Raw genomic sequence first — 72,089 nt, forward strand, 5'->3', positions numbered from 1 at the left:
GTCATAAAGTCACTTGTGGATTCACCAGTGCAAATACTAATATAACAAGACATACACCATATGCAGTCAGTGATACGCAGAAAGATACCATTGCATACACTTACACACCCAAAATCAAAATGATGCATGCACTGACAAACCCAGGCCCACATTGTTGCATACACTGACACACTCCGATGCACATTAATATATAGATTAATTCATGCAGAGACACATTAATACACACAATAACACACCGAGGTACACACTGACGCATACACTGACATACCCAGGCAGACACTAATGCAGAAACTAATAAAGCCAGTTATACAGTAATGCTTCCATTCAAACATACAGGTAGACATTGTCAGATAATTTGACATAACCAGGATCAGATTTACACATCCACTAACATGCACAAAATTATGGATAGATTGAGACACATAGACAGAAACTGATAAATAAACTTATACATGGAAATGAAAAGTTAGATATACACCCGCACAGGTATGGAAATACTGATGAGAAATAAAGACTCAAACACAGCTCTTTGATTGTTTGGTGGTTCTAACAAGAACCATTTTTTGTAGTTTTGGATAAAACAAGTTTTTAATTCATTTTTTTCAGAAAATGTATTGGAAAATTTGGAAAAACTTAAACGCAATACTTTTGCATTATGAAAGAACAGATGTGTGCAATAACAGCTAGTTTGAAGAAAAACCTTGTAAAAAAATAGCAACTGTGGTTTTTGACCAGCAAAAAGAAGTTGCTGACATTTATAACTTTTGCAACCACAAGATTATGGCAGATGCTGCAGGATCTTACTATTTGACCTAATTCAGTGCATGTGGCTGGCATACTGATATTCTGACCCATAGCTTGGCTAGATGATGATGTACCATGTGCTACATCGAAATGTGTCAGTTCTTTTTCTCTCAACATTCATTGGTATGCCCGTTCGTGGATTGTGCGCAGATGTTTCGTGGTTGTTTTTCTTTGATGCACAATGAGAGAGCTTTTTTCACAGAGGTTGCATTTCACAATTCTTGCACTGACTTTTGTTTTCCCCACGAGGGATGGTAAAAAGTTCCATACATCACTGTCTTTTCTAGATGAAGAGGCACCTGTTGAGAATCATCTTCTTTGGGTATATCTTGAGACTGTGCAGGTGGTGGTGGAGCACTCTCTTCAGTCATTCTGGAAAGTTCTGTAGCAGGAGGATCACAGTTGAGATGCTTCTCCCCCAAGAGCTGGCAGAATAATAACTGTTTTAGGGAGTGGCCCTACCCAAAACTAGGTATGGTTCAAAAGTAACCAATGAAATGCCAGATTGCTCTTTACACATCAAGCAGCTCCTCAGTTCTGAACTGGACTTGGTTTTTTAAATTCTATGTACTAACTATAATGTCCCTGTCACCTTTGTTTTTGTCAATATAAATTGGAGGAATTGCCTTGGGATGGGGGGCCGGAGAGCCACTTTTGTTCCTCTTAGTGGCGGGTGAACTCTAAGGGGGAGGAACAGGAGTCGAATGGGAGCTGGAGGGACTGGGCTGGGGGCAGACTTTCCTCTTATGAGCAGGACGGTGGTGGGGCAGGGAAGAGGTCAAGGTTGGAAAGGAAAAGCTTCTTAGGACCAGTGGGGTTGGGCGTGGGAGAAGGAATGGGAGTGGAGGTAGAGGGAGTGGTTGTAGGAGGATAAGGTATGTTGGACGTGGGTGCAGGTGCATGGACAGTGTGCGTGTGTGAGGTGGATGGCTGTTGGGTGTTTGAGTGGGAGTGCTTATGTGTCTTTGGAGGGGAGTCAGACAAGGTGGGGGAGGACAAACAGGACGTGTGGATGTATGTTCTGGTGGTGTCTGCAAGTGAGGTGGGTGTGCTTTATGAGGTGGTGATGGTGGTGGTGGTGACTGCGCATGTAATGTGTGGGGTGCATATCTGCGTGTCTGCTGTTGTGGTGACTGTGGGAAAGGCTGTACAGGTGGCAGGATCTGGGACTGATGATGCAGTGCATGCAGGTGGGAGTGCTGATGTGACTGTGAGGGAAGAGGAAGAGGGGTAGACAGTGGAGGCAGTGGCTGTTGTTGTGTGTGCATCTGGTTGTTGACTGTGTGTGTGCTTGTGGAGTGAAGTGTGGTGCTTGTGTTTGTCTGTGCGAGTCCTACCTGTTGTTCTATGTGCCTGCTTGTCAGATTGTGTGCGTGGGATGGTTTGAGGGAGAGGGCTATGGGACTGGGAACAGGTAGTTGGAGGGGGGACGGAAGAAACAGGGATACTGGCTGCCATCAGAGAGGAGGCCACAGCCTGAAATGATCTCTGTAGGGCCGCCATGCAACCGTGAATGCCATCCACGAAGACATTGCATCTGGGATGCCAGCGCATGGACGGCATTCACTATGGTTGACTGCTTAACAGAGATGGATCTCAGGAGGCCAATAGCCTCCTCACTGATGGCAGCAGGGGTGACTGGGGCAGGGCCTGAGGTGCCTGGAATGAAGGAGATACCCACCCTCCTTGGTGAGCGGGCACAGGCAACTGGGTGGGGTGCCTACTAGTAGGGAAATGCTGGTACGGTACCAGAAGATCTTGTAGCTGGGGTGGTCCCAGAGGGGTTCGCCACCACCAGGGACATTCCATCAGAGGAGAAATCAAAGTCTATAGTTTTTGCTCCAGTCTCCCCGTGGTGCTCCCCTCGCCCTACAACCCACTGGTCCCCTCAGAGTCAGCAGACTCTGCCTCCTGGGTCCCGTGGGCTGCAGCTCCCTCACTCACCAGTGTACCTGCTCCTTTGCCAGATGATGCTAATACACACATGGACAGGATGCCAAAAGGATAGAGGGTGGGGGAGAAAAAAAGGGAGCACAGGGTCAATCACAGCACCAATAGCACAGATGGCATGCACATCACAATCACTCCCTGGGACTTACATTGGGCAGTATGGACCACAGTTACAAACCATTGCTTAGGTACGACAGCAGGAAGGAACCCAAACCCTACCTTCTGCACATATCATGGGACCAACTAAGCCCTGTCTGCCATTGTATGCTACCTACCTGGCAATACCAAAAATGCATACCAACCTACATAGCTAAACAGGACTTTGCAGGAATGGCTAAACATAGCATATTAGGGCATCCACTGACTAAAACCTTGCACCCAAATCCAACGGCAGGCAACATATACAAAATACCACACAGTCTGTACTCACCCCCTTGTGGCTGCTGTGGTCCCCTTAAGTGCCAATCTAACACAGGATTGGCCACCACCAGTATGCAGGCCATTAGAGGGGTCAGGCTCCGATGGGCACTCCTCCTTCGTTGGGAAGCCGTCCCCAGCTGGGCCTCCGTGGTCTTCCGGGCCTGGCGTCTCAGGTCCTCCCACCTTTTCCTGCAGTTGGTGCTACGCGGGCTAGGGTCCTCACGTCCTTGACGATGGCACGCCACAACCCCTTCTTCTGATGAGCACTGACCTGTAGAGGAAACACAGATAGAAGGACACGATGAACCATACAATCCGCCTGTCACACAAATGGCTTACATACTGCATTTGCCCCTCATCAAGCACACACATGACCCGTACCTCTGCATTCACATTGCCTGCAGCCGTACGCCCCCATATGACACACGGCTTGCAAACACATACAGATACATGCAGCCATATAGCATGCAACGTACCCATGATGTACTCATCTGTTGGTCTGGAGGCACACACAACTGCCCATACAGGGGTATGACCCCATCCACAAGCTTCTTCACCTCCTTCGACGTGAAGGCTGGGGCCCTTTCCCCCGTAGCAGAGGCCATGGCAGGTTCCAGATACAGGTCACAGCCGCACATGCAGTGGAGATGCCATTGAGTGGAAAGTCAGGAATCAAGTGACGTGGTAGAATGAAAATGGTGGTCACGTCCGTGGCGGTGAACAGCGTCTCCGCCGGCGTTGATCATCATTGGTTCCTGTACTCCACAGAGCCCCATGTTAGCGAATGAGGAGGTGCAAGGTGGTACGGGCCGCCTTCCGCCATGATGCCTAACGCCAGCAGAGTGAGGTCACTTCCACTCATCCCTGCATACAGAAAAGGAACTTGTCATTTCCTACTGCTAGTACTCATGTTTTGACTTTATATGTGCGTCATTGGTGTCAACTGTGCACATTTAGACAATTCTGGTGTCCTACAACATACATGCTCTGTGTATTGTGGTGTTGTGTGTCCATAGGTCCTGTTGTGACACCCATTTCACTTTTGGCTCACTTAGATACCAACGACTGTGGCGGAATGGGAGGATGAGACAAGCACTTGTGTACAGACCCCTGGTGGACTTGGCTACACTGAAGGACTGGCACATCATACTCACCTATCGTCTGGACAGGGCTACAATGACAAAGCTGTGTGCACAATTGGAGCCTAATCTGATACCACCTATCCGTAGCACCACTTCAATTCCCCCTTTACTGTCAGTGCTCCATTTCCTGGCAACTGGTTCATTCTAGGTGACTGTGGGTTTGGCTGCAGTAATGTCACAGCCAATGTTCTCGATTGTTCTTGGAAGGGTTTGGCTGCCCTGCTCAAACAAATGAACAGTTACAGCGCATTCCCTCAGGTTGATGATTTGGCCACTGTGAAGGATGGATTCTACACAATGAGACACATACCACATATGATTGGGGCCATTGACAGGACCCATTTTGCCTTAGTCCATCCCAGGGCAAAGGTGTACAGGAATAGGAAGAGTTTCCACTCTCTCAATGTCTAGATGGTATGCTTTGCTGACCAGTACATCTCCCATGTGACTGCCAAGTGTCCTGGATCTGTGCATGATGCCTATGTCTTGAGAAATAGCAGCATCCCACAGGTGATAGCACAACTACAGAGGTACAGAGTGTGACTTATAGGTGAGCTTGGTTCCCCACCCAGTGTATGTCAGTATATGCCTACTGGAGTCATGCCCCAGGCCATTGTGCATGGCTAATATGTGTCCCTCACTTCTTCCAGGTGACTCAGGTTTCTCAAACCTGTCCTGGCTGTTGACTACTGTTAGAAATCCGAGAACATGGGCTGAAAATCAGTGCAATGATGCACATGGGTGTACCAGGAGGATTGTGGAACGTACTTTCGGTCTCCTGAAAGTCAGGTTCAGTTTTCCTCCATTTAACAGGTGGATTCCTATGCTACTCCCCTGAGAAGGTCTGCCAGATTGTGGTGGTCTGCTGCATGCTGCACAATTTGGACCTCAGATACCATGGGCCCTATCTGCCGGAGGAGGGGGGTGACAATGCACCTGTGCAGCAGTGGACACTGAGGACAGTAAGCAGGAGGAAGAGGAGGAGGATGTGGACAGCAGGACGTATGTCATTCACAGAACTTTCAATTACACTCAGGTAAGACTATTGATCCATACATGTCTCCATTTTAGTAAAGTGCTGTGTGGCTGTTGTGTTGTGCCGGTCACTAACTTTGCATCACAATTGACTGTTACCTATGCCTTCCCTTATTGCATATGTTGGTGTGGTTACAACATGTGATTTCTACAGACTGCTGAGACACACCTGTTGGCTGGATTCACACATTACAGGACATTTGCACAGGATAATGCAGTTCAGTACAGTTCAATACATTGCACATTTCTTTCTAATAAAGTACTAATACTCAAGATGTGTTCAAGGGTGTTTATTTGAATAACAAAAAAACAATGGGTAGTGCAATGGAGTGGGGTGATGCTTGAGAAAAGTCCAGTGTAGTCACCCAGTCCATTTGTAGCACAGATCCAGTGTCCATGGAGCTGTAGGAAGAGGAGTTATGGCAGTCCAAAGTGAACACGGTGAATCAGTGGAACACAAGGGGGACATTCTGGAGGGGCTCATTTCCTGGCAGTGGTCTTGGTCTTGGTAACAGTCGCTGGTGTCTGGGTTGCAGAGAACGCTTGCGGGGTGGTTCACCTTCTGCAGGTGGAGGGGTGTTTACCATGTCACTCAGCACCCCTGCAATAGAGGCCAGAGTGGTAGTCAAGGCCTGCAATAGTTGCATGACCTCCTGGTGGTGTTCCCCCTGCAGCCACTGGTTCTGCTGTATGATGTTGACCACCTGACCCATCCTGTCCTGGGATTGGTGGTATGCCCTCAGGGCATTTGTGAGTGCCTCCTGGGTAGTTATTTTCCTGGGCCTGGCTTCCTCTTGGCATACAGCTATCCTCCGACTGTCCCTGGCCCCATGTGCCCATGTCTCCTGAACGTGTGCTCACTCCCACTTACACCAGGACCTTCATCATCTTGACTGTGTGGTGTCGACTCGGGTCCCTGTACAGGTGGGCACACTACTGATTGACGTGTCCTAGTGACTGAGGTTTGGGGCGTTGGCTGACTGCTCTGGTGTTTGAGTCTGAGGGGGCCCTGTGGTGGACTGGCAGTGGGATGTGGTAGCCGACTGACCAGTGATCCCAGATGGTAAAGGGTGTTCATCCAAATCAAGACCTCCAGAGTTGCTGTCATCACTGAGGGCATCTTCTGGTGGGGGACTGGGTTGCTATGGCACCTCCTCGCCACTGACATTGGCTGGGGCACCTGTGGGGATGTAAGTGATTTGTTAGGGTAATTGTCTGTCATATATTTCACATTTCTACATTTCCCAATGATATTGGTGTTGTCCTCCCACCTTTGGTAGTGTGTGGTGATGAATTGTGGGATTGGTAGTGAGAGAGCGTAGTTTAAATATTACATATTAGATGTGAAATGCTTATAACTAACAATGCTGTATACAAAAACGATCACAAAATATTATTCGCTAGGATGTATTCTTAACGCAATTAAGTGTAAAGCTGCTATTGTACACGTATACTAATGTCGACTATAAGAGATAATTGCTTGCATTATGATTAATTGAATATGTTAACACCTATGAAAATTACGTTTTATTAGAATCCATAAGTCTTAAGTTAGCGTGAGCCGAAAACTTAGTCGCGTAGCTCTCATATTAAAGCATATTTTTCTGTTTCTTCAGTGTGCTGAATTCGCAAAAGGCCATGACCCAGTATGTGTTCTTTTCTTTGTTTTATGTTTCAAGTCATGCTCCGTTCTCATCCGCATGCTAGCTGTTTTAGTATAAATTTTATGCGTTTTGCAACAAATATGGAAACTTTCAAGGACAATCGACCATGGAAAAGAGAACTTTTGACCTGAATAACGTGCCAGAGAATGAAGTAACCCCGGATGTGCCACCTACGGAAAACGTCAATTATGAAGACCAATCAAAGTGTTATAAATTATCATGGGGTGACAACCGTATTACCTAATGCATAATTTGATAGGCTAAAGATAGTGGGGTATAGCGATTATCCAATAGAATTTGGGAAAAGGTATTGCAAAAAAGGGATAAAAACCCATGACACAGAAGACTCGAGAGAACTAGGTAGGGAATGATATCGATTGCATCCAGAAACTCTGTCACTCTGTTTGGTGATTTGAGACTTAAAACCATCCTCATCTATAGACTCCCCCATTACACTTTTTCTCCTTATGAGGGAAGTGTCCCCCGTCCCTTAGGCGAAGCAGATTGACTGTGATCTAACTGATGTCCTGAAGACGAAGACTGATCCTGTATGCTGACTCATTCCGAGGAGGGTAATTATGACAATTGCTGTTGTAATTTGTCTATCTGCTTTTCCTTTCTAGGTACCAACTGCTGTATTTTTGGATAGAGACCTTAGCTAGATGTTTTCCAAATTGGTGTACAAAATTATTTTGCATGAAGCCCCACATGCTGATGCTAATTAGTGGTTAAGTTAGGAATCACTTTGACTGACGTAAATAGACGTGACTGATATTGTGCCATGCTGAACTAAGACGTATATGATGTTCTATGCACTCTGATCTGTATATATCTCACACTGGTGTTTTATGTTTGTGATCTTTGCATTATCAAAATCCCATCACAGTTGCCATATTGTGACTATGCTCTTTTGCTTCTTGGTTTTGAGATTGATATTCTTATTATTAGATTCTAATCAATAGGGAATAAAATTCACAAAACTTCAAATAAAGGTGTGGTTATTCATGACTTAAAGGTCATGGTTGCGTCTACAGTTTAATCAATGTCTAAAGTAAAGTATATTGTGCTGATATATGTTGATAATATCATTGACATATTGCTTGATATATTGATCAGTTATCTCGTTCTACGGTGTCTCACCACTGGGTCAAAAGATTCATCGGCCTAAAATGAGTCCTGATGTGTGTAAAATTGACATAAAGGGATGCGTTAACAGTTTGGTAGCCGAGCGACGGTTTGGCCCTTGGGGGCCCTAGGACGGAGATCCATTGTTTAATTTGTTTTTCTGTGATAATGCAATTCGGAGGTATGATGGGTTTCTAAGTTCACCATGGCTTTCCCGGGATCTCGGAGCCTGCCTAAATGAGTTGGGAATGTTCTCGGCGAAATAGAGTGTGTGGTTAGGGTTTTTGCGCTTGCCTAAGCTTACGCATTTTGCAGGTGATTGTGAAAATTGTGTGTATTTAGGCCAAATTTAGTGTTATTTAGTAGGAGTGGGCGTACTCCACAGTATGAGAGTAGGGAAGTCGGCGTACTTCATGTGAATGTAGCGCTTGATGCTCAAAATTATCCACGTGGTTGGTTGTTATGTACGGACCTGTTGAGGTCTAAGACTCCGGAGTATGAAGATAAATGTGATTTATGTTGTAATCTGTGCGTTTAATAGGTCAATCGGGCGTGGTTGACAAGTCGAGTTTGAGCTAAAATGTGCGTATGAAACCTTCAATGGAGATTTGACAAATTCTAAAGTGCACTAGAAGGAGTCATTGACAAGTCGAGAGTAGAATTTGCGGGTCGAATTCTGCTTGCGTATGCGGGAACTGATAAGGAGAGAGTAGCGGCAGAGGCTTCAAGTGAAATCTCTGTAAAGTTCTGAGGCAAATGTGTTACCCTTCCTGTAGTAAACTGACAGATTTGTGTTGTCATTTTAAGGTGCTCGCAATAATTTGCATTAGTTTGTGTGAGTTATAGGGGTTTAGTGTGGAGCGGACAAGCCGCAAGACTTTGTCAGCTACAGTGTGCGTGAGTGTGACGTCAGTAGTGCCGCGCTGAGATAGGTCAGATGTCGAGAGGGGTCGCGCACGGATTGGCTGCCGTCCGTGAGAGGCAATAGGTTGAGAAAGGCAGGTGAAGAGTGTCCTGGGAACTAAGCCATTTCTGATTAAATACAAAATAAGAAAATCGCAAAAATTAATTTTGTCAAAGCATTCAAGAGCGCTCTAAAGGGAGATGTATATATTGTTGCAACCAATGGGGAACCTACACCACCTGAGGGGACTCCAGCTTATACAGTTATGGAAGAGAAAGGTGTTGCGCCTTGTTTATGAATGAAACAATGGCGAAAACTAACAGAAAAGGAGGGATGTTTAGCGTTCCCAGAACATGGGACGTTTAACCCAAAGGTGCTAGAAAATTTGAGGTGGATGTTAAGTACGCAGAAACCACCTCCGAGACCGGCACAATATGAGGCTTTGGCGATTTGGGACTTGATGGCTCTTAAACATAGACAAGAAAGGTTTCAGAGAAGACTGAGAAGGGCAGAAAAATCATATGCAGAGGCTAGGTGGGATAATGAGAGCAAAATGTGGAGACGGAGAATTGTAGACGGGTTGAAGTTATTCCCAGCGATAACACAAGGAGAAGAAACGCAGGGAAAGAAAGCCTCCTGTAAAACCGACAAAGACTCAGGCAAATCTAAAGAGAATTAAAGATCCTGGGAAGAGGAAGATGATTCAGACGATGAGGAATTTATGGATAGATTGTTACATGATCGTCCGCCACCATATGCAGTGAGCGACAGTGCTCCAAGTACTAGCTTGGATCCTGGGAACTAGACGCAGGAAAAGGGAGTTACTGATACGGTACAGACTAGCGATACAGCTTTGATACAGAATGGTGTCAGTGTACCCACTGCACCAGACACGCCGATACAGTTACAGCCACCACCACAGATAAAGAGAATCTATCCTGATGTTCCAGTACTTGAGACTACTACGAATTTGATTGTGCCGCCAGACCCGATATATACACAAAGCCAAAGCTAATAGAGATTGAATCAACTCCGAAATTAATGTCTCAACCACCACCACAGTTGATACCAGGGTATAATCCTGTAGCGGGACCACCGATAGTACCTGTTCCGGGTACATTGGAACAGACATATGGAGTTGAGGCTCCAAGAGGTCTGGGTCCAGGTCAGACACCTGCTGCTATATCGCTACCCATTACTGTTGGTCCCCCGGTGCCATTATATGCACAAGGTAAAGCAGGGGTGTGTGACAAGGGAGTGATGACTCAGGAGGCAATAAGAGGAGGGTCTATGGGAACTCCACAGATAATGGCCCCTGGAGAGCAAGTAAATGAAACACTGAGACCCTTAATGGACCTTAGTCCAGTGGGGGCACCTCTTGAAGCAATGCGTCAAGCAGGGTTGGGAGTTTTAACTCCGCAAACCATGAGTACGAATACCTCACATTCTCCAATGATACATGCAGGGAACATATCACTGCAGGGTTTTACAGTTCAAGAGTTAAATGAATGGTTAGAAAAGACTTATACTTCACAGAAAGCCGCAGTGGTTACAGTTGAACCAGAGAAAGAAAAACAAGATGAATACTTGAACTTTGTACGACTAGGGGCGGAAGCTGGCGAGTTGGTAGAAGGGACAATGGGAGTAAATAGATTGGAGTCCTACACAGAGGCAGAATTGGGATTCTTATGCCCCAAGATTACCAAAGAGGTAGGCAAAGTACATCAGAGATTAGCGAATTTAGCAGACAAATACAATATAGATATCGGAAACACTAAGCATTTGAAAAGGAGTTATAGACTAGATTTTGACTTAAAAGATTTTGAACATACGAGATCTGCAGGCATGAAAGCACATCTGAGAGAACTGTTGCAAAGTGCACAAATTTGGGGTGCATTGGAGAAATGGGAAGGCCGATGGGCAAAGAAAAGAGATAAGGGAAAGGGTGATAGCCCAGGACCTAATCAAGCTAGAACCTCACCTAATTTGGAATCAGTAAAATATTACCTATGAGAGAGACAGCTGGTGGCGTTTTAGTACATGTGCCATGGACTAGAGGAGATATTCTATCCTTTACTAATGATTATCCCAGATTGAGAGAGAAACCGATCGAATGGGTTCAACAAACGGACAGGTTTGTGAAACTTGCAAAGTGTCTCTGGGAGGACTTGAATACTTTGTTTGAGATTATCGTTCCGCCTGATTTGTGGCTCGAGTGCAATAGAGGGGTAGATTGGCCGACGAAGGAGCCGGCGAGAGATAAGGTGACTGGAGCACCTTCTGAAGAGGTGATGAAGTATTACCATAAAGTGATTGAGTTTTTGAAACAAAAGGTGTCGCCGAAGGTAACCGACTGGCAGAAAATCGACCGTACTTCCCAAGAGGTTAAGGAGTCAATACATGCTTATTATGAGAGATTGTTGAAAGCATTTAAGCATTACAATGGTACTGAGACTATTGAACCGAAAGACATGAACAACCTTGTGTTTAGATTCGTTGAAGGATTGAGACCAGAGGTTAGCCAAATGATTAAGAATAATTTGATTTGTTGGCAAGCTAAACCGATTGATGAGGTGTTGCAGTATGCAAAGTACTGCAGTGATGAGATTGAGTTGAAGCAGAAAAAGTTGAAGGAAAAGGTGATGGTGATGCAGATAAGAGCTGCACAGGCTGGAATACAGGGAAATGGAGTTCAACAGATGATACAGCTCCAACCGCAAATGAATGGTGTGTTTCAGTCCCCATCGAGGGGCCGAGGTCGAGGGTTTGTGAACCGTGGTTCGGACATGAATAATGTTGTTATTCAAAATGATGTTCAAGGAGCGAAAAAGACGTCACCATGTCATGCGTGCGGGCGTGGGGCACTGGAAGCAGGAGTGTCCGAATATGGTGCAAGATGGTACCCTACAAAATTCATGAGGTCCGAAAATGAGACATCAAAACCCGAATTTTCAGAATAATTTGGTACAGATGCAGGGGGTACAGCCCATGCAGCAGATGCAAATGCCACGTTTCCAGTCAATACAAATGCAACCAGTGCAACAGCAGATTCCTATGGTGCCTAGACAGCAAATGCAATTACCAATGGCTCAGATGGGACAGCAACAGGTGATGCTTCTTCAGCAGGTTACAGGCCAGATAACAAATCAAAACAACACTGTACAACAGTTCCCACTACGAGGTGAAAATGGGATGAATGAGGATTTGTCAGATGATAGTTCAGATAGTGAAGAGTGCAGGCTTGCAGCATCCCTAGAGGTGGATCAGAGAGGCCCAAACGTTGAGGGGAAGGTGATGGGCTATAAGGTTTCATTTCTGGTTGACACAGGAGCCACACGCTCTACAGTCAGAAGTGCGGAAGTTCCGAGATTACCACTGTCAGGGCGTACCATACGAGTAGTTGGAGTAGCAAATCAATATCTGACTAATCCGATTACAGCTCCAGTACAGGTTGAGATTGGAAACTTCTAGGGACTACATAGGTTTGTAGTATGTGACTCAAGTCCGGTATCCCTACTGGGAAGGGACTTACTGGGCAAGACCAAATGTTCAATTACCTGTTCCAATGACGGAATTGAGGTGGAGACAAATAGTGACGATGAGGGAGACGAAAGTCAATTTTTAGAGGAAGAAACAGGGACAAATGAAGATTACCCCTTGATTACTCTATTCCCAATGCATACTTTGATTGATCTGCCTGTTGAACTGCAAGGAACGGTAACAGAGAAAGTGTGGGATTTGACCGGGAAAGAAGTAGGATTGATAAAGGGAGTAGAACCAGTCAAAGTTCAGATAAAACCGAATGCAGTGTTCCCACAAGTGTCACAATACCACATGACCCAAGATGTTTTGATTGAAGTGTCACAAATAATTGCAGACTTTCTCAGACAGGGAGTCCTAAAAGAGGTTTTAAGCAGTCCATGTAACTCTCCCATAATGGGATTAAAGAAGCCCTGTGGAAAGGTTCGAATTGTGCAGGATCTGAGAAAAATAAATGAGATTGTGATATAATGTTGCCCTGTGGTACCTAACCCAGCAGTAATAATGTTCCAAGTTCCCTGTGATGCTGAATGGTTTACTGTAGTAGACCTATCACAAGCCTTTTTTTCAATACCTCTTCATGAGGACAGTCAATTTTTGTTCAGTTTCAAATTCCTGGACAAGGTGTACAGTTGGTTCAGAATTCCTCAAGGGTTTTCTGAATCACCATATATCTTCAATCAGATATTGAAAAAGGATTTGGAACCGCTTGTGCTGCCTTTTAATTCAACTCTTGTGCAGTACATTGATGATTTGCTAATTGCGTCCAAAACGAGAGACAGTTGCAAATACGATACCATTGCGTTACTAAATCATCTGGGAAAAAATGGGCATAAGGTGTCACCCAGAAAACTACAATATTGTCAGAAAGAAGTAAAGTACTTGGGAGATTTGATTGAGAAAGGGTCCAGAAGAATATCAAAAGAAAGAATAACAGCTGTTTTGCAAATGAATCCACCAACAACAAAAAGAGATGTCAGGATGTTTTTGGGAATGGTGGGCTACTGTCGCCAGTGGATACCCAACTTCTCAATCATTTCAAAGCCATTAATAAAACTGACAGGAAAGGAAATCAAGGATGAGCCATATACCATAACCCTATCAAAAGAAGAACTTGAGTCATTTTTGGAATTAAGAGAATGCATGTGCAGGGCACCAGCATTGGGAATGCCAAATTACGAGAAACCTTTTGTGTTGTTTTGTCATGAACGTGATGCTTGTTCTTTGTCTGTCTTAACACAGGTCCACGGAGATGCAAATCGCCCTGTAGCATATTTTTCAGCTACCTTGGACCCTGTCGCAGCAGCCTTACCGGGTTGTTTGCGTGCAGTTGCAGCAGTTGGTCAAAGCCTTTTACAATGTGAAGGCATAGTCATGGGATACCCTCTGACAGTAATGGTTCCACATTCAGTTGAAATTCTGTTGTCACGAACTAAGACGCAACACATGACAAATGCACTTCTCACTAAGTATGAGACAATCATACTGGGGTCGCCTAATGTCACTCTTAGAAGATGCACTATACTGAACCCGGCAACTTTGCTTCCAAATGAAAATACAGAAATGAAAGATTGCGAAGAATTTGAACATGATTGTCTTGAGGTGACTGAGTTGTGCACCAAGCCTCGTCCAGATATTCAGGACACTCAATTGAAAGAAAATGACTGCATTATGTTTGTCGATGGGTCCTGTCTAAGGGATTCTGCAGGAACACTGAGAGCTGGTTATGCAGTATGTACTATAACTGGGATTGTCGAAGCCTTCTGGCTCGAAAAAGTGTTTTCTGCGCAAGTGTCAGAATTGATTGCTCTTACAAAAGCATGCCACGCAGCTGTAAATTTGAAAGTCACTATCTATACTGACAGGAGATACGGATTCGGAATTGTGCATGATTTTGGCCAGCTTTGGTCACAGAGAGGTTTTATAACCTCCTCTGGTTCTCCTGTGAAAAATGGTGAACAAATAAGAGATTTGTTGCATGCGATTCAGTTACCTCTCGAAATTGCCGTGGTGAAATGCAGTGCTCACATCAGATCCCAGGATTTTGTGTCTATGGGCAACGGCTATGCAGATCAAGTCGCAAGATTTTGTGCATTGAACTGTATATCGTTCAAGGAGCAATGGGAATTGTTACCACAGACTGAGAATGACACATGTTTAAACCTAGCATTGCGGGTGGTTGACACATTAGATGAACTAAAAACATTACAAGGTCGTGCGAGCAAAAAAGAAAAACGCTCTTGGCAAAGAATGCAATGTGTACAAAGAGCTGATGATCTATGGGTCTCAGACGAGGGAAACTTAGTCTTGCCAAATAGCCTTTTGTCACAGTTTGCCCGGCTCTATCATGGGCAGGCACATCTGGGAAGAGATGCAATGATCAGATCTTTTAAAATTGATTGGTTTAACCCAAAATTCAGACATGCCGCGGAAATCACTTGCCACAGGTGCGTCATCTGTCAACAGATGAACGCTGGAAAAGGAACTGTGGTAACATTGAGCCATATTGGGAGAGCTGGAGGTCCGTTCAACAAAATGCAAATGGATTTTATTGAAATGCCTGTTTGTGGAGGATTGAAGTACATGTTGGTGATTGTGTGTGTTTTCAGTCATTGGATTGAGGCATATCCCACACGTAGAAATGACAGTCTTACAGTTGCAAAACTACTACTTAGGGAACTGATAACAAGATTCGGGTTTCCGGTTTCTGTCGAATCAGATAGGGGTAAACACTTCGACAATGAGGTGATTAAACTCCTGTGTGCCGCACTCAACATTGAATAAAAGCTGCTTTGTAGCTATCGCCCTAAAGCATTAGGACTAGTAGAGCAGATGAATGGTACTTTGAAATCAAGGATGGCAAAAATGTGTGCTGCAACTAATATGAAGTGGCCAGACGCCTTACCTCTAGTGTTGATGTCAATGAGAAACACCCCAGACAAGAAAATGGGATTGTCCCCCCAGGAAATCCTCATGGGCAGAGCTATGAGATTGCCAGCAGTACATGCAAATGCACTAGTGAATATTACAGATGATATGGTGTTGGATTACTGCAAAGGTCTGGCTGACGTGATTTGCTCTTTTTCTCACCAGGTGGAAGCTAACACGTTGCCGCCGATTGACGATCCAGGCCACTCTCTACAAGCCGGTGATTGGGTGGTTGTCAAGAAGCACGTGAGAAAATCGTGTCTGGAACCACGTTGGAAAGGACCATATCAAGTAATATTAACGACTACTACCGCTGTAAAGTGTGCCGGGGTTCCTAACTGGATACATGCCAGTCACACAAAAAGGGTAGCGTGTCCGGTTGAAGAGGAACTTGAAGTTTCCGGCAGAGCAACTTTGGAGGGAGAGGTCTCAGGGTCAGAGAACAGTCAAGAAGGAATTGAGACTACTGGAGGGCCCACTGAGAACAGCCTTGTCCCTCAAACAGTCAATGAGTTCAAGAGAGGTGACAGAGTGCCTATCTCAGTAGAGGCAGCAGGAGAACTAAGTCAAGGAGAGGTTCTCTCAGAAGTGGACGAATATGGGTTAGAGCCTGAACCTAACTTAGAACCGGAAGAAGAAAGAGAAGGAGAAATTGTAGGGAGAAGTCAAAACTTGTTAGAATCTCCAGAACCAGTTGCTGGTCCGTCAAGAGAAAACAGCATACCACCAGAGGAGGGTGCTGTCCAACGTCCTGAAGGAAAACGTCGAGAAAAGACACATAGAGGCGACAATTGGCCAGACAAGCAAACCCTTAAAATAAGGGAGATATCAAATGACACAATAATAGAAGAGAGTTATACTTCTCAAGCAGATGATCTGAGTGAAGGAGAACAACAAGGTGAACGAAGGTTAAAAAGAAAAAGAATCGCGAATAGAAGATATTCAGGTCCTGAATGGGCATATGCTACAACCTCTGAGTAGCAACAAGAATTCCTAGCATGCTGTTTTGATCGAGAAGTACCAGGCCAATACTACGGTACCTGAAAAGGTATTCAAAGAAAACTTGGCTAAAATTAAAATTCCAGAAAACAAAGAGACTCTAGAAATTACCGAAAGTGACACTAAAACCGGACTTGACTTTTAGAGAAACCTGATTACGACAAGCTGCTAACCTGAATTGACGAAAAGGGTCCTGGAGTGAGTGAAAGACGCTGTAATATACGCAGAAAAAAAAAAAAGGTTATTCCTCAAGTTGATTGTTGATCTGCTATACTGATTCTATATAAACATGGCTTACAATAGAAATAGTAGTAAAGGAAGTAAGGTGTGCGGTTGGTTAGGTCTTATAATAGGTGTTGTGTGTGCAGTAATAATTGTGGGAGTGATGGTAGGAATGCCATGGATAGAGAAAGAAACTATTAACGCTACTTCAAAACCTGAAACTACCACATTAACACCGTGGGAGAGATTTGAGCAAGACGCGAGACACATGCATGAGGGAACTAATGCAAAAGGGGAACTCTCTACTAATGTCTTCTATCGCTTACTAAAGGAGTATGTGGAAACCATGGATGCAAAAGATTGTTATGTTTGTACTAAAATTCCTTCATCTGTGCAGGAGGGGGTTACTTATCATAGCCTCCCTCTTACTTATGGAATTAGTTGCAGCTTGCTACTAACAAGATTCTATAATCAAGAGCATGTGCAGTACTTCTATTCGAATTTGGATGTTGTGTTTTCTTTGGTGCCTGTGATTGAATTCTTAAATAAATGAGCTAAAGAGCACAATATAAAAATAGTTAGAGGATTCTTTGAGCCAACACTTACATTTGGAACTGCTTATGCACACCGCAACAATTTGACTTGCTTATTATCACCTGTAGAGAAAAGCTTTTTAGATCACACACATGATAGAAACAAAGCACTGAAAGAAAGATTAGAAAAGGGATTAGAGAAACGTACCTATGCAAATGATTATGCTTACACTGCAATCAAGACGCAAGGCAAATTAGCTATAGATGCATTACATGTAGGTAGGCTTTGTATATATAGGCCAAAATCTGATCAGGATAATTTGTTTGTAGGAACGAGTGAATGCAGGCATGTGTTTTTGTTTCAGAGCAAGTGGAACGTTATGCTGAATGGACAAGATCCAGCGATTCCTGGAATCTATTACATCTGTGGCCTAAATGCTTATTACCGTCTCCCTAAGGGATGGTATAGAACATGTTATTTGGGGATAGTATTCCCAAAGATATACCAAATTGATGACTTAAAACAAATACCTAAGACGTCTGAATTACAACATTCCAGACAAAAATGAGAATCAGGGGCGGCTGTCATTGGTGATATATTTGGAGCCATAATCCCATCAGTAGGGGTTATATTGAATTCAATGAAGATTCAAAGGTTGTCTACTATAGTGGATAACATGTTGACAAATTTTACAGGGGCTATACTCCTGATGGATACTGAACTTGCTGCAGAAAGAGCTATGACTCTTCAAAATAGGCTTGCTTTAGACATTCTTTAAGCTAAGAGTGGAGGGGTCTGCAAGATGCTTAATGAGCGTCATTGTTGCTCATTTATCCCGGATAACAGTAAGAAAATTAGAAGCATGCTTACTAACCTTACTAGAGATAGTACAGATTTGAAGGATTTGAAAGAACTTGGTGTTTGGGAGAAATTTGGAAAGGGAATTGCCCGAGTGGGAAGCTGGTTTACCAACATTTGGAACGGAGTAGTTGCAAAAATTCTGATGGGTTTACTAATTGTTTTGGTTTGTCTATTAGGATTATGGGGGGCATGTAAAATCAATGACAAAATAAAAAGAAATTGGACTAAAAGAACCAGAAGAAATGAAGAGAGAGAAAGAGAGAAAATGTTTAATGAAATTTGGGAAAGCTCACATAAAGGGCAAGATGTTGAAATGCGTATTATGCGCAAGGTGAAAAATTAAGAAAGATTTGTGTGATGACGAGCGTCATCAGAGGAGGGACTGAGAGAGCGTAGTTTAAATATTACATATTAGATGTGAAATGCTTATACCTAACAATGCTGTATACAAAAACGATCACAAAATATTATTCGCTAGGATGTATTCTTAACGCAATTAAGTGTAAAGCTGCTATTGTACACGTATACTAATGTCGACTATAAGAGATAAATGCTTGCATTATGATTAATTGAATATGTTAACACCTATGAAAATTACTTTTTATTAGAATCCATAAGTCTTAAGTTAGCGTGAGCCGAAAACTTAGTCGCGTAGCTCTCATATTAAAGCATATTTGTCTGTTTCTTCAGTGTGCTGAATTCGCAAAAGGCCATGACCCAGTATGTGTTCTTTTCTTTGTTTTATGTTTCAAGTCATGCTCCGTTCTCATCCGCATGCTAGCTGTTTTAGTATACATTTTATGCATTTTGCAACAAATATGGAAACTTTCAAGGACAATCGACCATGGAAAAGAGAACTTTTGACCTGAAGAACGTGCCAGAGAATGAAGTAACCCCGGATGTGCCACCTACGGAAAACGTCAATTATGAAGACCAATCAAAGTGTTATAAATTATCATGGGGTGACAACCGTATTACCTAATGCATAATTTGATAGGCTAAAGATAGTGGGGTATAGCGATTATCCAAGAGAATTTGGGGAAAGGTATTGCAAAAAAGGGATAAAAACCCATGACACAGAAGACTTGAGAGAACTAGGTAGGGAATGATATTGATTGCATCCAGAAACTCTGTCACTCTGTTTGGTGATTTGAGACTTAAAACCATCCTCATCTATAGACTGCCCCATTACACTTTTCCTCCTTATGAGGGAAGTGTCCCCCGTCCCTTAGGCGAAGCAGATTGACTGTGATCAACTGATGTCCTGAAGACGAAGACTGATCCTGTATGCTGACTCATTCCGAGGAGGGTAATTATGACAATTGCTATCGTAATTTGTCTATCTGCTTTTCCTTTCTGGGTGCCAACTGCTGTATTTTTGGATAGAGACCTTAGCTAGATGTTTTCCAAATTGGTGTACAAAATTATTTTGCATGAAACCCCACATGCTGATGCTAATTAGTGGTTAAGTTAGGAATCACTTTGACTGACGTAAATAGACGTGACTGATATTGTGCCATGCTGAACTAAGACGTATATGATGTTCTATGCACTCTGATCTGTGTATATCTCACACTGGTGTTTTATGTTTGTGATCTTTGCATTATCAAAATCCCGTCACAGTTGCCATATCGTGACTATGCTCTTTTGCTTCTTGGTTTTGAGATTGATATTCTTATAATTAGATTGTAATTAATAGGGAATAAAATTCACAAAACTTCAAATAAAGGTGTGGTTATTCATGACTGAAAGGTCATGGTTGCGTCGAAAGTTTAATCAATGTCTAAAGTAAAGTATATTGTGGTGATATATGTTGATAATATCATTGACATATTGCTTGATTTATTGATCAGTTATCTCGTTCTACGGTGTCTCACCACTGGGTCAAAAGATTCATCGGCCTAAAACGAGTCATGATGTGTGTAAAATTGACATAAAGGGACTCGTTAACAGTAGTTCTACATGCTGTCCATGCAGAGCTGGTGGGTGTGCATGCATAGCTGGGAGGGATGTGTTTGCAGTGGGTATGGCATGCAGGGCTAGACATTTAGGTATGGTAATTGGGGTGGTGCACTGTGTGGGATGGAGTGGGGTGAAGGGAGTCAGGGTGAGGGGGTGACATAGCATGCAGGTATGGGTGGTGGTAGGTTGGTAATGGTAACTCACCAGTATCCAGTTCTCTTGCTACTCCAGTGAGGCCCCCAGGATGCAATATTGCTAAAACTTACTCCTCCCATGCTGTCAACTGTGGGGGAGGAGGTGGGGGTCCACCACCAGTCCTTCTGATGGTGAGCTGGTGCCTTGCTGCAATGGAATGCACCTTCCCCGTATGTCCTTCCACCACTTCCAAATGTTGCCCCTTGTGCGTGGGTATTGTCCCACGCCGTTCATACTGTCGATGATCCTCCACGATAGCTCCATCTGTGTACCAGTGCTCCAAACAGCTGTGGCTCTACCCTCACTATTTCCTCCACCATTACCTGCAAATCCTCATCAGTGAAACGGGGTGCCTTTGTGGGGAAATGAGTGCTGCATGGTGTGTGTGCTGTGCAGAGGCTGTTGAGTGATGTGGTGTGGTGTGTGGTGTGTGGTGAATGACGGATGAATGTGTAGTTGTGGTGTGTGTGTATGTGCAGTTATCTCTGGGATTGGTCTGGCAAGGTGTAGCGGTCTTCTCATGTTTGCAAAGTATTGTAGGTGATGTGGAGGTGTATTTTTATAGTGCTGTTGGTGGGTGTGTAGGGTGGGTGTATTTGTGTCAGGTGTGGGTTTTTTGGACTAGCCAATGTTGGCTTGTTTTGGTTTTGGGTAGCCATTTCCGCCGTGGCAGTGTGAACCACCAATGGTTTACCACCTTTGAATGTCCGCTATGATGATTCATGGGACATTATTTGGAGGGTGTTGTTTTGCTGACGTAACAGTATGGGTGCTAGGTCCAACAGTTTTTTGCGTTTGTTGGGTCTTGCGGATTTGTGTTTGTGGCTGGTGTCTGTCAGTTTTGTGTGTGTGTGTGTCATAATCTGACAGGGGGATGTTCACCTCCGCAGAAGTATGTTGGCAGCCGTCACCACTGCGGTATTCGAAAAATACCACCAATGTCATAATGAGGGCCTGTATGTTAAAAACATTTTGCTTATTATTATACCTGGAACAAAATCACAAACAAATATAATCTGCACTTTCATTTTCCACATCCTTTTGTAGACATCAACCCCAATCGGTGAAATTATGTCTTAAAGAATGATGATCCACATAGAGAGAAGACCATGCAGTCATTTTCTTCTAGAAATCCTATAAACATCTTTCATCCACACTTCGTTTTTGGTTATCTTTTTGTTAACATCACCACTGACACGCCGAATGATGCCTTAAACAGTGGCGATCCATGTGGAGAGAAACTGTGGGGCATATTTATACTCCGTTTGCGCCGAATTAGCGTCGTTTTTTTCGACGCAAATTCGGGGCAAAACTAACGCCATATTTAAACTTTGGCGTTAGACGCGTCTAGCGCCTAAGTATGGGCAAATAGCGTCATTTTTTTCCGTGAACGCCTTCCTTGCGTTAATGAGATGCAAGGAAGGCGTTCCCGTCTAAAAAAATGACGGCGACGCAAATGCGTCGTATTTATACTCCCGGGCAAAAATCACGCCCGGGAGTGGTCGGGTCAAAAAACCCCGCATTTGCGCCACTTTTTAACGCCTGGGTCAGGGTAGGCGTTAAGGGGCCTGTGGGCTCAAAATGAGCCCACAGGTGCCCTCCCCTGCCCCCAGGGACCCCCCCTGCCACCCTTGCCCACCCCAGGAGGACACCCAAGGATGGAGGGACCCATCCCAGGGACATTCAGGTAAGTTCAGGTAAGTATAAATTTTTTTTATTATTTTTTTTTGGGTGGCATAGGGGGGCCTTATTTGTGCCCCCCTACATGCCACTATGCCCAATGACCATGCCCAGGGGACATAAGTCCCCTGGGCATGGCCATTGGGCAAGGGGGCATGACTCCTGTCTTTACTAAGACAGGAGTCATGTAAATGGCGTCTGGGCGTCGTTTAAAATGGCGCAAATCGGGTTAAGACGATTTTTTAGCGTCAACCTGACTTGCGCCATTTTTAAGACGCCCTAACGCAATTTTATTCTACGCCGGCGCTGCCTGGTGTACGTGGTTTTTTTCCACGCACACCAGGCAGCGCCGGTATGATTGCGCCGGCTAACACCATTCAATAAATACGGCGCCCGCATGGCGCTTCAGAATGGCGTTAGCCGGCGCAAAATTTTTTGACGCTAAACTGCGTTAGCGCAGTTTAGCGTCAAAAAGTATAAATACGGGCCTGTATGTTTGTTGTTTACTAGAAATCCTTTGAACCCATTTCATCCACACTTCTTTTTTTGATATCTTTTTCAAGACATCACCCCTGATGGAACGAATAATGTCCTAAGCAATAATGATCCACATAGACAGAAGATTGTATCCGATATTGTTTTCCTCAAATCCTTCTTAAAACTTTGACTGAAGAAATAATAGTTAAGAATTAGGAAGTTTGAAAGGTAATTTTTGTTTGAATTGTAGACTGCTGCCATTGCACCCCGTCCTTCCAGTTTGAGTCTTTAAACATACAGTATAATGTCCAGAAGTAATATTAAGGCCTTTATGGAAGATGATAGCTAAAATACAGTATGTTCTTCCAGATATTGATATTTGTCCAGCTTTAAAGTTTGTAATTTTGGTATCCAGTTTTGATTCATCTGTTCTGCATCATTGAAACATTGCTATAATGTATTTACCAATTCTCTGTATAAGTGATGTAGAAAATACATTTGAGTTGCAATGGGAACAGGCCATGTTTTGGTCACTCTTTTTTATTACTTCATCAAAAGACACACTTTCACAGTCTGGCAGAGCTAAATAGAGACATCACTCAGAATGGATTTTACTTGCAGATGAGAAAGGGCTATCTTCACACTTATAGTTCCATGTATAACTTAATCCAAATATGTCATCACAATTTACACTCTTCTAAACTCCAAGGATCACCATAATAAATTATTGTGCATCTTTTTGAATCTTTAGAGTAAATACTTCCAATCCACTATATTTGTTACTAGTTCTCAAATGCCTGAAGCAGAATGTATTACACTTTTATCACAAGATAAACATTGAAGGCAATAAAAACTGCTGTACACAATGTGTTCCACGGTTTTTGTTGAGTTGCATTTACAACATGTGGTAAATGGAAGAGAACACTGAGAACAACTTTAGCATAGAAGTTTACACTATTAGGGTTATCTAACTGGTAACCTACAATAGCTCCATCATTTTTCAGTTTTCTTTTCTTGACACCTTTTTGTTTATCCTTACTTTCTGCCTTTTCAGTAATATTTGGTGATTTGTTTGTCAATTTCCACTTAGGACATAATACCCATTTTTCATAAACAGGATACTGTCCTAAAGGAGGAGCATATTAACGGCTACATGTACCAACGTTCGGTTTTGCGAGTCGCAGATTGTGAGTCAGTGCAAAACCAAATGTTGTATAGTGTCAATGACACTATTGGCGATTCGCAAGGGGGTCGCAAGTACCCACCTCATGATTATTCATGAGGTAGGTTGCAATTTGTGACCCCCTTGGGAATGGCGGCCCTCACTGGGATGGTGGCCTGCTGGAGACAGTAGACCACCATGTCTGTGACTGCTTTTAAATAAAGCAGTTTTTTTTGTTTTTAAATGCAGCCCGTTTTCCTTAAAGGAAAATGAGATGCATTTCTAAAACAAAAAATAAAGGCCCATATTTATACTTTTTGACGCTAAACTGCGCTAACGCAGTTTAGCGTAAAAAAAATTTGCGCCGTCTAACGCCATTCTGAAGCGCCATGCGGGCGCCGTATTTATGGAATGGCGTTAGCCGGCGCTAGCAGACCGGCGCTGCCTGGTGTGCGTGGAAAAAACCACGTAGACCAGGCAGCGCCGGCGTAGGGGGAAAATGGCGTTAGGGCGTCTTAAAATGGGGCAAGTCAGGTTGAGGCAAAAAAATCGCCTCAACCCGATTTGCGCCATTATTTTCGACGCCCAGACGCCATTTAAATGACTCCTGTCTTAGTAAAGACAGGAGTCATGCCCCCTTGCCCAATGGCCATGCCCAGGGGACTTATGTCCCCTGGGCATGGTCATTGGGCATAGTGGCATGTAGGGGGGCACAAATAAGGCCCCCCTATGCCACCCAAAAAAAATTACAAAATATAAAAAATTATACTTACCTGAACTTACCTGAATGTTCCTGGGGTGGGTCCCTCCATCCTTGGGTGTCCTCCTGGGGTGGGCAGGGGTGGCAGGGGGGGTCCCTGGGGGCAGGGGAGGGCACCAGTGGGCTCATTTTGAGCCCACAGGCCCCTTAACGCCTACCCTGACCCAGGCGTTAAATAGTGGCGCAAATGCTGGGTTTTTTGACCCCCCACCTCCCGGGCGTGATTTTTGCCCGGGAGTATAAATACGACGCATTTGCGTCGCCGTCATTTTTTTAGACGGGAACGCCTTCCTTGCATCTCATTAACGCAAGGAAGGCGTTCACGCAAAAAAATGACGCTATTTGCCCATACTTTGGCGCTAGACGCGTCTAACGCCAAAGTATAAATATGGCGTTAGTTTTGCGCCGAATTTGCGTCGAAAAAAACGACGCTAATTCGGCGCAAACGGAGTATAAATACGGGCCAAAATGTTTTTGTTAAATTTTTTCAGAGCAGGCAGTACCTGCTCTGAAAAAATGTTTTCACTGACATTCACAAAGGGGAAAGGGACCCCTTCCCCTTTGCGAATGGGTTAGCACCAGTGTGACACTGGTGCTAACCGCGACTTTTTGAGACCGCATTTGCTGTCACAAAACAATCATACATGGGACTGCGAGTTGCAATTAGGAAGGGAACACCCCTTCCTAATTGCGAGTCGCAATACCTTTTTGCGATTCGTTAAATAGTTTACCCAATTGCAAAAATGAGTTTGTAGATGGGAAAGTGCATTTTGCACGACGCAAACATCCCGATTCGCTGTTTGTGACATGCAAAAGCCTTCATACATGTTGCCCTTCCTTCCTAATCTGTTGTACTCTCTCACACAATTTGCATCTGCCCTAAGCTTCTTCTCATCGAAATCAAGCTGAAAATAACCAGACATGCATAGCACATTCCATCTTTACATACAGTACTTCCAAAATTAATAAATGCAGCATCAGCACTTAAACCTTGAGGCTTGTGGATGGTTACAGCGTATGCAAGACAGACTGGGATTGCTTTTGCCAGACTCATAAGTCTTTTAAAGGCAAAAAGAACAAAACACATCTAATTTGCTTCACACCATCATCCTGCTCAAACTTTATAGCTAGGAATTCAACCTCATCACGGTTAGGGAATTTAATGAAATCAATAACTTTATCAATCACAGCAATTATCAATATTTCTTTAACACTTAAATTACGTCTTACAATTACTCAACAGTTTTTGAAGACACTTCTCTAGTCCAGCAGTCCTGGATAGAGATTTCTCCATAGAGTTCAATTTTTCTTGCAATTTTCCACTGAGTAGCGCAGATAGTGCTTGGTGTTCCATTTTGTTGATAGCAGTAATCCCCAAAATGTCTCCATTCTCTAGTTTTAGTAATAGTTTATTATATTAAGCACACTTTTGAAGTGTAGGCATTAAAGAAGCGTTCCCTTCTTTACAAAAATTAAACATTAGCTCTGCTGCTGAGTTTTTGGAGGAATACAGGGGCATATTTATACTCCGTTTGCGCCGAATTAGCGTCGTTTTTTTCGACGCAAATTCGGCGCAAAACTAACGCCATATTTATACTTTGGCGCTAGACGCGTCTAGCGCCAAAGTATGAGTAAAGAGCGTCATTTTTTAGCGTGAACGCCTTCCTTGCGTTAATGAGATGCAAGGTAGGCGTTCCCGTCCAAAAAAATGACTGCGCCGCAAATGCGTCGTATTTATACTCCCGGGCAAAAATCACGCCCGGGAGTTGGCGGGGCAGAAAACCCCGCATTTGCGCCACTTTTTAACGCCTGGGTCAGGGCAGGCGTTAAGGGACCTGTGGGCTCAAAATGAGCCCACAGCTGCCCTCCCATGCCCCCAGGGACCCCCCCTGCCACCCTTGCCCACCCTAGGAGGACACCCAAGGATGGAGGGACCCACCCCAGGGACATTCAGGTAAGTTCAGGTAAGTATAATTTTTTATTTTTTTATTTATTTTTTTGGCATAGGGGGGCCTGATTTGTGCCCCCCTACATGCCACTATGCCCAATGACCATGCCCAGGGGACAGAAGTCCCCTGGGCATGGCCATTGGGCAAGGGGGCATGACTCCTGTCTTTACTAAGACAGGAGTCATGTAAATGGCGTCTAGGCGTCGTTTAAAATGGCGCAAATCGGGTTAAGACGATTTTTTAGCGTCAACTTGACTTGCGCCATTTTTAAGACGCCCTAACGCCATTTTTCCCTACGCCGGCGCTGCCTGGTGTACGTGGTTTTTTTCCACGCACACCAGGCAGCGCCGGTCTGCTTGCGCCGGCTAACGCCATTCAATAAATACGGCGCCCGCATGGCGCTTCAGAATGGCGTTAGCCGGCGCAAAAATTTTTGAGGCTAAACTGCGTTAGCGCAGTTTAGCGTCAAAAAGTATAAATACGGGCCACAGTATCTTAATAAGTCAACTTTCCAAGGTGTGTTTTCCGTCCTCTGTCAGAACTCCTATTCTTATGTCGTTTAGAATGCTTCTGTATTCCATGTCAGAGGATTGATACATACTTTTCACAAGTTTCTTGTATTTGAAATATTGCCAAATGTTTACATTGCCAATACTTCCCAAGGAGTTCTGGGGTTCTTCATGTAAAAGGGTCTTGAAAATAAGATGTTGAATTCAGTTTTTAGAATCTGTTGCATTTTCAGGTGAACAAAGGCAAGCAGTACATTCAAAACCAAGCTTACCTCGTCAATAATGAAAAGCTTCAATAGCTTTAAAACTCCTGCCACCTCATGACATGCTTCACCAGAGAACTTCTGATATTCCAGTTATATGTCATGTTCTACTGGTAGCATAAGTAATCTCTGGAAAGTTATTTATTTGATATTGTGTGCATCTAATTCAGTCAGTATATTTGTTTTTTGTCTGTGTTGTTTTCCGGAGCTACAATTGGCCCCCCAGGGAAACCACACATATACATAAAAGTCATATATATATATATATATATATCTATATAGAAATATATATATATATGCAACACAAATTGGTCAAAAGATTGTTGCACAGCGCACTCCACTGCCGGTGCTCGGTGACGGAGGACCAACCTCGAAAATATTTTGTGAATAAGAATCTCACCACACTCCACGAGGTTCAAATTGACATGTTTTATTGCAAGTATAAAAAATTAAAGAAAAGAGAGACTCATTTACTGTGATCAAGACTCCTTGGGAGTCGAAACGCGTAGGTGGCTGTTGCTTGCAATAAAACATGTCAATTTGAACCTTGTGGAGTGCGGTGAGATTCTTGTTCACAAAATATATATATATGCATGCATGTATGTCTTTTCTCTAGTGGCAGTTGCCATAAAGTAGCACATATGGTTTATTGTCCTGCTGCAAAGGATATACATTTCTATGTATTTAGCTGAGTGGATTAGTAAAGGCAAGCGTTACCTGCGCTTTAAAACAAATGATATGCGAGGGGGACTATGGAGATATGAGCAGCACTTTTGCTGGGTGGTACTGAGAGAATTAGAAGAGGAGGTAATGGGAGGCAGAGCACCAAAAATGACTGTCGCACTGGGTGCCACCAGCGCTGAACGCTGTGATGATGGGTATGTGGTAAGGTGAAGTAATACATACTTTTTTGTTTTTTTCAGTGTTTTCAGAGAATCTGCCGAATTGGAGAAGAAGCGAAGGTAAGGTGAGGACATTTCCTATTGCACACATCATACCCATGAGCAATTTTGTGACTATCTGCCTTCTATGTAGGCTAGTAATTTAGAGGGATAGTTTAGCCAGTAGCAGAGATGGCGTCTCATTGGATGACTGCTGATCAAGCCCTAACTCGGGTTATGGAGGACAGTTCTGATGTAGGCTCAGAGACTGAGACAGCAGATACTGAGACAGCATCTGAGGGAGAGGACAATGGGGCAATGGGCAGAATCTGGGAGTGATTTTTCAGTCGGCGGAGTCCCATCCGACGACACCTCTTCCAGTGAGTCTGAAGGAGACAATGACGACAGCTGTGCTGTCCCTTCGCAAGCACATTCTGTGCAGTGGGACAACATTGGGTTAGCCGAACCCAGAGAGCAGGTGCTTGCGGCTGCAAGCACAGAGAGAGTGCTCTCTTGGCAGCCCCCCTGTTTAGTTCAGCCCCAAATTCCACCTTTTACTGGTGACGCTGGATGTAAAGTCGATACAGCTAACTTTTTGCCAGTCAACTACATCCATCTATTTTTGGATGTTGACTTCCTTCAGAAAATTGGGCAGCAAACACATTTGCGTGCAAACCAATTTCTGAGGGAGCGTGGAGGAACTCTAGGGCCCTGTTCTAGGGCACGCCAGTGGACTCCCACTTCGCTGGTGGAGTTGAAGATATTTTTGGGCCTTACACTCAAAATGGGGTTAGTGCAGAAACCCACCTTGCAGTCCTACTGGATGAATCAAACAGTTTGGGTAACTCCCATCTTCGCACCATACATGAGCAGAGATTGTTTTTTGCTACTGCAGCGCATGCTGCATTTCAATGACAATTCTGCTGCATTGTCCCGGGACCATCCAGACCATGACAGGTTGTTCAAAATTCGGCCTGTCGTGGAACATTTGCCAGCCGGGTTTCCAGAGATCTATACTCCTGGAAAGAATATAGCAGTCAATGAGTCCTTGGTCCTGTACAAAAGACGGTTGCTTTTCAGACAGTACATTGCGAGCAAAAGAGCTCGCTGTGGCATAAAGCTCTACATGATGTGTGAGAGCTCTTCTGGCTATGTGTACAGCTTGAGAGTGTAGACAGGGAAAGATTCTACCCTAAACCCTGTAGGTTGCCCTCCGGCGTTAGCGGTCACAGGTAAGATTGTATGGGAACTTGTCCAGCCACTTCTTTACAAAGGTTATAACCTTTATGTGGACAATTTCTATACAGGAGTAGAGCTGTTCAGTGAGCTCTACAAAGCTGGCACTGTGGCCTGCGGCACAGTTTGTTGTAACCGCAAAGGATTCCCGCAGGAGCTTGTTTGCAAGAAGCTCCAGAAATCAGAGAGTACTGCATTGCGTTCTAACGAACTGCTCGCAGTCAAGTTCTTGGATAAGCGTGATGTATATGTGCTCACTACAATTAATGATGAGAGCACTTCTCCCATCACGGTTTGGGGTCAGATGGCCAAAGTCCACAAGCCCATCTGTATACTTGATTACAATAAGTACATGGGCGGAGTGGACAAGAACGACCAGGTTCTTCAACCATACAATGCGTGTCGTAAAACTCGCACTTGGTACAAGAGACTGTTTACCCACCTGATTCAGATGGCAACATATAATGCATATGTTGTTTACCATCAGACAACCACAGGAAGACTCATGACTTTCCTTGACTTCCAGTTGTCTGTAATTGAAAGCCTCACTGCTGTTACAGAACAGCAGCAGCCTCCACCTCATATGTTCTGGAGGATGTGGCAAGGCTGCAGGAGCGACACTTTGATGATCGCATTCCTAAAACACCCAAAAAGGATCATCCATGTCGTCGCTGTAAAGTGTGCTCGAAGCATGGAAAGCGGCAGGAGAGTCGGTATTGTTGTCCCCAGTGTCCATCACAACCAGGCCTCTGTATCTCTACTTGCTTTACGTTGTATCATACTAAAGCAAAGTTCTGGGAAATCGACTGAGGTTGAGCTGCCGTTGGGTATCCTTTCAGTGGCAGTGCATGGATACCGAACGTCCATGGGCCACTGCTTTGTTAGGCAAGGAGCCACAGAATTTTACTTCATCAACTTCATCATGGACTTCCTTTTGGACTGCTTGAGAGCTAAATCCACCGACAGAACATGGTCGGTGTTCTGTTCAATTAACATGCATTATATTCCCCCTACTCCATATACTAGTGGACAGAACATATGCCACATTGTCACGGAGTACCCTTTCTTCACCAGCATGTCTACCTTACTTTCAACTGTAGGTATGCTCTCTCAGTTCGAGGAATCACTTTGTATGGCATACTTGGAAACCCCCAACTTGCATCCACAAACTAGTATAGGTTCACTTGGCAATTATACAGGATTAGCCAGGACTCTGATGAGAACAGAGACATGAATGGGTAAGGAAAGCTTATGGTAGGTGTGCATTCACAGGGTTATTGCACAGGTAGAAGGCAGATAGTAAAGGTAGTACAGATGTACATCATCTACACCTATGGATTCAAACCCATTGGTGCCATCCCAGCACTGAAGAAGAATGACTTGTATAGGTCAGTGTTTGACCTGCTTTTCATGTTCATCCTCCATCAGAACTTAGTAGATGTTCAGGTTGCTGTATAAGTGCATTACAGTCACATCACTGTACATAATGTTGGCTGGGACATATGCTACATTCTCATGGACTCCCCTGTGTGCCAAACACTACCCTTTTTCATAGCCTATGACCTTCTCTTTAGGGAATATCATGAGAAATCCCCAGCATGTCTCCCTTAGATTCAAAGGTAGGAATCGCTTTGTACGGCATACTCGGAGACCCCCAACTTGCATCCACAAACTGGAAGGAGTTGGATTTAGAACAGAGAGTGCGTTAAAGGCGCATGAAAAACATGTCTTCCTGAGCCTCAGGTGGCTTTCACAGGAGTCATTAGTAAAGGTTTGTTACGCAGGCATTTGGTAATGCTAAGGAAGAAGGAGGCAGTTAGCCTATGACCTTCTCTTTAGGGAACATCATGAGAAATCCCCAGCATGTCTCCCTTAGTTTCAAAGGTAGATATGCTCACTCAGTTCGAGGAATCGCTTTGTACTCCATACTCGGAGACCCCCCAACTTGCATCCCCAAACTGGAAGGAGTTGGATTTAGCACAGAGAGGGAGTTAAAGGCGCATGAAAAACAGGTCTTCCTGAGCCTCAGGTGGCTGTCACAGGAGTCATTAGTAAAGGTTCGTTACGCAGGCATTTGGTAATGTTAAGGAAGAAGGAGGCAGTTAGCCTATGACCTTCTCTTCAGGGAACATCATGAGAAATCCCCAGCATGTCTCCCTTAGTTTCAAAGGTAAATATGCTCACTCAGTTCGAGAAATCGCTTTGTACGGCATACTCGGAGACCCCCAACTTGCATGCACAAACTGGAAGGAGTTGGATTTAGCACAGAGAGTGCGTTAAAGGCATATGAAAAACATGTCTTCCTGAGCCTCAGGTGGCTGTCACAGGAGTCATTAGTAAAGGTTCGTTACGCAGGCATTTGGTAATGTTAAGGAAGAAGGAGGCAGTTACTTGACAGGTGGTGAAATGTAGTCAAACTCATTCCGTTCTGTGGCGTGTGAATGTGATGGGCCCTTGTGTGGCAGCGGTAAGTTAATGTGGGTGCAGTGATTGGTTGGATTGGGCCCGTGGCCGACGATATGAAAGGGTTGTTTGTTGTGCGTGAATGGCGTGTGAATGGACCATAAAGAGGTTGGTGACTGGACGCAGCTTTATGGCCCATCTTCAGAAGGCTTGGTTTCAATATTCAGATATTTTGATAAGTATTCATGCTTTGAAACCATAAATTCTGGAGGTGCTAAAACCATCCAGTGTGAGTGGTGGGTTAACTTTAACAAACTAGTACCAGGGGAGTCCAAGGGTGCAGGACTTGCATGGCTCTCACCAGTTTTCCGTCACCCAGAATCCCCTTGAAATCACAAAATGTGCTTAAAAAACACATTTGCCTTGCATTCCAATGAGCAGAAGTCCAGGGATCTGCAGGGAGCCACAAGTCCCACTAAGGGGGGTCATTCTGACCCTGGCGGTAGACTACCGCCAGGCCAGCGACCGCGGATGCACCGCCAACAGGCTGGCGGTGCATCCATGGGCATTCTGACCGCGGCGGTACTGCCGCGGTCAGAAACGGAAAACCGGCAGTGTCCTGCCGGTTTCCCGCTGCCCTGGGGAATCCTCCATGGCGGCGCTGCAGGCAGCGCCGCCATGGGGATTCCGACCCCCATACCGCCAGCCTGGCTCTGGCGGTTCTGACCGCCAGAACCTGGATGGCGGTAACGGGTGTCGCGGGGCCCCTGGGGGCCCCTGCAGTGCCCATGCCACTGGCATGGGCACTGCAGGGGCCCCCTAACAGGGCCCCACCAAGATTTTCAGTGTCTGCCAAGCAGACACTGAAAATCGCGATGGGTGCAACTGCACCCGTCGCACCCCTTCCACTCCGCCGGCTCCATTCGGAGCCGGCATCCTCATGGAAGGGGGTTTCCCGCTGGGCTGGCGGGCAGCCTTCTGGCGGTCGCCCGCCAGCCCAGCAGGAAAATCAGAATTACCGGCGCGGTCTTTTGACCGCGCAGCGGTCTACTGATGGCAGTACTTTGCCATCCCGCCGCCGCCCGCCAAAGTCAGAATGAGGCCCTAAGTCTCCAGCGAAAAATGGCCTCTCTTTAGTGAGTGGGCAAGTGACCACAACAGGGAAGTACCCAAAAGACATTAAAATTACCTACCACAAAACAGCCTCGTTTTTTTAGACAGTCACCTAAGTATTTGGTCCTGGGCTCGGCAGCCATATAGGGAAACCTACCAAACGCAGACATTTCTGAAAACTAGACACCCAAGGCAGCCCACGTAAATGTGGCACGTTTGGATTTAACAAAGTTTTCTTACCCAGAATACCCTGCAAAAGTGAAACGTTGATTAAAACCACTATTTTCCCTTTCTTTTTTATCACAGAACTTACAGGAATGTGCAGGGATCCTCAAAATTCCTACCACCCAGTGTTTCCCCACTTGTCCTGATAAAAACACAACCCCGCTTGTGTGCCTGTGCCTAGTGCCTGCTTCAGGAATGGATCACTCCAGGGTTAACAGTAGCCCTCATGCAAGGACTACCATTGACCCTTCTGTGATCCATTCCTGTCACAGGCACTAGGCCTACCCACACAAGTGAGGTACCATTTGTATCGTGACACTTGGGGGAACACTGGGTGGAAGGACATTTGTGGCTCCTCTCAGATTCCAGAGCTTTCTGTCACCGAAATTTGAGGGAAAAGTTTTTTTTTTGCCAAATTTTGAGATTTGCAAAGGATTCTGGGGAACAGAACCTGGTGAGAGCCCCACAAGTCACCACATCTTGGATTCCCCTAGGTCTCTAGTTTTCAAAAATGCACAGTTTGGTAGGTTTCCATAGGTGCCGGCTGAGCTAGAGGCCAAAATCCACAAGTAGGCACTTTGCAAAAAATACCTCTGTTTTCTTTGAGAAAATGTGATATGTCTACTTTGGGTTTTGGGGCATTTCCTGTCGTGGGCACTAGGCCTCCCCACACAAGTGAGGTACCATTTTTATCGGGACACTTGGGGGAACGCTGGGTGGAAGGAAATTGGTGGCTCCTCTCAGATTCCAGAACTCTCTGTCACCGAAATGTGAGAAAAAAGTGTTTTTTTAGCCAAATTTTGAGGTTTGCAGAGGATTCTGGGTAACAGAACCTGGGGAGAACCCCACAAGTCACCTCATCTTGGATTCCCCTACATCTCTAGTTTTTAAAAATGCACAGTTTTGGTAGGTTTCCATAGGTGCCAGCTGAGCTAGAGGCCAAAACCCACAGGTAGGCACTTTACAAAAAACACCTCTGCTTTCTTTGAGAAAAAGTCATATGTCCACTGTGTGTTTTGGGGCATTTCCTGTCGTGGGCACTGGGCCTATCCACAAAAGTGAGGTACCATTTTTATCGGGACGCTTGGGGGAACACTGGGTGGAAGGAAATTTGTGGCTCCTCTCAGATTCCAGAACTCTCTGTCACCGAAATGCAAGGAAAAAATTGTTTTTTTTAACCACATTTTGAGGTTTACAACGAATTCTGGGTAACACAACCTGGTGAGAGCCCCAAAAGTCACCCCTTCTTGGATTCCGCTAGGTCTCTAGTTTTTAAAAATGCACACGTTTGGTAGGTTTCCCTAGGTGCCGGCTGAGCTAGAGGCCAAAATCCACAGGTAGGCACTTTGCAAAAAACAACTCTGCTTTCTTTGAGAAAATGTGATATGTCCGCTTTGTGTTTTGGGGCATTTCCTGTCGTGGGCACTAGGCCTACCCACACAAGAGAGGTACCATTTTTCTCGGGACGCTTGGGGAAATGCTGGATGGAAAGAAATTTGTGGCTCCTCTCAGATTCCAGAACTCTCTGTCACCAAAATGTGAGTTAAAAGTGTTTTTTTAGCCACATTTTGAGGTTTGCAAAGGATTCTGGGTAACACAACCTATGGAGAGCCCCACAAGTCACCCCGTCTTGGATTCCCCTACGTATCTAGTTTTTAAAAATGCAAAGGATTGGTAAGTTTCCCTAGAAGCCGGCTGAGGTAAAGGCCTAAATCCATAGGTAGGCACTTTGCAAAAAACACCTCTGCTCTCTTTGAGAAAATGTGACATGTCCACTTTGTTTTTTGGGGCATTTCCTGTCGCGGGCACTAGGCCTACCCACAAAAGTGAGGTACCATTTTTATCGGGAGACTTAAGGGAACGCTGGGTGGAAGGAAATTTGTGGCTCCTCTAAGAATCCAGAACTCTCTGTCACTGAAATGTGAGGAAAAAGTGTTTTTTTAGCCACATTTTCAGGTTTGCAAAGGATTCTGGGTAACAGAACCTGGTGAGAGCCCCACAAGTCACCTCATCTTGGATTCCCCTAGGTCCCTAGCTTTCAAAAATGCACAGGTTTGGTTGGTTTCCCTAGGTACTGGCTGAGCTAGAGGCCCAAATCCACAGGTAGGCACTTTGCAAAAAAACACCTCTGCTTTCATTGAGAAAATGTGATATGTCCACTTTGTGTTTTGGGGCATTTCCTGTCGCGGTCACTAGGCCTACCTATACAAGTGAGGTATTATTTTTATCGGAACGCTTGGGGGAACGCTAGGTGGAAGGACATTTGTGGCTCCTCTCAGATTCCAGAACTCTCTGTCACCGAAATGTGAGGAAAAAGTGTTTTTTTAACCAAATTTTGAGGTTTGCAATGGATTCTGGGTAACACAACCTGGTCAGAGCCCCACAAGTCACCCCATCTTGGATTCCCCTAGGTATCTAGTTTTGAAAAATGCAAAGGCTTGGTAGGTTTCCCTAGAAGCCGGCTGAGGTAGAGGGCTAAATCCATAGGTAGGCACTTTGCAAAAAACACCTCTGCTCTCTTTGAGAAAATGTGACATGTCCACTTTGTGTTTTGGGGCATTTCCTGTCGCGGGCACTAGGCTTACCCAGACAAGTGAGGTATCATTTTTATCGGAACGCTTGGGGGAACGCTGGGTGGAAGGACATTTGTGGCTCCTCTAAGAATCCAGAACTCTCTGTCACCGAAATGAGGAAAAAGTGTTTTTTTTAACCAAATATTTAGGTTTACAACGGATTCTGGGTAACACAACCTGGTGAGAGCCCCAAAAGTCACCCCTTCTTGGATTCCGCTACGTCTCTAGCTTTCAAAAATGCACAGGTTTGGTTGTTTCCCTAGGTTCTGGCTGAGCTGGAGGCCTAAATCCAGAGGTAGGCACTATGCAAAAAACTCCTCTGCTTTCTTTGAGAAAAAGTGATATGTCCGCTTTGTGTTTTGGGGCATTTCCTGTCGTGGGCACTAGGCCTACCCACAAAAGTTTGGTACCATTTTTATCGGGACGCTTGGGGGAACACTGGGTGGAAGGAAATTTGTGGCTCCTCTAAGAATCCAGAACTCTCTGTCACCGAAATGAGAGGAAAAAGTGTTTTTTTAGCCACATTTTGAGGTTTGCAAAGGATTCTGGGGAACAGAACCTGGTGAGAGCCCCACAAGTCACCACATCTTGGATTCCCCTAGGTCTCTAGTTTTCAAAAATGCACAGTTTGGTAGGTTTCCATAGGTGCCGGCTGAGCTAGAGGCCAAAATCCACAAGTAAGCACTTTGCAAAAAATACCTCTGTTTTCTTTGAGAAAATGTGATATGTCTACTTTGGGTTTTGGGGCATTTCCTGTCGTGGGCACTAGGCCTCCCCACACAAGTGAGGTACCATTTTTATCGGGACACTTGGGGGAACGCTGGGTGGAAGGAAATTGGTGGCTCCTCTCAGATTCCAGAACTCTCTGTCACCGAAATGTGAGAAAAAAGTGTTTTTTTAGCCAAATTTTGAGGTTTGCAGAGGATTCTGGGTAACAGAACCTGGGGAGAACCCCACAAGTCACCTCATCTTGGATTCCCCTACATCTCTAGTTTTTAAAAATGCACAGTTTTGGTAGGTTTCCATAGGTGCCAGCTGAGCTAGAGGCCAAAACCCACAGGTAGGCACTTTACAAAAAACACCTCTGCTTTCTTTGAGAAAAAGTCATATGTCCACTGTGTGTTTTGGGGCATTTCCTGTCGTGGGCACTGGGCCTATCCACAAAAGTGAGGTACCATTTTTATCGGGACGCTTGGGGGAACACTGGGTGGAAGGAAATTTGTGGCTCCTCTCAGATTCCAGAACTCTCTGTCACCGAAATGCAAGGAAAAAATTGTTTTTTTTAACCACATTTTGAGGTTTACAACGAATTCTGGGTAACACAACCTGGTGAGAGCCCCAAAAGTCACCCCTTCTTGGATTCCGCTAGGTCTCTAGTTTTTAAAAATGTACACGTTTGGTAGGTTTCCCTAGGTGCCGGCTGAGCTAGAGGCCAAAATCCACAGGTAGGCACTTTGCAAAAAACAACTCTGCTTTCTTTGAGAAAATGTGATATGTCCGCTTTGTGTTTTGGGGCATTTCCTGTCGTGGGCACTAGGCCTACCCACACAAGAGAGGTAATATTTTTCTCGGGACGCTTGGGGAAATGCTGGATGGAAAGAAATTTGTGGCTCCTCTCAGATTCCAGAACTCTCTGTCACCAAAATGTGAGTTAAAAGTGTTTTTTTAGCCACATTTTGAGGTTTGCAAAGGATTCTGGGTAACACAACCTATGGAGAGCCCCACAAGTCACCCCGTCTTGGATTCCCCTACGTATCTAGTTTTTAAAAATGCAAAGGATTGGTAAGTTTCCCTAGAAGCCGGCTGAGGTAAAGGCCTAAATCCATAGGTAGGCACTTTGCAAAAAACACCTCTGCTCTCTTTGAGAAAATGTGACATGTCCACTTTGTTTTTTGGGGCATTTCCTGTCGCGGGCACTAGGCCTACCCACAAAAGTGAGGTACCATTTTTATCGGGAGACTTAAGGGAACGCTGGGTGGAAGGAAATTTGTGGCTCCTCTAAGAATCCAGAACTCTCTGTCACTGAAATGTGAGGAAAAAGTGTTTTTTTAGCCACATTTTCAGGTTTGCAAAGGATTCTGGGTAACAGAACCTGGTGAGAGCCCCACAAGTCACCTCATCTTGGATTCCCCTAGGTCCCTAGCTTTCAAAAATGCACAGGTTTGGTTGGTTTCCCTAGGTACTGGCTGAGCTAGAGGCCCAAATCCACAGGTAGGCACTTTGCAAAAAAACACCTCTGCTTTCATTGAGAAAATGTGATATGTCCACTTTGTGTTTTGGGGCATTTCCTGTCGCGGTCACTAGGCCTACCTATACAAGTGAGGTATTATTTTTATCGGAACGCTTGGGGGAACGCTAGGTGGAAGGACATTTGTGGCTCCTCTCAGATTCCAGAACTCTCTGTCACCGAAATGTGAGGAAAAAGTGTTTTTTTAACCAAATTTTGAGGTTTGCAATGGATTCTGGGTAACACAACCTGGTCAGAGCCCCACAAGTCACCCCATCTTGGATTCCCCTAGGTATCTAGTTTTGAAAAATGCAAAGGCTTGGTAGGTTTCCCTAGAAGCCGGCTGAGGTAGAGGGCTAAATCCATAGGTAGGCACTTTGCAAAAAACACCTCTGCTCTCTTTGAGAAAATGTGACATGTCCACTTTGTGTTTTGGGGCATTTCCTGTCGCGGGCACTAGGCTTACCCAGACAAGTGAGGTATCATTTTTATCGGAACGCTTGGGGGAACGCTGGGTGGAAGGACATTTGTGGCTCCTCTAAGAATCCAGAACTCTCTGTCACCGAAATGAGGAAAAAGTGTTTTTTTTAACCAAATATTTAGGTTTACAACGGATTCTGGGTAACACAACCTGGTGAGAGCCCCAAAAGTCACCCCTTCTTGGATTCCGCTACGTCTCTAGCTTTCAAAAATGCACAGGTTTGGTTGTTTCCCTAGGTTCTGGCTGAGCTGGAGGCCTAAATCCAGAGGTAGGCACTATGCAAAAAACTCCTCTGCTTTCTTTGAGAAAAAGTGATATGTCCGCTTTGTGTTTTGGGGCATTTCCTGTCGTGGGCACTAGGCCTACCCACAAAAGTTTGGTACCATTTTTATCGGGACGCTTGGGGGAACACTGGGTGGAAGGAAATTTGTGGCTCCTCTAAGAATCCAGAACTCTCTGTCACCGAAATGAGAGGAAAAAGTGTTTTTTTAGCCACATTTTGAGGTTTGCAAAGGATTCTGGGTAACATAACCTGCTGAGAGCCCCAGAAGTCACCCCATCTTGGATTCCCCTACATCTCTAGTTTTAAAAAATGCACAGGTTTGGTAGGTTTCTCTAGGTGTCGGCTGAGCTAGAGGCCAAAATCCACAGGTAGGCACTTTGCAAAAAAACAACTCTGCTTTCTTTGAGAAAATGTGATATGTCCACTTTGTGTTTTGGGGCATTTCCTGTTGCAGTCACTAGGCCTACCCACACACGAGAGGTACCATTTTTATCGGGACGCTTGGGGAAATGCTGGGTGGAAGGAAATTTGTGGCTCCTCTCAGATTCCAGAACTCTCTGTCACCAAAATGTGAGGGAAAAGTGTTTTTTTAGCCACATTTTGAGGTTTGCAAAGGATTCTGGGTAACACAGCCTATGGAGAGCCCCACAAGTCACCCCGTCTTGGATTCCCCTAGGTCCCTAGCTTTAAAAAATGCACAGGTTTGGTTGGTTTCCCTAGGTTCTGGCTGAGCTAGAGGCCCAAATCCACAGGTAGGCACTTTGCAAAAAAACACCTCTGCTTTCTTTGAGAAAATGTGATATGTCCACTTTGTGTTTTGGGGAATTTCCTGTCGCGGTCACTAGGCTTACCCACACAAGTGAGGTATCATTTTTATCGGAACGCTTGGGGGAACGCTGGGTGGAAGGACATTTGTGGCTCCTCTCAGATTCCAGAACTCTCTGTCACTGAAATGTGAGGAAAAAGTGTTTTTTTAACCAAATTTTGAGGTTTACAACGGATTCTGGGTAACACAACCTGGTGAGAGCCCCAAAAGTTACCCGTCTTGGATTCCCCTAGGTCTCTAGTTTTTAAAAATGCACAGATTTGGTAGGTTTCCCTAGGTGCCAGCTGAGCTAGAGGCCTAAATCTACAGGTAGGCACTTTGCAAAAAACTCCTCTGCTTTCTTTGAGGAAAAAGTGATATGTCTGCTTTGTGTTTTGGGGCATTTCCTGTCATGGGCACTAGGCCTACCCACAAAAGTGAGGTACCATTTTTATCGGGACGCTTGGGGGAACACTGGGTGGAAGGAAATTTGTGGCTCCTCTAAGAATCCAGATCTCTCTGTCACCGAAATGAGAGGAAAAAGTATTTTTTTAGCCACATTTTGAGGTTTGCAAAGGATTCTGGGTAACATAACCTGGTGAGAGCCCCAGAAGTCACCCCATCTTGGATTCCCCTACGTCTCTAGTTTTAAAAAATGCACAGGTTTGGTAGGTTTCTCTAGGTGCCGGCTGAGCTAGAGGCCAAAATCCACAGGTAGGCACTTTGCAAAAAACTCCTCTGCTTTCTTTGAGAAAAAGTGATATGTCCGCTTTGGGTTTTGGGGCATTTCCTGTCGTGGGCACTAGGCCTACCTTCAAAAGTGAGGTACCATTTTTATCGGGACGCTTGGGGGAACACTGGGTGGAAGGAAATTTGTGGCTCCTCTAAGAATCCAGAACTCTCTGTCACCGAAATGAGAGGAAAAAGTGTTTTTTAAGCCACATTTTGAGGTTTGCAAAGGATTCTGGGTAACATAACCTGGTGAGAGCCCCAGAAGTCACCCCATCTTGGATTCCCCTACATCTCTAGTTTTAACCTGTTCTGTGCCTTGGACGAGATGATCTCGTCCAAGGCTACAGTTCCCCTGTGCCTTGGACGAGATCATCTCGTCCATGGCACAGGGGAACTTGGGGGCGCGCTAGCGCGCCCCCCGTGCACCCCCCTTCCCCCCCCAGGCGGGGATGGAAGGGGAAGACCTTCCCCTTCCACCCCCGCCCCCCCCCACGGCAATCCGATGACGTCAGCGCGCGCTCAGCGCGCTGACGTCATCGAGTGTTGCCGGCGCGCTGGAAGCCATTTGCTTCCAGCGCGTCTTCGGAGCAGGAGCTCTAAGGTGAGTCCTCTCCGTTTTTGGGGGGCGGGGGGTTTGAGAAAACAGACATGGGGGGAAAGGAAAGGGTTTTTCCTTTCCCCCTGTGTCTGTTTTCTCAAGATTCCTGCTCCACGATCGCGGGCAGGGCCCGCGATCGTGGAGCAGGAATCTCCACTAGCCACCAGGGATTTTCTGTTTGACTAAATTTGGGGGCGACCCCTTGGGCAAGGGTCGCCCCCCCCGGGGGCAATTTTTATTTGGATTTCGCCCCCCCCCTGGGGGCAGATCGGCCGTTTTTTCGGCGGATCTGCTCCCAGGGGGGGGGCGAAAACCACTAGACACCAGGGATGTATTGTTTTATGTTTGTTTTTGGGGGCGACCCCTTGGGCAAGGGTCGCCCCCCCCGGGGGCAATTTTTATTTGTATTTCGCCCCCCCCTGGGGGCAGATCGGCCGTTTTTTCGGCGGATCTGCCCCCAGGGGGGGGCGAAAACCACTAGACACCAGGGATATCGTTTTTTGTGTGTGTTTTTGGGGGCGACCCCTTGGGCAAGGGTCGCCCCCCCCCCGGGGGCAATTTTTATTTGTATTTCGCCCCCCCCTGGGGGCAGATTCGCCGATTTTTCGGCGGATCTGCCCCCAGGGGGGGGCGAAAACCACTAGACACCAGGGATATATTTTTTTATGTTTGTTTTTGGGGGCGACCCCTTGGGCAAGGGTCGCCCCCCCCCCCCCCGGGGCAATTTTTCTTTGTATTTCGCCCCCCCCTGGGGGCAGATCGGCCGTTTTTTTCGGCGGATCTGCCCCCAGGGGGGGGGCGAAAACCACTAGACACCAGGGATATCGTTTTTTGTGTGTGTTTTTGGGGGCGACCCCTTGGGGAAGGGTCGCCCCCTGAAAGGGGGCACAGAGGTGTTGCCCATTTCTGCCCCCCTTGGGGTCCGATTGGCCAATTCTTTTACGCCCATCTACCCCGAGGGGGGCAGGATCCACTTAGGTACCAGGGACAACTTCTAAGTTCTTGGTGGTGGGGTGTTTGTCAACTGGCAAAGTATTTGTATTTGTGATTATAACAATTTATTTCTTCTTTTTCTTCTAGTTCAACGCTTTTGCTTCCTTTGCTGTGGATCTTTGAGGTTTTGGCAGTAGTTGTCCAGTGGTTTGCATAGTTGCATGTTTTAGGTAAGTGAACGCAATTTACTCCAAAGGAGTATTGTTGACATGTTTGTAGGTGGTGTACTAAATGCAGTATTGTGTGTTTGACATTGTCCTTAGATTTGAGCACAGTGGTGTTTGTGTTGTCATATGTCTAAATTGCTTTTTTCTTTTTTCTTTTTAGTGGGATATCATTGGTGATTGCAGAGTAGTTGCTTGGTGAGTAGCTATTTCAGGCAACTGTGTGGTATAGTTTTTTGTAGTACATAACTCTTTGTGATAAAGCTACACTTTGTTCATTACTTATTTTAGTGCTAGTTGTTGTTGGCAATCCATTTGTTGTTAGGATCATGGCTAGCCGCAAAGTGACCGCTCAGCAGGTTGTTCGCATGCTCTTTGAGTCGTCTTCAGACCATGATTACGACACTGACTCTGCATCTGAGGCAGAGGAGGAAGCAGGAGATTCTGGAAGTGAGTTTTCTGTCCAAGAGCATTCTTCTGATGAGGAAGCTACTCTCAGTGCAGATGAAGGGCCTGTGTTAGAGGAGGACATTGATGTGCCAAGAGTGCAGCAGCCTGGGGCTGCAGGGTTTCCCATTGGAAGACCTGACACCTGGATTGCCCCAAACATGGAGCAGCCACAGTTACCTGCATTTACTGGTCTCCCAGGGTGTAGAGTTAATACGGAAAACTTTCTGCCTGTCCAATTCTTTCACTTGTTTATGGACGATGTATTTTTGGAAGAGATTGTGGAGCAGACAAATGTGTATGCAGAGCAATATTTGCGGGACAACGCTGCCAGACTTAAGCCTCAGTCTAGAGCTACTCATTGGGTTCCCACATATCTGGAAGAGATGAAAAGGTTTTTAGGTTTGACTTTTTTGATGGGGTTGATCAGGAAGCCGTCACTGGCTTCTTATTGGTCTACTAGTCCCTTGATGGCAACTGCTATATTTCCTGCAACTATGACACGTAATCGGTATTTGCTTCTTCTTCGTATGCTGCATTTTGTAGACAATGCTTTAGCCTTGCCACGAGATCACCCTGATTGTGACCGCCTTTTTAAGATTAGGCCTGTCCTTGATCATTTTGTGGATCGGTTTTCAGAGGTCTATGTTCCAGGCAAAGAGATAAGTGTGGACGAGTCTTTGGTCCTTTTCAAGGGGCGTTTAGTTTTTAAGCAGTACATCCCTAGTAAGAGGGCACGGTATGGGATTAAATTGTATCTGCTGTCAGAAAGCAGTACAGGATATGTTTATAATTTCCGGGTCTACACTGGTAGGGATTCCAGTATTGACCCTCCTGGTTGTCCGGCCACTTTTGGAGTTAGCGGAAAAATTGTGTGGGAACTTGCTAGACGGCTGTTTAACAAAGGTCACCATTTGTACGTAGATAATTTCTACACTGGAGTGCAGTTGTTCAAGGAGTTGTTTAGGGTGGACACTGTTGCTTGTGGCACAATCCGTTCTAACCGCAAAGGCTATCCAAGGGAGCTTGTCTGTAAAAAACTTGAGAGGGGACAGTGCAGTGCCTTGCGGAATAATGAGCTGTTAGCTATGAAATTTTCAGACAGGAGGGATGTGTACATGCTATCGACCATCCACGATGAGAGTACTTCCCCTGTGGCTGTTTGGGGTCAGGTTGCGGAAGTGCGCAAACCTGCGTGCATTTTGGACTACAATAGGCACATGGGTGGTGTTGATAGAGTAGATCAGAGGTTGGAACCTTACACTGCTCTTCGTAAGTCGTATGTGTGGTATAAAAAGTTGGCCCTACATTTATTTCATTTGGCAACTTTTAATGCCTTTATTGTATACAAGGATTGTTCACCTGAGTCAAGGATGACTTTTGTTAAATTTCAGGAGTCGGTGATAGAAAGCCTTATTGTGGTGGAACCGGCAAGAGTTCCTAGAGTAGAAGTGGTGGAGGATGTGGCTAGATTGAAAGATCGGCACTTTCCAGATCACATTCCTCCCACTCCCAAAAAAGACATGCCCACAAAGAAATGTAGAGTATGTGCCCGGAGATCAATCCGGAGGGAGAGCCGGATGTACTGCCCCGAATGCCCTTCAAAGCCTGGGCTGTGTGTGCCCAGCTGTTTTAGAAGTTACCACACAAGGAAAAACTTTTGGGAAATACCGTGAGCGTAAGCTGTCTGTTTTATATTTTCATATGTTTCACGGTTGGCATCTGTCGTGTATTTAGTTTGAGGTTTTGTGTTTGTAGTTTAGTGCCTATTTTATAATTAGTAGTTTATTTGTTGTTTATAAATTAAAAAAAGTGATTGCGGTGTGCGTGGGGTGGCGCTTGGCTGGCGGTGTGCGTGGGGTGGCGCTTGGCTGGCGGTGTGCGTGGGGTGGCGCTTGGCTGGCGGTGCCAGCCAAACGGCAGTCCACACTCCCATCAGCTGGTGTGATTCTTGTATCAGGCATGTGGGCGTATGTAAGTGATGGGCCCTTGAGTGGCGCGGTCTGTCGATGTGAGTGTTGTAATGTGCTGGGCCCGTGGCTGGCGGTGTGAATGGTCTTGTGCGTGTCATGTATGAAAGGTGTGTGAATGGACTGTAAAGCGGTTGGTGCCTTGTCGCGGCTTTACAGCTCACGAGCTGTGAGTCATTGGTTCACTTTTTTGCCTTTCAGTTATTAGCAGTGCATTTCATTTTTGTGAAATCTCTTGTTAATAAAATTTGATCCACTGAACCATCACTCACCCTCGTGCCAAATCCAACCAGTATGTGTTGTAAAAAATGACAAAACCTGCTCCGCTGTAATCAGGCGTCGCAGCACACCTGTGACACGCTAGGTGCCTCGGGTGGGACCCCGATGATGAAGCATGCCACCAACTTGGTTGGTGGGTGAGGGGTCTTCTTCACATAACCTAAGTGTGTTTCTTTTCACTATTTTAGTGTTTGGCACATCACGGACGTATGTGCACACATCAAAATGATATATTGCAAAAATACCTCTCCCTTCTATCTCTTCAGGTTTTGGGCCTTATTCTGTTGCAGGCACCTGGCCCACCCACACAAGTGAGGTATCATTTTTATCGGGAGACTTGGGGGAATGGTGGGTGGAAGGAAATTTGTGGCTCCTCTCAGATTCCAGAACTTTCTGCCACAGAAATGAGAGGAAAAAGTGTTTTTTTGGCCAAATTTTGAGGTTTGCAAAGGATTCTGGGTAACAAAACCTGGTTCGAACCCCGCAAGTCACCCCTCCTTGGATTCCCCTAGGTCTCTAGTTTTCAGAAATGCACAGGTTTGGTAGGTTTCCCTAGGTGCCGGCTGAGCTACAGGCCAAAATCCACAGGTAGGCACTGTTTTCTTCAAAAATTTTGGTTGTGTCCACGTTGCGCTTTGGGGCGTTTCCTGTCGCGGGCGCTAGGCCTACCCACGCAAGTGAGGTATCATTTTTATCGGGAGACGTGGGGGAACGCTGGGTGGAAGGAAATTTGTGGCTCCTCTCAGATTCCAGAACTTTCTGCCACAGAAATGTGAGGAACATGTGTTTTTTTAGCCAATTTTTGAGGTTTGCAAAGGATTCTGGGTAACAGAACCAGGTCCGAGCCCCGCCAGTCACCCCTCCTTGGATTCCCCTAGGTCTCTAGTTTTCAGAAATGTACAGGTTTGGTAGGTTTCCCTAGGTGGCGGCTGAGCTAGAGGCCAAAATCTACAGGTAGTCACTTTGCTAAAAACAGCTCTGTTTTCTGTGATATGTCCACGTTGTGTTTTGGGGCATATCCTGTCGCGGGCGCTAGGCCTACCCACGCAAGTGAGGTATCATTTTTATCGGGAGACGTGGGGGAACGCTGGGTGGAAGGAAATTTGTGGCTCCTCTCAGATTCCAGAACTTTCTGCCACAGAAATGTGAGGAACATGTGTTTTTATAGCCAATTTTTTAGGTTTGCAAAGGATTCTGGGTAACAGAACCAGGTCCGAGCCCCGCCAGTCACCCCTCCTTGGATTCCCCTAGGTCTCTAGTTTTCAGAAATGTACAGGTTTGGTAGGTTTCCCTAGGTGGCGGCTGAGCTAGAGGCCAAAATCTACAGGTAGTCACTTTGCTAAAAACAGCTCTGTTTTCTGTGATATGTCCACGTTGTGTTTTGGGGCATATCTTGTCGCGGGCGCTAGGCCTACCCACGCAAGTGAGGTATCATTTTTATCGGGAGACGTGGGGGAACGCTGGGTGGAAGGAAATTTGTGGCTCCTCTCAGATTCCAGAACTTTCTGCAACAGAAATGTGAGGAACATGTGTTTTTTTAGCCAATTTTTTAGGTTTGCAAAGGATTCTGGGTAACAGAACCAGGTCCGAGCCCCGCCAGTCACCCCACCTTGGATTCCCCATGGTCTCTAGTTTTCAGAAATGTACAGGTTTGGTAGGTTTCCCTAGGTGGCGGCTGAGCTAGAGGCCAAAATCTACAGGTAGTCACTTTGCTAAAAACAGCTCTGTTTTCTGTGATATGTCCACGTTGTGTTTTGGGGCATATCCTGTCGCGGGCGCTAGGCCTACCCACGCAAGTGAGGTATCATTTTTATCGGGAGACGTGGGGGAACGCTGGGTGGAAGGAAATTTGTGGCTCCTCTCAGATTCCAGAACTTTCTGCCACAGAAATGTGAGGAACATGTGTTTTTTTAGCCACTTTTTTAGGTTTGCAAAGGATTCTGGGTAACAGAACCAGGTCCGAGCCCCGCCAGTCACCCCTCCTTGGATTCCCCTAGGTCTCTAGTTTTCAGAAATGTACAGGTTTGGTAGGTTTCCCTAGGTGGCGGCTGAGCTAGAGGCCAAAATCTACAGGTAGTCACTTTGCTAAAAACAGCTCTGTTTTCTGTGATATGTCCACGTTGTGTTTTGGGGCATATCTTGTCGCGGGCGCTAGGCCTACCCACGCAAGTGAGGTATCATTTTTATCGGGAGACGTGGGGGAACGCTGGGTGGAAGGAAATTTGTGGCTCCTCTCAGATTCCAGAACTTTCTGCAACAGAAATGTGAGGAACATGTGTTTTTTTAACCAATTTTTTAGGTTTGCAAAGGATTCTGGGTAACAGAACCAGGTCCGAGCCCCGCCAGTCACCCCACCTTGGATTCCCCATGGTCTCTAGTTTTCAGAAATGTACAGGTTTGGTAGGTTTCCCTAGGTGGCGGCTGAGCTAGAGGCCAAAATCTACAGGTAGTCACTTTGCTAAAAACAGCTCTGTTTTCTGTGATATGTCCACGTTGTGTTTTGGGGCATATCCTGTCGCGGGCGCTAGGCCTACCCATGCAAGTGAGGTATCATTTTTATCGGGAGACGTGGGGGAACGCTGGGTGGAAGGAAATTTGTGGCTCCTCTCAGATTCCAGAACTTTCTGCCACAGAAATGTGAGGAACATGTGTTTTTTTAGCCAATTTTTGAGGTTTGCAAAGGATTCTGGGTAACAGAACCAGGTCCGAGCCCCGCCAGTCACCCCTCCTTGGATTCCCCTAGGTCTCTAGTTTTCAGAAATGTACAGGTTTGGTAGGTTTCCCTAGGTGGCGGCTGAGCTAGAGGCCAAAATCTACAGGTAGTCACTTTGCTAAAAACAGCTCTGTTTTCTGTGATATGTCCACGTTGTGTTTTGGGGCATATCCTGTCGCGGGCGCTAGGCCTACCCACGCAAGTGAGGTATCATTTTTATCGGGAGACGTGGGGGAACGCTGGGTGGAAGGAAATTTGTGGCTCCTCTCAGATTCCAGAACTTTCTGCCACAGAAATGTGAGGAACATGTGTTTTTTTAGCCAATTTTTTAGGTTTGCAAAGGATTCTGGGTAACAGAACCAGGTCCGAGCCCCGCCAGTCACCCCTCCTTGGATTCCCCTAGGTCTCTAGTTTTCAGAAATGTACAGGTTTGGTAGGTTTCCCTAGGTGGCGGCTGAGCTAGAGGCCAAAATCTACAGGTAGTCACTTTGCTAAAAACAGCTCTGTTTTCTGTGATATGTCCACGTTGTGTTTTGGGGCATATCTTGTCGCGGGCGCTAGGCCTACCCACGCAAGTGAGGTATCATTTTTATCGGGAGACGTGGGGGAACGCTGGGTGGAAGGAAATTTGTGGCTCCTCTCAGATTCCAGAACTTTCTGCAACAGAAATGTGAGGAACATGTGTTTTTTTAGCCAATTTTTTAGGTTTGCAAAGGATTCTGGGTAACAGAACCAGGTCCGAGCCCCGCCAGTCACCCCACCTTGGATTCCCCTAGGTCTCTAGTTTTCAGAAATGTACAGGTTTGGTAGGTTTCCCTAGGTGGCGGCTGAGCTAGAGGCCAAAATCTACAGGTAGTCACTTTGCTAAAAACAGCTCTGTTTTCTGTGATATGTCCACGTTGTGTTTTGGGGCATATCCTGTCGCGGGCGCTAGGCCTACCCACGCAAGTGAGGTATCATTTTTATCGGGAGACGTGGGGGAACGCTGGGTGGAAGGAAATTTGTGGCTCCTCTCAGATTCCAGAACTTTCTGCCACAGAAATGTGAGGAACATGTGTTTTTTTAGCCAATTTTTTAGGTTTGCAAAGGATTCTGGGTAACAGAACCAGGTCCGAGCCCCGCCAGTCACCCCTCCTTGGATTTCCCTAGGTCTCTAGTTTTCAGAAATGTACAGGTTTGGTAGGTTTCCCTAGGTGGCGGCTGAGCTAGAGGCCAAAATCTACAGGTAGTCACTTTGCTAAAAACAGCTCTGTTTTCTGTGATATGTCCACGTTGTGTTTTGGGGCATATCCTGTCGCGGGCGCTAGGCCTACCCACACAAGTGAGGTATCGTTTTTATCGGGAGACGTGGGGGAACGCTGGGTGGAAGGAAATTTGTGGCTCCTCTCAGATTCCAGAACTTTCTGCCACAGAAATGTGTGGAACATGTGTTTTTTTAGCTAAATTTTGAGGTTTGCACAGGATTCTGGGTAACAGAACCTGGTCCGAGCCACACAAGTCACCCCTCCTTGGATTCCCCTAGGTCTCTAGTTTTCAGAAATGCACAGGTTTGGTAGGTTTCCCTAGGTGGCGGCTGAGCTAGAGGCCAAAATCTACAGGTAGTCACTTTGCTAAAAACAGCTCTGTTTTCTGTGATGTGTCCACGTTGTGTTTTGGGGCATATCCTGTCGCGGGCGCTAGGCCTACCCACACAAGTGAGGTACCATTTTTATCGGGAGACTTGGGGGAACATAGATTAGCAAAACAAGTACTATTGCCCCTTGTCTTTCTCTACATTTTTTCCTTCCAAATATAGGAGTGTGTGTAAAAAAGACATCTATTTGAGAAATTCCCTGTAATTCACGTGCTACTATGGTCACCCCGGAATTCAGAGATGTGCAAATAACCACTGCTGCTCAACACCTTATCTTGTGCCCTTTTTGGAAATGCAAAGGTTTTCTTGATAGCAATTTTTTACTCCTTATATTTCAGCAAATGAATTGCTGTATACCCGGTATAGAATGAAAACGCACTGCAGGGTGCAGCTCATTTATTGGCTCTGGGTTCCTCGGGTTCTTGATGAACCTACAAACCCTATATATCCCCGCAACCAGAGGAGTCCAGCAGACGTAACGGTATATTGCTTTCGATAATCTGACATTGCAGGGAAAAGTTACAGAGTAAAACGTAGAGAAAAATTTATGTTTTTTTCACCTCAATTTCAATATTTTTCTTTTTCAGCTGTTATTTTCTGTAGGAAACCCTTGTAGGATCTACACAAATGACCCCTTGCTGAATTCAGAATTTTGTCTACTTTTCAGAAATGTTTAGGTTTCTGGGATCCAGCATTGGTTTCATGACCATTCCTGTCACTGACTGGAAGGAGGCTGAAAGCACAAAAAATTGCACAAATGGGGTATGCCCCAGTAAAATGCCACAATTGTGTTGAAAAATTGGGTTTTCTGATTCAAGTCTGCCTGTTCCTGAAAGCTGGGAAGCTGCTGAGTTTAGCACCACAAACCCTTTGTTGATGCCATTTTCAGGGGAAAAACCACAAGCCTCCTTCTGCAGCCACTTTTTCCAATTTTTTTGAAAAAAACAAAAATTTCACTGTATTTTGGCCAATTTCTTGGCCTCCTTCAGGGGAACCCACAAAGTCTGGGTACCTTTAGAATCCCTAGGATGTTGGAAAAAAAGGACGCAAATTTGGCTTGGTTAGCTTATGTGGACAAAAAGTTATGAGGGCCTAAGCGCGAACTGCCCCGAATAGGCAAAAAAAGGCCTGGCACAGGAGGGGGAAAAGGCCTGGCAGCGAAGGGGTTAAAAAATGCACAGGTTTGGTAGGTTTCTCTAGGTGCCGGCTGAGCTAGAGGCCAAAATCCACAGGTAGGCACTTTGCAAAAAACAAATCTGCTTTCTTTGAGAAAATGTGATATGTCCACTTTGTGTTTTGGGGCATTTCCTGTTGCGGTCACTAGGCCTACCCACACAAGAGAGGTACCATTTTTATCGGGACACTTAAGGGAATGCTGGGTGGAAGGAAATTTGTGGCTCCTCTCAGATTCCAGAACTCTCTGTCACTGAAATGTGAGGAAAAATTGTTTTTTTTAAATAAATTTTGAGGTTTACAACGGATTCTGGGTAACACAACCTGGTGAGAGCCCCAAAAGTCACCCCTTCTTGGATTCGGCTAGGTCTCTAGCTTTAAAAAATGCACAGGTTTGGTTGGTTTCCCTAGGTTCTGGCTGAGCTGGAGGCCTAAATCCACAGGTAGGCACTTTGCAAAAAACTCCTTTGCTTTCTTTGAGAAAAAGTGATATGTCTGCTTTGTGTTTTGGGGCATTTCCTGTTGTGGGCACTAGGCCTACCCACAAAAGTGAGGTACCATTTTTATCGGGACGCTTGGGGGAACACTGGGTGGAAGGAAATTTGTGGCTCCTCTAAGAATCCAGAACTCTCTGTCACCGAAATGAGAGGAAAAAGTGTTTTTTTAGCCACATTTTGAGGTTTGCAAAAGATTCTGGGTAACATAACCAGGTGAGAGCCCCAGAAGTCACCACATCTTGTATTTCCCTACGTCACTAGTTTTAAAAAATGCACAGGTTTGGTAGGTTTCTCTAGGTGCCGGCTGAGCTAGAGGCCAAAATCCACAGGTAGGCACTTTGCAAAAAACAACTCTGCTTTCTTTGAGAAAATGTGATATGTCCACTTTGTGTTTTGGGGCATTTCCTGTCGCGATCACTAGGCCTACCCACACAAGAGAGGTACCATTTTTCTCGGGACACTTGGGGAAATGCTGGGTGGAAGGAAATTTGTGGCTCCTCTCAGATTCCAGAACTCTCTGTCACCAAAATGTGAGGGGAATGTGTTTTTTTAGCCACATTTTGAGGTTTGCAAAGGATTCTGGGTAACACAGCCTATGGAGAGCCCCACAAGTCACCCCGTCTTGGATTCCCCTAGGTCCCTATTTTTAAAAAATGCACAGGTTTGGTTGGTGTCCCTAGGTTCTGGCTGAGCTAGAGGCCCAAATCCACAGGTAGGTACTTTGCAAAAAAACACCTCTGCTTTCTTTGAGAAAATGTGATATGTCCACTTTGTGTTTTGGGGAATTTCCTGTCGCGGTCACTAGGCTTACCCACACAAGTGAGGTATCATTTTTATCGGAACGCTTGGGGGAACGCTGGGTGGAAGGACATTTGTGGCTCCTCTAAGAATCCAGAACTCTCTGTCACTGAAATGAGAGGAAAAAGTGTTTTTTTAAGCAAATTTTGAGGTTTGCAACGGATTCTGGGTAACACAACCTGGTGAGAGCCCCAAAAGTCATCCCGTCTTGGATTCCCCTAGGTCTCTAGTTTTTAAAAATGCACAGGTTTGGTAGGTTTCCCTAGGTGCCGGCTGAGCTGGAGGCCTAAATCTACAGGTAGGCACTTTGCAAAAAACTCCTCTGCTTTCTTTGAGAAAAAGTGATATGTTTGCTTTGTGTTTTGGGGCATTTCCTGTCGTGGGCACTAGGCCTACCCACAAAAGTGAGGTACCATTTTTATCGGGACGCTTGGGGGAACACTGGGTGGAAGGAAATTTGTGGCTCCTTTAAGAATCCAGAACTCTCTGTCACCGAAATGAGAGGAAAAAGTATTTTTTAAGCCACATTTTGAGGTTTGCAAAGGATTCTGGGTAACATAACCTGGTGAGAGCCCCAGAAGTCACCCCATCTTGGATTCCCCTACGTCTCTAGTTTTAGAAAATGCACAGGTTTGGTAGGTTTCTCTAGGTGCCGGCTGAGCTAGAGGCCAAAATCCACAGGTAGGCACTTTGCAAAAAAAAAATCTGCTTTCTTTGAGAAAATGTGATATTTCCACTTTGTGTTTTGGGGCATTTCCTGTCGCGGTCACTAGGCCTACCCATACAAGAGAGGTACCATTTATATCGGGACACTTAAGGGAACGCTGGGTGGAAGGAAATTTGTGGCTCCTCTCAGATTCCAGAACTCTCTGTCACCGAAATGTGTAGAAAAAGTGTTTTTTTTAACCACATTTTTAGGTTTACAACGGATTCTGGGTAACACAACCTGGTGAGAGCCCCAAAAGTCACCCCTTCTTGGATTCCGCTAGGTCTCTAGCTTTCAAAAATGCACAGGTTTGGTCGGTTTCCCTAGGTTCTGGCTGAGCTGGAGGCCTAAATCCACAGGTAGGCACTTTGCAAAAAACTCCTCTGCTTTCTTTCAGAAAAAGTGATATGTCCGCTTTGTGTTTTGGGGCATTTCCTGTCGTGGGCACTAGGCCTACCCACAAACGTTAGGTATCATTTTTATCGGGACGCTTGGGGAACACTGGGTGGAAGGAAATTTGTGGCTCCTCTAAGAATCCAGAACTCTCTGTCACCGAAATGAGAGGAAAAAGTGTTTTTTTAGCCACATTTTGAGGTTTGCAAAGATTCTGGGTAACATAACCTGGTGAGAGCCCCAGAAGTCACCCCATCTTGGATTCCCCTACGTCTCTAGTTTTAAAAAATGCACAGGTTTGGTTGGTTTCCCTAGGTTCTGGCTGAGCTAGAGGCCAAAATCCACAGGTAGGCACTTTGCAAAAAACAACTCTGCTTTCTTTGAGAAAATGTGATATGTACACTTTGTGTTTTGGGGCATTTCCTGTCGCGGTCACTAGGCCTACCCACACAAGAGAGGTACCATTTTTATCGGGACACTTAAGGGACCGCTGGGTGGAAGGAAATTTGTGGCTCCTCTCAGATTCCAGAACTCTCTGTCACCGAAATGTGAGGAAAAAGTGTTTTTTTTAACCAAATTTTGAGGTTTACAACGGATTCTGGGTAACACAACCTGGTGAGAGCCCCAAAAGTCACCCCTTCTTGGATTCCGCTAGGTCTCTAGCTTTCAAATATGCACAGGTTTGGTTGGTTTCCCTAGGTTCTGGCTGAGCTGGAAGCCTAAATCCACAGGCAGGCACTTTGCAAAAAACTCATTTGCTTTCTTTGAGAAAAAGTGATATGTCCGCTTTGTTTTGGGGCATTTCCTGTCGTGGGCACTAGGCCTACCAACAAAAGTGAGGTACCATTTTTATCGGGACGCTTGGGGGAACACTGGGTGGAAGGAAATATGTGGCTCCTCTAAGAATCCAGAACTCTATGTCACCGAAATGAGAGGAAAAAGTGTTTTTTTAGCCACATTTTGAGGTTTGCAAAGGATTCTGGGTAACATAACCTGGTGAGAGCCCCAGAAGTCACCCCATCTTGGATTCCCCTACGTCTCTAGTTTTAAAAAATGCACAGGTTTGGTAGGTTTCTCTAGGTGCCGGCTGAGCTAGAAGCCAAAATCCACAGGTAGGCACTTTGCAAAAAACAAATCTGCTTTCTTTGAGAAAATGTGATATGTCCACTTTGTGTTTTGGGGCATTTCCTGTCGCGGTCACTAGGCCTACCCACACAAGAGAGGTACCATTTATATCGGGACACTTAAGGGAACGCTGGGTGGAAGGAAATTTGTGGCTCCTCTCAGATTCCAGAACTCTCTGTCACCGAAATGTGTGGAAAAGGTGTTTTTTTTAACCACATTTTTAGGTTTACAACGGATTCTGGGTAACACAACCTGGTGAGAGCCCCAAAAGTGACCCCTTCTTGGATTCCGCTAGGTCTCTAGCTTTCAAAAATGCACAGGTTTGGTTGGTTTCCCTAGGTTCTGGCTGAGCTGGAGGCCTAAATCCACAGGTAGGCACTTTGCAAAAAACTCCTCTGCTTTCTTTCAGAAAAAGTGATATGTCCGCTTTGTGTTTTGGGGCATTTCCTGTCGTGGGCACTAGGCCTACCCACAAACGTTAGGTACCATTTTTATCGGGACGCTTGGGGAACACTGGGTGGAAGGAAATTTGTGGCTCCTCTAAGAATCCAGAACTCTCTGTCACCGAAATGAGAGGAAAAAGTGTTTTTTTAGCCACATTTTGAGGTTTGCAAAGATTCTGGGTAACATAACCTGGTGAAAGCCCCAGAAGTCACCCCATCTTGGATTCCCCTACGTCTCTAGTTTTAAAAAATGCACAGGTTTGGTTGGTTTCCCTAGGTTCTGGCTGAGCTAGAGGCCAAAATCCACAGGTAGGCACTTTGCAAAAAACAACTCTGCTTTCTTTGAGAAAATGTGATATGTCCACTTTGTGTTTTGGGGCATTTCCTGTCGCGGTCACTAGGCCTACCCACACAAGAGAGGTACCATTTTTATCGGGACACTTAAGGGACCGCTGGGTGGAAGGAAATTTGTGGCTCCTCTCAGATTCCAGAACTCTCTGTCACCGAAATGTGAGGAAAAAGTGTTTTTTTTAAACCAAATTTTGAGGTTTACAACGGATTCTGGGTAACACAACCTGGTGAGAGCCCCAAAAGTCACCCCTTCTTGGATTCCGCTAGGTCTCTAGCTTTCAAATATGCACAGGTTTGGTTGGTTTCCCTAGGTTCTGGCTGAGCTGGAGGCCTAAATCCACAGGCAGGCACTTTGCAAAAAACTCATTTGCTTTCTTTGAGAAAAAGTGATATGTCCGCTTTGTTTTGGGGCATTTCCTGTCGTGGGCACTAGGCCTACCCACAAAAGTGAGGTACCATTTTTATCGGGACGCTTGGGGGAACACTGGGTGGAAGGAAATATGTGGCTCCTCTCGGATTCCAGAACTCTCTGTCACTGAAATGTGAGGAAAAAGTGTTTTTTTAACCAAATTTTGAGGTTTACAACGGATTCTGGGTAACACAACCTGGTGAGAGCCCCAAAAGTTACCCGTCTTGGATTCCCCTAGGTCTCTAGTTTTTAAAAATGCACAGGTTTGGTAGGTTTCCCTAGGTGCCGGCTGAGCTGGAGGCCTAAAGCTACAGGTAGGCACTTTGCAAAAAACTCCTCTGCTTTCTTTGAGAAAAAGTGATATGTCTGCTTTGGGTTTTGGGGCATTTCCTGTCATGGGCACTAGGCCTACCCACAAAAGTGAGGTACCATTTTTATCGGGACGCATGGGGGAACACTGGGTGGAAGGAAATTTATGGCTCCTCTAAGAATCCAGATCTCTCTGTCACCGAAATGAGAGGAAAAAGTATTTTTTTAGCCACATTTTGAGGTTTGCAAAGGATTCTGGGTAACATAACCTGGTGAGAGCCCCAGAAGTCACCCCATCTTGGATTCCCCTACGTCTCTAGTTTTAAAAAATGCACAGGTTTGGTAGGTTTCTCTGGTGCCGGCTGAGCTAGAGGCCAAAATCCACAGGTAGGCACTTAGCAAAAAACAACTCTGCTTTCTTTGAGAAAATGTGATATGTCCACTTTGTGTTTTGGGGCATTTCCTGTCGCGGTCACTAGGCCTACCCACACAAGAGAGGTACCATTTATATCGGGACACTTAAGGGAACGCTGGGTGGAAGGAAATTTGTGGCTCCTCTCAGATTCCAGAACTCTCTGTCACCGAAATGTGAGGAAAAAGTGTTTTTTTTAACCAAATTTTTAGGTTTACAATGGATTCTGGGTAACACAACCTGGTGAGAGCCCCAAAAGTCACCCCTTCTTGGATTCCGCTAGGTCTCTAGCTTTCAAAAATGCAAAGGTTTGGTTGGTTTCCCTAGGTACTGGCTGAGCTGGAGGCCTAAATCCACAGGTAGGCACTTTGCAAAAAACTCCTCTGCTTTCTTTGAGAAAAAGTGATATGTCCGCTTTGTGTTTTGGGGCATTTCCTGTCGTGGGCACTAGGCCTACCTTCAAAAGTGAGGTACCATTTTTATCGGGACGCTTGGGGGAACACTGGGTGGAAGGAAATTTGTGGCTCCTCTAAGAATCCAGAACTCTCTGTCACCGAAATGAGAGGAAAAGGTGTTTTTTTAGCCACATTTTGAGGTTTGCAAAGGATTCTGGGTAACATAACCTGGTGAGAGACCCAGAAGTCACCCCATCTTGGATTCCCCTACATCTCTAGTTTTAAAAAATGCACAGGTTTGGTAGGTTTCTCTAGGTGCCGGCTGAGCTAGAGGCCAAAATCCACAGGTAGGCACTTTGCAAAAAATTAGTCTGCTTTCTTTGAGAAAAAGTGATATGTCCACTTTGTGTTTTGGGGCATTTCCTGTCGCAGTCACTAGGCCTACCCACACAAGAGAGGTACCATTTTTATCGGGACACTTAAGGGAACGCTGGGTGGAAGGAAATTTGTGGCTCCTCTCAGATTCCAGAACTCTCTGTCACTGAAATGTGAGGAAAAATTGTTTTTTTTAACCAAATTTTGAGGTTTACAACGGATTCTGGGTAACACAACCTGGTGAGAGCCCCAAAAGTCACCCCTTCTTGGATTCGGCTAGGTCTCTAGCTTTACAAAAAATGCACAGGTTTGGTTGGTTTCCCTAGGTTCTGGCTGAGCTGGAGGCCTAAATCCACAGGTAGGCACTTTGCAAAAAACTCATTTGCTTTCTTTGAGAAAAAGTGATATGTCCGCTTTGTGTTTTGGGGCATTTCCTGTCGTGGGCACTAGGCCTACCCACAAAAGTGAGGTACCATTTTTATCGGGACGCTTGGGGGAACACTGGGTGGAAGGAAATTTGTGGCTCCTCTAAGAATCCAGAACTCTCTGTCACCGAAATGAGAGGAAAAAGTGTTTTTTTAGCCACATTTTGAGGTTTGCAAGAGATTCTGGGTAACATAACCAGGTGAGAGCCCCAGAAGTCACCCCATCTTGTATTCCCCTACGTCTCTAGTTTTAAAAAATGCACAGGTTTGGTAGGTTTCTCTAGGTGCCGGCTGAGCTAGAGGCCAAAATCTACAGGTAGGCACTTTGCAAAAAACAACTCTGCTTTCTTTGAGAAAATGTGATATGTCCACTTTGTGTTTTGGGGCATTTCCTGTCGCGATCACTAGGCCTACCCACACAAGAGAGGTACCATTTTTCTCGGGACACTTGGGGAAATGCTGGGTGGAAGGAAATTTGTGGCTCCTCTCAGATTCCAGAACTCTCTGTCACCAAAATGTGAGGGAAAAGTATTTTTTTAGCCACATTTTGAGGTTTGCAAAGGATTCTGGGTAACACAGCCTATGGAGAGCCCCACAAGTCACCCCGTCTTGGATTCCCCTAGGTCCCTAGCTTTAAAAAATGCACAGGTTTGGTTGTTTTCCCTAGGTTCTGGCTGAGCTAGAGGCCCAAATCCACAGGTAGGCACTTTGCAAAAAAACACCTCTGCTTTCTTTGAGAAAATGTGATATGTCCACTTTGTGTTTTGGGGAATTTCCTGTTGCGGTCACTAGGCTTACCCACACAAGTGAGGTATCATTTTTATCGGAACGCTTGGGGGAACGCTGGGTGGAAGGACATTTGTGGCTCCTCTCAGATTCCAGAACTCTCTGTCACTGAAATGTGAGGAAAAAGTGTTTTTTTAACCAAATTTTGAGGTTTACAACGGATTCTCGGTAACACAATCTGGTGAGAGCCCCAAAAGTTACCCGTCTTGGATTCCCCTAGGTCTCTAGTTTTTAAAAATGCACAGGTTTGGTAGGTTTCCCTAGGTGCCGGCTGAGCTGGAGGCCTAAATCTACAGGTAGGCACTTTGCAAAAAACACCTCCGCTTTCTTTGAGAAAAAGTGATATGTCTGCTTTGTGTTTTGGGGCATTTCTGTCATGGGCACTAGGCCTACCCACAAAAGTGAGGTACCATTTTTATCGGGACGCTTGGGGGAACACTGGGTGGAAGGAAATTTATGGCTCCTCTAAGAATCCAGATCTCTCTGTCACCGACATGAGATGAAAAAGTATTTTTTTAGCCACATTTTGAGGTTTGCAAAGGATTCTGGGTAACATAACCTGGTGAGAGCCCCAGGAGTCACCCCATCTTGGATTCCCCTACGTCTCTAGTTTTAAAAAAATGCACAGGTTTGGTAGGTTTCTCTGGGTGCCGGCTGAGCTAGAGGCCAAAATCCACAGGTAGGCACTTAGCAAAAAACAACTCTGCTTTCTTTGAGAAAATGTGATATGTCCACTTTGTGTTTTGGGGCATTTCCTGTTGCGGTCACTAGGCCTACCCACACAAGAGAGGTACCATTTATATCGGGACACTTAAGGGAACACTGGGTGGAAGGAAATTTGTGGCTCCTCTCAGATTCCAGAACTCTGTCACCGAAATGTGAGGAAAAAGTGTTTTTTTTAACCAAATTTTTAGGTTTACAATGGATTCTGGGTAACACAACCTGGTGATAGCCCCAAAAGTCACCCCTTCTTGGATTCCGCTAGGTCTCTAGCTTTCAAAAATTTGCACAGGTTTGGTTGGTTTCCCTAGGTTCTGGCTGAGCTGGAGGCCTAAATCCACAGGTAGGCACTTTGCAAAAAACTCATTTGCTTTCTTTGAGAAAAAGTGATATGTCCGCTTTGTGTTTTGGGGCATTTCCTGTCGTGGGCACTAGGCCTACCCACAAAAGTGAGGTACCATTTTTATCGGGACGCTTGGGGGAACACTGGGTGGAAGGAAATTTGTGGCTCCTCTAAGAATCCAGAACTCTCTGTCACCGAAATGAGAGGAAAAAGTGTTTTTTTAGCCACATTTTGAGGTTTGCAAGAGATTCTGGGTAACATAACCAGGTGAGAGCCCCAGAAGTCACCCCATCTTGTATTCCCCTATGTCTCTAGTTTTAAAAAATGCACAGGTTTGGTAGGTTTCTCTAGGTGCCGGCTGAGCTAGAGGCCAAAATCTACAGGTAGGCACTTTGCAAAAAACAACTCTGCTTTCTTTGAGAAAATGTGATATGTCCACTTTGTGTTTTGGGGCATTTCCTGTCGCGATCACTAGGCCTACCCACACAAGAGAGGTACCATTTTTCTCGGGACACTTGGGGAAATGCTGGGTGGAAGGAAATTTGTGGCTCCTCTCAGATTCCAGAACTCTCTGTCACCAAAATGTGAGGGAAAAGTATTTTTTTAGCCACATTTTGAGGTTTGCAAAGGATTCTGGGTAACACAGCCTATGGAGAGCCCCACAAGTCACCCCGTCTTGGATTCCCCTAGGTCCCTAGCTTTAAAAAATGCACAGGTTTGGTTGTTTTCCCTAGGTTCTGGCTGAGCTAGAGGCCCAAATCCACAGGTAGGCACTTTGCAAAAAAACACCTCTGCTTTCTTTGAGAAAATGTGATATGTCCACTTTGTGTTTTGGGGAATTTCCTGTTGCGGTCACTAGGCTTACCCACACAAGTGAGGTATCATTTTTATCGGAACGCTTGGGGGAACGCTGGGTGGAAGGACATTTGTGGCTCCTCTCAGATTCCAGAACTCTCTGTCACTGAAATGTGAGGAAAAAGTGTTTTTTTAACCAAATTTTGAGGTTTACAACGGATTCTCGGTAACACAATCTGGTGAGAGCCCCAAAAGTTACCCGTCTTGGATTCCCCTAGGTCTCTAGTTTTTAAAAATGCACAGGTTTGGTAGGTTTCCCTAGGTGCCGGCTGAGCTGGAGGCCTAAATCTACAGGTAGGCACTTTGCAAAAAACACCTCCGCTTTCTTTGAGAAAAAGTGATATGTCTGCTTTGTGTTTTGGGGCATTTCCTGTCGTGGGCACTAGGCCTACCCACAAACGTTAGGTATCATTTTTATCGGGACGCTTGGGGAACACTGGGTGGAAGGAAATTTGTGGCTCCTCTAAGAATCCAGAACTCTCTGTCACCGAAATGAGAGGAAAAAGTGTTTTTTTAGCCACATTTTGAGGTTTGCAAAGATTCTGGGTAACATAACCTGGTGAGAGCCCCAGAAGTCACCCCATCTTGGATTCCCCTACGTCTCTAGTTTTAAAAAATGCACAGGTTTGGTTGGTTTCCCTAGGTTCTGGCTGAGCTAGAGGCCAAAATCCACAGGTAGGCACTTTGCAAAAAACAACTCTGCTTTCTTTGAGAAAATGTGATATGTACACTTTGTGTTTTGGGGCATTTCCTGTCGCGGTCACTAGGCCTACCCACACAAGAGAGGTACCATTTTTATCGGGACACTTAAGGGACCGCTGGGTGGAAGGAAATTTGTGGCTCCTCTCAGATTCCAGAACTCTCTGTCACCGAAATGTGAGGAAAAAGTGTTTTTTTTAACCAAATTTTGAGGTTTACAACGGATTCTGGGTAACACAACCTGGTGAGAGCCCCAAAAGTCACCCCTTCTTGGATTCCGCTAGGTCTCTAGCTTTCAAATATGCACAGGTTTGGTTGGTTTCCCTAGGTTCTGGCTGAGCTGGAAGCCTAAATCCACAGGCAGGCACTTTGCAAAAAACTCATTTGCTTTCTTTGAGAAAAAGTGATATGTCCGCTTTGTTTTGGGGCATTTCCTGTCGTGGGCACTAGGCCTACCAACAAAAGTGAGGTACCATTTTTATCGGGACGCTTGGGGGAACACTGGGTGGAAGGAAATATGTGGCTCCTCTAAGAATCCAGAACTCTATGTCACCGAAATGAGAGGAAAAAGTGTTTTTTTAGCCACATTTTGAGGTTTGCAAAGGATTCTGGGTAACATAACCTGGTGAGAGCCCCAGAAGTCACCCCATCTTGGATTCCCCTACGTCTCTAGTTTTAAAAAATGCACAGGTTTGGTAGGTTTCTCTAGGTGCCGGCTGAGCTAGAAGCCAAAATCCACAGGTAGGCACTTTGCAAAAAACAAATCTGCTTTCTTTGAGAAAATGTGATATGTCCACTTTGTGTTTTGGGGCATTTCCTGTCGCGGTCACTAGGCCTACCCACACAAGAGAGGTACCATTTATATCGGGACACTTAAGGGAACGCTGGGTGGAAGGAAATTTGTGGCTCCTCTCAGATTCCAGAACTCTCTGTCACCGAAATGTGTGGAAAAGGTGTTTTTTTTAACCACATTTTTAGGTTTACAACGGATTCTGGGTAACACAACCTGGTGAGAGCCCCAAAAGTGACCCCTTCTTGGATTCCGCTAGGTCTCTAGCTTTCAAAAATGCACAGGTTTGGTTGGTTTCCCTAGGTTCTGGCTGAGCTGGAGGCCTAAATCCACAGGTAGGCACTTTGCAAAAAACTCCTCTGCTTTCTTTCAGAAAAAGTGATATGTCCGCTTTGTGTTTTGGGGCATTTCCTGTCGTGGGCACTAGGCCTACCCACAAACGTTAGGTACCATTTTTATCGGGACGCTTGGGGAACACTGGGTGGAAGGAAATTTGTGGCTCCTCTAAGAATCCAGAACTCTCTGTCACCGAAATGAGAGGAAAAAGTGTTTTTTTAGCCACATTTTGAGGTTTGCAAAGATTCTGGGTAACATAACCTGGTGAAAGCCCCAGAAGTCACCCCATCTTGGATTCCCCTACGTCTCTAGTTTTAAAAAATGCACAGGTTTGGTTGGTTTCCCTAGGTTCTGGCTGAGCTAGAGGCCAAAATCCACAGGTAGGCACTTTGCAAAAAACAACTCTGCTTTCTTTGAGAAAATGTGATATGTCCACTTTGTGTTTTGGGGCATTTCCTGTCGCGGTCACTAGGCCTACCCACACAAGAGAGGTACCATTTTTATCGGGACACTTAAGGGACCGCTGGGTGGAAGGAAATTTGTGGCTCCTCTCAGATTCCAGAACTCTCTGTCACCGAAATGTGAGGAAAAAGTGTTTTTTTTAAACCAAATTTTGAGGTTTACAACGGATTCTGGGTAACACAACCTGGTGAGAGCCCCAAAAGTCACCCCTTCTTGGATTCCGCTAGGTCTCTAGCTTTCAAATATGCACAGGTTTGGTTGGTTTCCCTAGGTTCTGGCTGAGCTGGAGGCCTAAATCCACAGGCAGGCACTTTGCAAAAAACTCATTTGCTTTCTTTGAGAAAAAGTGATATGTCCGCTTTGTTTTGGGGCATTTCCTGTCGTGGGCACTAGGCCTACCCACAAAAGTGAGGTACCATTTTTATCGGGACGCTTGGGGGAACACTGGGTGGAAGGAAATATGTGGCTCCTCTCGGATTCCAGAACTCTCTGTCACTGAAATGTGAGGAAAAAGTGTTTTTTTAACCAAATTTTGAGGTTTACAACGGATTCTGGGTAACACAACCTGGTGAGAGCCCCAAAAGTTACCCGTCTTGGATTCCCCTAGGTCTCTAGTTTTTAAAAATGCACAGGTTTGGTAGGTTTCCCTAGGTGCCGGCTGAGCTGGAGGCCTAAAGCTACAGGTAGGCACTTTGCAAAAAACTCCTCTGCTTTCTTTGAGAAAAAGTGATATGTCTGCTTTGGGTTTTGGGGCATTTCCTGTCATGGGCACTAGGCCTACCCACAAAAGTGAGGTACCATTTTTATCGGGACGCATGGGGGAACACTGGGTGGAAGGAAATTTATGGCTCCTCTAAGAATCCAGATCTCTCTGTCACCGAAATGAGAGGAAAAAGTATTTTTTTAGCCACATTTTGAGGTTTGCAAAGGATTCTGGGTAACATAACCTGGTGAGAGCCCCAGAAGTCACCCCATCTTGGATTCCCCTACGTCTCTAGTTTTAAAAAATGCACAGGTTTGGTAGGTTTCTCTGGTGCCGGCTGAGCTAGAGGCCAAAATCCACAGGTAGGCACTTAGCAAAAAACAACTCTGCTTTCTTTGAGAAAATGTGATATGTCCACTTTGTGTTTTGGGGCATTTCCTGTCGCGGTCACTAGGCCTACCCACACAAGAGAGGTACCATTTATATCGGGACACTTAAGGGAACGCTGGGTGGAAGGAAATTTGTGGCTCCTCTCAGATTCCAGAACTCTCTGTCACCGAAATGTGAGGAAAAAGTGTTTTTTTTAACCAAATTTTTAGGTTTACAATGGATTCTGGGTAACACAACCTGGTGAGAGCCCCAAAAGTCACCCCTTCTTGGATTCCGCTAGGTCTCTAGCTTTCAAAAATGCAAAGGTTTGGTTGGTTTCCCTAGGTACTGGCTGAGCTGGAGGCCTAAATCCACAGGTAGGCACTTTGCAAAAAACTCCTCTGCTTTCTTTGAGAAAAAGTGATATGTCCGCTTTGTGTTTTGGGGCATTTCCTGTCGTGGGCACTAGGCCTACCTTCAAAAGTGAGGTACCATTTTTATCGGGACGCTTGGGGGAACACTGGGTGGAAGGAAATTTGTGGCTCCTCTAAGAATCCAGAACTCTCTGTCACCGAAATGAGAGGAAAAGGTGTTTTTTTAGCCACATTTTGAGGTTTGCAAAGGATTCTGGGTAACATAACCTGGTGAGAGACCCAGAAGTCACCCCATCTTGGATTCCCCTACATCTCTAGTTTTAAAAAATGCACAGGTTTGGTAGGTTTCTCTAGGTGCCGGCTGAGCTAGAGGCCAAAATCCACAGGTAGGCACTTTGCAAAAAATTAGTCTGCTTTCTTTGAGAAAAAGTGATATGTCCACTTTGTGTTTTGGGGCATTTCCTGTCGCAGTCACTAGGCCTACCCACACAAGAGAGGTACCATTTTTATCGGGACACTTAAGGGAACGCTGGGTGGAAGGAAATTTGTGGCTCCTCTCAGATTCCAGAACTCTCTGTCACTGAAATGTGAGGAAAAATTGTTTTTTTTAACCAAATTTTGAGGTTTACAACGGATTCTGGGTAACACAACCTGGTGAGAGCCCCAAAAGTCACCCCTTCTTGGATTCGGCTAGGTCTCTAGCTTTACAAAAAATGCACAGGTTTGGTTGGTTTCCCTAGGTTCTGGCTGAGCTGGAGGCCTAAATCCACAGGTAGGCACTTTGCAAAAAACTCATTTGCTTTCTTTGAGAAAAAGTGATATGTCCGCTTTGTGTTTTGGGGCATTTCCTGTCGTGGGCACTAGGCCTACCCACAAAAGTGAGGTACCATTTTTATCGGGACGCTTGGGGGAACACTGGGTGGAAGGAAATTTGTGGCTCCTCTAAGAATCCAGAACTCTCTGTCACCGAAATGAGAGGAAAAAGTGTTTTTTTAGCCACATTTTGAGGTTTGCAAGAGATTCTGGGTAACATAACCAGGTGAGAGCCCCAGAAGTCACCCCATCTTGTATTCCCCTACGTCTCTAGTTTTAAAAAATGCACAGGTTTGGTAGGTTTCTCTAGGTGCCGGCTGAGCTAGAGGCCAAAATCTACAGGTAGGCACTTTGCAAAAAACAACTCTGCTTTCTTTGAGAAAATGTGATATGTCCACTTTGTGTTTTGGGGCATTTCCTGTCGCGATCACTAGGCCTACCCACACAAGAGAGGTACCATTTTTCTCGGGACACTTGGGGAAATGCTGGGTGGAAGGAAATTTGTGGCTCCTCTCAGATTCCAGAACTCTCTGTCACCAAAATGTGAGGGAAAAGTATTTTTTTAGCCACATTTTGAGGTTTGCAAAGGATTCTGGGTAACACAGCCTATGGAGAGCCCCACAAGTCACCCCGTCTTGGATTCCCCTAGGTCCCTAGCTTTAAAAAATGCACAGGTTTGGTTGTTTTCCCTAGGTTCTGGCTGAGCTAGAGGCCCAAATCCACAGGTAGGCACTTTGCAAAAAAACACCTCTGCTTTCTTTGAGAAAATGTGATATGTCCACTTTGTGTTTTGGGGAATTTCCTGTTGCGGTCACTAGGCTTACCCACACAAGTGAGGTATCATTTTTATCGGAACGCTTGGGGGAACGCTGGGTGGAAGGACATTTGTGGCTCCTCTCAGATTCCAGAACTCTCTGTCACTGAAATGTGAGGAAAAAGTGTTTTTTTAACCAAATTTTGAGGTTTACAACGGATTCTCGGTAACACAATCTGGTGAGAGCCCCAAAAGTTACCCGTCTTGGATTCCCCTAGGTCTCTAGTTTTTAAAAATGCACAGGTTTGGTAGGTTTCCCTAGGTGCCGGCTGAGCTGGAGGCCTAAATCTACAGGTAGGCACTTTGCAAAAAACACCTCCGCTTTCTTTGAGAAAAAGTGATATGTCTGCTTTGTGTTTTGGGGCATTTCTGTCATGGGCACTAGGCCTACCCACAAAAGTGAGGTACCATTTTTATCGGGACGCTTGGGGGAACACTGGGTGGAAGGAAATTTATGGCTCCTCTAAGAATCCAGATCTCTCTGTCACCGACATGAGATGAAAAAGTATTTTTTTAGCCACATTTTGAGGTTTGCAAAGGATTCTGGGTAACATAACCTGGTGAGAGCCCCAGGAGTCACCCCATCTTGGATTCCCCTACGTCTCTAGTTTTAAAAAAATGCACAGGTTTGGTAGGTTTCTCTGGGTGCCGGCTGAGCTAGAGGCCAAAATCCACAGGTAGGCACTTAGCAAAAAACAACTCTGCTTTCTTTGAGAAAATGTGATATGTCCACTTTGTGTTTTGGGGCATTTCCTGTTGCGGTCACTAGGCCTACCCACACAAGAGAGGTACCATTTATATCGGGACACTTAAGGGAACACTGGGTGGAAGGAAATTTGTGGCTCCTCTCAGATTCCAGAACTCTGTCACCGAAATGTGAGGAAAAAGTGTTTTTTTTAACCAAATTTTTAGGTTTACAATGGATTCTGGGTAACACAACCTGGTGATAGCCCCAAAAGTCACCCCTTCTTGGATTCCGCTAGGTCTCTAGCTTTCAAAAATTTGCACAGGTTTGGTTGGTTTCCCTAGGTTCTGGCTGAGCTGGAGGCCTAAATCCACAGGTAGGCACTTTGCAAAAAACTCATTTGCTTTCTTTGAGAAAAAGTGATATGTCCGCTTTGTGTTTTGGGGCATTTCCTGTCGTGGGCACTAGGCCTACCCACAAAAGTGAGGTACCATTTTTATCGGGACGCTTGGGGGAACACTGGGTGGAAGGAAATTTGTGGCTCCTCTAAGAATCCAGAACTCTCTGTCACCGAAATGAGAGGAAAAAGTGTTTTTTTAGCCACATTTTGAGGTTTGCAAGAGATTCTGGGTAACATAACCAGGTGAGAGCCCCAGAAGTCACCCCATCTTGTATTCCCCTATGTCTCTAGTTTTAAAAAATGCACAGGTTTGGTAGGTTTCTCTAGGTGCCGGCTGAGCTAGAGGCCAAAATCTACAGGTAGGCACTTTGCAAAAAACAACTCTGCTTTCTTTGAGAAAATGTGATATGTCCACTTTGTGTTTTGGGGCATTTCCTGTCGCGATCACTAGGCCTACCCACACAAGAGAGGTACCATTTTTCTCGGGACACTTGGGGAAATGCTGGGTGGAAGGAAATTTGTGGCTCCTCTCAGATTCCAGAACTCTCTGTCACCAAAATGTGAGGGAAAAGTATTTTTTTAGCCACATTTTGAGGTTTGCAAAGGATTCTGGGTAACACAGCCTATGGAGAGCCCCACAAGTCACCCCGTCTTGGATTCCCCTAGGTCCCTAGCTTTAAAAAATGCACAGGTTTGGTTGTTTTCCCTAGGTTCTGGCTGAGCTAGAGGCCCAAATCCACAGGTAGGCACTTTGCAAAAAAACACCTCTGCTTTCTTTGAGAAAATGTGATATGTCCACTTTGTGTTTTGGGGAATTTCCTGTTGCGGTCACTAGGCTTACCCACACAAGTGAGGTATCATTTTTATCGGAACGCTTGGGGGAACGCTGGGTGGAAGGACATTTGTGGCTCCTCTCAGATTCCAGAACTCTCTGTCACTGAAATGTGAGGAAAAAGTGTTTTTTTAACCAAATTTTGAGGTTTACAACGGATTCTCGGTAACACAATCTGGTGAGAGCCCCAAAAGTTACCCGTCTTGGATTCCCCTAGGTCTCTAGTTTTTAAAAATGCACAGGTTTGGTAGGTTTCCCTAGGTGCCGGCTGAGCTGGAGGCCTAAATCTACAGGTAGGCACTTTGCAAAAAACACCTCCGCTTTCTTTGAGAAAAAGTGATATGTCTGCTTTGTGTTTTGGGGCATTTCTGTCATGGGCACTAGGCCTACCCACAAAAGTGAGGTACCATTTTTATCGGGACGCTTGGGGGAACACTGGGTGGAAGGAAATTTATGGCTCCTCTAAGAATCCAGATCTCTCTGTCACCGACATGAGATGAAAAAGTATTTTTTTAGCCACATTTTGAGGTTTGCAAAGGATTCTGGGTAACATAACCTGGTGAGAGCCCCAGGAGTCACCCCATCTTGGATTCCCCTACGTCTCTAGTTTTAAAAAAATGCACAGGTTTGGTAGGTTTCTCTGGGTGCCGGCTGAGCTAGAGGCCAAAATCCACAGGTAGGCACTTAGCAAAAAACAACTCTGCTTTCTTTGAGAAAATGTGATATGTCCACTTTGTGTTTTGGGGCATTTCCTGTTGCGGTCACTAGGCCTACCCACACAAGAGAGGTACCATTTATATCGGGACACTTAAGGGAACACTGGGTGGAAGGAAATTTGTGGCTCCTCTCAGATTCCAGAACTCTGTCACCGAAATGTGAGGAAAAAGTGTTTTTTTTAACCAAATTTTTAGGTTTACAATGGATTCTGGGTAACACAACCTGGTGATAGCCCCAAAAGTCACCCCTTCTTGGATTCCGCTAGGTCTCTAGCTTTCAAAAATGCAAAGGTTTGGTTGGTTTCCCTAGGTTCTGGCTGAGCTGGAGGCCTAAATCCACAGGTAGGCACTTTGCAAAAAACTCCTCTGCTTTCTTTGAGAAAAAGTGATATGTCCGCTTTGTGTTTTGGGGCATTTCCTGTCGTGGGCACTAGGCCTACCTTCAAAAGTGAGGTACCATTTTTATCGGGACGCTTGGGGGAACACTGGGTGGAAGGAAATTTGTGGCTCCTCTAAGAATCCAGAACTCTCTGTCACCGAAATGAGAGGAAAAAGTGTTTTTTTAGCCACATTTAGAGGTTTGCAAAGGATTCTGGGTAACATAACCTGGTGAGAGCCCCAGAAGTCACCCCATCTTGGATTCCCCTACATCTCTAGTTTTAAAAAATGTACAGGTTTGGTAGGTTTCTCTAGGTGCCGGCTGAGCTAGAGGTCAAAATCCACAGGTAGGCACTTTGTAAAAAATTAATCTGCTTTCTTTGAGAAAATGTGATATGTCCACTTTGTGTTTTGGGGCATTTCCTGTCGCAGTCACTAGGCCTACCCACACAAGAGAAGTACAATTTTTATCGGGACACTTAAGGGAACGCTGGGTGGAAGGAAATTTGTGGCTCCTCTCAGATTCCAGAACTCTCTGTCACTGAAATGTGAGGAAAAATTGTTTTTTTTAACCAAATTTTGAGGTTTACAACGGATTCTGGGTAACACAACCTGGTGAGAGCCCCAAAAGTCACCCCTTCTTGGATTCGGCTAGGTCTCTAGCTTTAAAAAATGCACAGGTTTGGTTGGTTTCCCTAGGTTCTGGCTGAGCTGGAGGCCTAAATCCACAGGTAGGCACTTTGCAAAAAACTCCTTTGCTTTCTTTGAGAAAAAGTGATATGTCCGCTTTGTGTTTTGGGGCATTTCCTGTCGTGGGCACTAGGCCTACCCACAAAAGTGAGGTACCATTTTTATCTGGACGCTTGGGGGAACACTGGGTGGAAGGAAATTTGTGGCTCCTCTAAGAATCCAGAACTTTCTGTCACTGAAATGAGAGGAAAAAGTGTTTTTTTAGCCACATTTTTAGATTTGCAAGAGATTCTGGGTAACATAACCAGGTGAGAGCCCCAGAAGTCACCCCATCTTGTATTCCCCTACATCTCTAGTTTTAAAAAATGCACAGGTTTGGTAGGTTTCTCTAGGTGCCGGCTGAGCTAGAGGGCAAAATCCACAGGTAGGCACTTTGCAAAAAACAACTCTGCTTTCTTTGAGAAAATGTGATATGTCCACTTTGTGTTTTGGGGCATTTCCTGTCGCGATCACTAGGCCTACCCACACAAGAGAGGTACCATTTTTCTCGGGACACTTGGGGAAATGCTGGGTGGAAGGACATTTGTGGCTCCTCTCAGATTCCAGAACTCTCTGTCACCAAAATGTGAGGGAAATGTGTTTTTTTAGCCACATTTTGAGGTTTGCAAAGGATTCTGGGTAACACAGCCTATGGAGAGCCCCACAAGTCACCCCGTCATGGATTCCCCTAGGTCCCTATCTTTAAAAAATGCACAGGTTTGGTTGGTGTCCCTAGGTTCTGGCTGAGCTAGAGGCCCAAATCCACAGGTAGGCACTTTGCAAAAAAACACCTCTGCTTTCTTTGAGAAAATGTGATATGTCCACTTTGTGTTTTGGGGAATTTCCTGTCGCGGTCACTAGGCTTACCCACACAAGTGAGGTATCATTTTTATCGGAACGCTTGGGGGAACGCTGGGTGGAAGGACATTTGTGGCTCCTCTAAGAATCCAGAACTCTCTGTCACCGAAATGAGAGGAAAAAGTGTTTTTTTAACCAAATTTTGAGGTTTGCAACGGATTCTGGGTAACACAACCTGGTGAGAGCCCCAAAAGTCACCCCGTCTTGGATTCCCCTAGGTCTCTAGTTTTTAAAAATGCACAGGTTTGGTAGGTTTCCCTAGGTGCCGGCTGAGCTGGAGGCCTAAATCTACAGGTTGGCACTTTGCAAAAAACTCCTCTGCTTTCTTTGAGAAAAAGTGATATGTCTGCTTTGTGTTTTGGGGCATTTCCTGTCGTGGGCACTAGGCCTACCCACAAAAGTGAGGTACCATTTTTATCGGGACGCTTGGGGGAACACTGGGTGGAAGGAAATTTGTGGCTCCTTTAAGAATCCAGAACTCTCTGTCACCGAAATGAGAGGAAAAAGTATTTTTTTAGCCACATTTTGAGGTTTGCAAAGGATTCTGGGTAACATAACCTGGTGAGAGCCCCAGAAGTCACCCCATCTTGGATTCCCCTACGTCTCTAGTTTTAAAAAATGCAAAGGTTTGGTAGGTTTCTCTAGGTGCCGGCTGAGCTAGAGGCCAAAATCCACAGGTAGGCACTTTGCAAAAAACAAATCTGCTTTCTTTGAGAAAATGTGATATGTCCACTTTGTGTTTTGGGGCATTTCCTGTCGCGGTCAGTAGGCCTACCCACACAAGAGAGGTACCATTTATATATGGACACTTAAGGGAACGCTGGGTGGAAGGAAATTTGTGGCTCCTCTCAGATTCCAGAACTCTCTGTCACCGAAATGTGAGGAAAAAGTGTTTTTTTTAACCACATTTTTAGGTTTACAACGGATTCTGGGTAACACAACCTGGTGAGAGCCCCAAAAGTCACCCCTTCTTGGATTCCGCTAGGTCTCTAGCTTTCAAATATGCACAGGTTTGGTTGGTTTCCCTAGGTTCTGGCTGAGCTGGAGGCCTAAATCCACACGCAGGCACGTTGCAAAAAACTCCTTTGCTTTCTTTGAGAAAAAGTGATATGTCCGCTTTGTTTTGGGGCATTTCCTGTCGTGGGCACTAGGCCTACCCACAAAAGTGAGGTACCATTTTTATCGGGACGCTTGGGGGAACACTGGGTGGAAGGAAATATGTGGCTCCTCTAAGAATCCAGAACTCTCTGTCACCGAAATGAGAGGAAAAAGTGTTTTTTTAGCCACATTTTGAGGTTTGCAAAGGATTCTGGGTAACATAACCAGGTGAGAGCCCCAGAAGTCACCCCATCTTGTATTCCCCTACGTCTCTAGTTTAAAAAAATGCACAGGTTTGGTAGGTTTCTCTAGGTGCCGGCTGAGCTAGAGGCCAAAATCCACAGGTAGGCACTTTGCAAAAAACAACTCTGCTTTCTTTGAGAAAATGTGATGTCCACTTTGTGTTTTGGGGCATTTCCTGTCGCGATCACTAGGCCTACCCACACAAGAGAGGTACCATTTTTCTCGGGACACTTGGGGAAATGCTGGGTGGAAGGAAATTTGTGGCTCCTCTCAGATTCCAGAACTCTCTCTCACCAAAATGTGAGGGAAAAGTGTTTTTTTAGCCACATTTTGAGGTTTGCAACGGATTCTGGGTAACACAACCTGGTGAGAGCCCCAAAAGTCACCCCTTCTTGGGTTCCGCTAGGTCTCTAGCTTTCAAAAATGCACAGGTTTGGTTGGTTTCCCTAGGTTCTGGCTGAGCTGGAGGTCTAAATCCAGAGGTAGGCACTTTGCAATAAACTCCTCTGCTTTCTTTGAGAAAAAGTGATATGTCCGCTTTGTGTTTTGGGGCATTTCCTGTCTTGGGCACTAGGTCTACCCACAAAAGTGAGGTACCATTTTTATTGGGACGCTTGGGGGAACACTGGGTGGAAGGAAATTTGTGGCTCCTCTAAGAATCCAGAACTCTCTGTCACCGAAATGAGAGGAAAAAGTGTTTTTTTAGGCACATTTTGAGGTTTGCAAAGGATTCTGGGTAACATAACCTGCTGAGAGCCCCAGAAGTCACCCCATCTTGGATTCCCCTACGTCTCTAGTTTTAAAAAATGCACAGGTTTGGTAGGTTTCTCTAGGTGCCGGCTGAGCTAGAGGCCAAAATCCACAGGTAGGCACTTTGCAAAAAACAACTCTGCTATCTTTGAGAAAATGTGATATGTCCACTTTGTGTTTTGGGGCATTTCCTGTTGCAGTCACTAGGCCTACCCACACACGAGAGGTACCATTTTTATCGGGACGCTTGGGGAAATGCTGGGTGGAAGGAAATTTGTGGCTCCTCTCAGATTCCAGAACTCTCTGTCACCAAAATGTGAGGGGAAAGTGTTTTTTTAGCTACATTTTGAGGTTTGCAAAGGATTCTGGGTAACACAGCCTATGGAGAGCCCCACAAGTCACCCCGTCTTGGATTCCCCTAGGTCCCTAGCTTTAAAAAATGCACAGGTTTGGTTGGTTTCCCTAGGTTCTGGCTGAGCTAGAGGCCCAAATCCACAGGTAGGCACTTTGCAAAAAAACACCTCTGTTTTCTTTGAGAAAATGTGATATGTCCACTTTGTGTTTTGGCGAATTTCCTGTCGCGGTCACTAGGCTTACCCACAGAAGTGAGGTATCATTTTTAGCGTTCCGCTGGGTGGAAGGACATTTATGGCTCCTCTCAGATTCCAGAACTCTCTGTCACTG

The sequence above is a fragment of the Pleurodeles waltl genome, chromosome 8 (assembly GCF_031143425.1).
Source record: "Pleurodeles waltl isolate 20211129_DDA chromosome 8, aPleWal1.hap1.20221129, whole genome shotgun sequence".
Classification (NCBI taxonomy): Eukaryota; Metazoa; Chordata; class Amphibia; order Caudata; family Salamandridae; genus Pleurodeles; species Pleurodeles waltl.